The 72,089-nt window shown below is 39.3% G+C and overlaps 2 protein-coding genes and 1 pseudogene across 11 annotated transcripts in view; 2 read left to right on the top strand and 1 right to left on the bottom strand.

Moving 5' to 3' along the window:
- SP5 (Sp5 transcription factor) overlaps nt 1–5,203 on the top strand; it is a 7,916-nt gene extending 2,713 nt beyond the window's left edge. For all 4 annotated transcript variants that reach the window (XM_067741574.1, XM_067741573.1, XM_067741572.1 and 1 more), the window contains one exon: nt 1–5,203. This exon is cut by the window's left edge and continues 1,060 nt beyond it. In XM_067741574.1, coding sequence (XP_067597675.1) covers nt 1–86 — 86 coding nt within the window. In that variant the 3' untranslated portion in view covers nt 87–5,203.
- A 12,151-nt stretch (nt 5,204–17,354) lies between these two features.
- Nucleotides 17,355–66,037, top strand: ERICH2 (glutamate rich 2). Of its 7 annotated transcripts, XM_067741579.1 has the most exons (9): nt 17,355–17,574; nt 17,669–17,758; nt 46,405–46,435; nt 46,644–46,692; nt 46,921–46,957; nt 55,179–55,366; nt 58,767–58,824; nt 65,121–65,192; nt 65,839–66,037. In XM_067741579.1, the coding sequence occupies exons 5-9, from the start codon at nt 46,942–46,944 to the stop codon at nt 65,958–65,960; spliced, it is 456 nt and encodes a 151-aa protein (XP_067597680.1). In that variant the 5' UTR covers nt 17,355–17,574; nt 17,669–17,758; nt 46,405–46,435; nt 46,644–46,692; nt 46,921–46,941; the 3' UTR covers nt 65,961–66,037. The 7 variants fall into 7 exon arrangements, with proteins under 7 accessions (XP_067597680.1, XP_067597679.1, XP_067597678.1 ...); XM_067741577.1 differs by lacking the exons at nt 17,355–17,574; nt 17,669–17,758 and adding an exon at nt 35,548–35,879; XM_067741578.1 differs by lacking the exons at nt 17,355–17,574; nt 17,669–17,758; nt 46,644–46,692 and adding an exon at nt 28,860–28,883.
- Nucleotides 66,038–71,938: 5,901 nt separating this feature from the next.
- Nucleotides 71,939–72,089, bottom strand: part of LOC137226815 (large ribosomal subunit protein eL31-like) — a 2,650-nt pseudogene continuing 2,499 nt past the window's right edge.

Raw genomic sequence — 72,089 nt, 5'->3', positions numbered from 1 at the left:
TCGCCAAGCACGTCAAGACGCACCAGAATAAGAAGCTCAAAGTTGCTGAGGCCGGAGTCAAGCGGGAGGACCCGCGGGACCTGTAAGCCCACCCGGGGGCGCCTCGATGCCTCTCCTGCCTCGGGCTCCCTACCCAGCACCTCTTCGGAGAGGTTCCGGTGGCCTGTGGGCAGCCGGCCGAGGGGAGACCCAACTGAGGCACTTACTTGCCCCTTCCTGCTTGCCCGCCTCCCAAAAGCGACGCCAGGCCTCCAGCTCCCTGGCCTGCCTGCGGACAAGGACCGTGTGCCCAGGAAGAGCAGGGGAGGTAGGGTTGAGAGCTCTGTGTCACGAAAGAGCAGTTTCAGCCTCTGAACGATTCCCACCATCTGGGAGACCTACAGTTTGGGGGGACTACCCTGGGCTGACCTCTGTATATAGGAAACGCTGCTGAAATCAAAGCGGAAGAACCTTGAGAGATTTGAAATAGTGCTGTGTTTTTTGCTAGGACTGGGCCGGGCTTTGTACAGGTTATTTAATAGCTTTCTTAAAGAATAATTATAATAATTATAACATTAATTAAAATGTTACTTTTGTCCTCAGCTCCATGCAGAGCTACAGCATGAAATGTCTCTGTAAAGCAATCAGCAGTTGCAGCGTGAAAATAAATACGTTAACTCCGGGGTCACCTCGGGAAGACCCCGCTGAACCGGTCTCATTTGATCTTTTCTCCTTCCGGGAGGCTTTACAAAGCTGTCAGGTTTCACCGGGAATTTGAAGGCTCCTGTAGGCTGCCTCTGTCGGAGGCTTCTTTGGTTTGGAAGGTTCTGGGCAAGTGTGTCGGGTGCAAAGATGCAGAAAGTAGGAGGGCAGGGTCAGTTTTGTGGTAAAGAGATTAGGGCAAGATTTTCCAGTCCCACCTTGAGTTTCTCACGCGGCCGTAGGACTTGACCAGAGACTGTCGGGCTTCTCTTAAAAGTTGATACCTGCTGCACATACAATACACGATCTTTTTATCTGGCGAATTGCCTGTGGCTTTGCATTTGTTGGTACTCTCAGAGGTCACAGGCGAGCTGTGCTTCCTCCTGGCAGCCGGCTATGCTGCTGTCTGCAGGGGTACTACTATCTTGAGGATCTGTTCACAGATGAGATTTTGGAGAGTTACAGAGAAACTAGGGGCCCTTGTTCAGGTTGGGCTTTGCTTGGGAAAGAAGCGGCTCTCCTGTATTTCAGCCCCGTCATGATACACAACCTTGTCTTGCTTGTTTTCTTCTTAATCCTTTTGCTGTGGCAATCTTACCAGTCTTGTTTCACAATAGCCTCTTAGGGATTTCTGTTTAGGCCTGGAAGTTTAGTTCCATTTTGTGTCTTGGGACTTTATTTTTTCAATCACTGCAGTAGATTAAGATTTTCTCAGGGAGGAGCCAGGAATACTCATATCTAGGTTTCTCACCTGTCTCTAAAATGTGAAGTTTTAAATGTGAAGTTTACAAGTGTTTTTTCAACTCGGCTGACTCCTGGATGTTTTCTAATATGTGAGTTTTTAACCTGAAACCAAAACCTTAATCTTCTGATTTAGAACTAGCAAAGAAAAGAAATTGTTCTCAATTTTGTTACTATGTTAAACTGGCTGGCATCATTAATGCCAAATTTCAGTCGAACTGAATAATTTTTTCATGGTAGTAGAAGTGTATATAAATTGATAGGATTTCACAGTTTACACACTGCTGTTACCTTGCCTTTCGTTTGAAGTCAAACTGAAGGGTAAGTTCTTAAAAACCAGGAGGGTTGTGCTTGAGACTTACTGTATTAAGTAAAACTCAACCAGCAACATAGTTGAGATGAAAATTACTTTTATACTCCTAAGAAATAGCATTTTTACTTTGTAACTTGGGACAAGGTGGTAACTACTAAAATCATTGTGGGACTATGCCTTAGAACCTGTTACTCTCATTAGAGATTTTGGAACTATTTAATGACAAAATGGAATGTGAGTCTTTAGGGTTCTTTACCTGGAAAGGGCAGTTTGGGCTGGCTAAATTCTCAAGGCTGTGACAGTTTTGCAAGCAATAGCAATAAGAAAGTTGCTACACAGTAACATTAATATGCATTTAAATGTGTAATCTTAATCTACATCAAGATTGTTGAGAATAATTTCTATGAAGAGTTACAGAAACTCTCACATCTGAACCATGCCCTGGGATTGACTTCAGAGCCAGAAAAGGTTTTTTGGCAGATGATAGGGAAAGAGGAGTCCTTGTTAGAGAGTGAAAAGACCAAGGGCTTTCTTTGGAAAATTTGAAACGATTCTCTCACGTGAAAGAAAATGCCCTTGGTAGAGAGAAAACTGGCAATTTTGAAGGGACTCTACTAGCTATTATTGACAGCTAGGATCATTTAGCATCCAAACAGGTGAAGTGTTGAAGATAAAATTTCCTTATAACTTTAACTTTGTTGTTAAGAGAGAAAATAGGTAAGATGTATGAAATTTTGTATCTAAACAGATAAGGGGTTGAAGATAGTTTTCCTATAACTTTGTGGTGGTTAAGAGAAAGATAAAATATATGGAATTTATCTAAAAATACAATATTTATAATTTTAAAAAGCAGAATGAAGTCATTTGATGACAAATCACTTTCTTAGTTTTTAGGTAATTGAACCTGCAAATTTTAAAAGTTTGGTAAAAGTATAGACTCTAGACTAAAGACTGTTCCTTATTGTCAGTGCAAATCTGTGTTCCAATTACTTTAGAAAAAAATATTTATGCCATTATCCAAATAGAAGCCAGGAAGTCACAATAATGTGATATTATTATCCAAGTGTAGGAAAACATTTCATGTTTATACTGAAAAATAAGCTAATAAATGCTCAGAAATACAAGTTTGACAATGAAGAAATGTATTAGATTCTGTAAGCTTTTAAAATGTGAACTGCTGCTGCATGCTTTATTTGGTTCATAAAACTGCAACCTACTATGGTATTATCCATTTATAACTTTAAAAAATTATTATAAAATAAATCAGTATGCAAGAAATATATGCATAAATGATGTAAATTAAGCACATTTAATTTAATGACATTCAAATTAAAAAGTTCAGAAGCAAATTACTTTTAAATGTAAACTGAAATTTATTTTTTATTTGGAATTTTGCCATCATCATAAAAGAAAGTTTAATCCACCAACTGAATTCAAGGCTTTACTTAAGAACTCCAGAACCAAATTCAATTGAGTTAAAAACCAATTGAAGAAACTATGTTAATGATGGCCTCAAATGTCAATAGACATTTTGTTTTTTAAGCAACTGTTTTAGTAGCATGCAAATATAATGTAAAGTGTCATATTTTAGAAAATTCTAAAATAAGTGTGATATGATTACATTGTTTAACACAATTGATAAATGAACCATTTGACCAAAAACTTGGAAACATAGAGAAATTGAGTTGTCAGTAATTTAGGTAATTTGGAATTATATGTTTCTGAACTTATTAACAACACTGTATAGTTTTCTGCTTTTCTCAAGGGAAAATTGTGCAAATTTGTCCTTTGCTGACCACTAATTTGGAATAGTTTTGGTAATGAATGAAAGTAAATTATGTTAAAGAAAATACAGCTACATTATTCACCATCGTGTTAAATAAGTCTTTTCTAGTTTCAGTTAGGGTTTAAATCTTATAACTATGTTGTGTATGTTGTTTTAACTTATTTTCCCTTAAGTCAATCAGACAACATATGCCTATTTAAAAAATTAACATTGATGAGATTGCTTCTGGCAGAAACCTACATGAAACAGTATTTGTAGAAAAGGCAGTTTTTCACCCCAATTTCACTCCATTTCTATTTTAATACTATTGGGTTTTAGATATTCAGTTTGAAGCAGCATCTTCAGTGTTTCCCATCTGTTTTGGTTCTGCTGTGAGACTTTCACAGAACCTTTAGCGGTAGCTATATCTTCACACTAACGTGAACACCTACTAAGTTGTTTAGGGCTCTAAAATTGCAAACCACTTTTACTTGTGTTAGCTAACCACATTAAATAATGACAAGTTGTGGTAAATTGACATTATCTCACTGGGAAATCATCTGTTGTGGAATCAGATTCAAACCTCAAGCTTTGTTTTCTAGTAAATGTGATTATGCTTTGCTAATGTCCCAAATTGAGGGCCACTCAAAACAAGTCATACTAATGTTCTATTAAATATCATTTCCTTCCTCTGGTTTGCATGGTAGAGGGGAACTTAAAAGAGTATGAAACCAAGGGCAGCTTTGACATGAGGACATGTGCCAACATAGTTTGATAAACTAGGAACAAGTAAGGAAAACATCTAGATAGAAAGATGTATGTTGGTAATGAGACATATATTTAGATTAATACACCAAAATGACAGGTTTCAGTATTGGGCCAGTATAATTGTAACCTGATTCATGTGGCATTCAATATATATAAACAGGGACTTCCCTGGTTGCGCAGTGGTTAGGAATCCGCCTGTTAATGCAGAGGACACGGGTTCAATCCCTGGTTCAGGAGGCTCCCACATGCCGCAGAGCAACTGGGCACGTGCGCCACAGCTGCTGAGCTTGTGCTCTGGAGCCCGCGAGCCACAACTACTGAGCCCATGTGCCACAACTACTGAAACCCATGCGCTTGGAGTCTATGCTCTGCAACAAGAGAAGCCACCGCTGTGAGAAGCCCGCACACTGAAAGGAAGAGTAGCTCCCGCTCGCTGCAACTAGAGAAAGCCCGTGCATGGCAACGAAGACCCAACGCAGCCAAAAATTTTTTAAAAAAATATGTATATATATATATATATACATATATATGTGTGTATATATATATGTAAACAGTATATTTTTCTCTGGTGTTCAGACTCGACACATTTTTGGATAAAGATCTTTGTGTCAGTTCCTCCTCCCTTGATTGTTTTTAAAGAATCAGCAATGTTTCAAGTTAATTTATGGATATTGTAAAATAACTTACATAATGTTACTTCCTAAAATGAGTAAGTGATACTGTTCAGCAAAGATGTAATCAAACAGCTATGGACCTTCATAATTTTTTTTTGATAGTTTCACAGTTGTTTTACTGTTACAGTTTATTACCAATTGAAGATTTTCATGTGATGATTGATATAGTATTCATTTTCATGCTGACGTTTTGATGACTTCCCTTTCTAGACTTTATATACGTCTCCTTCCATGTCTTTAGTGATTATGTTGAAGCATAATCCTCAATGGGGTATTTGACACTTAATTCGTAATTCAACCCATGCATGTGAACTGCAGTAGTTTCTGCACAACACATAATAAACTATATTAACTAATATATTTTGGTTGTCTACCTAATACCAAAATTAAATTCAGGGGAAATAAATCAGTTCCTAGTTTGATACAGATCTTCCTTGACTAACGATGAGGTTACCTCCCAATTAACTCATCGTGAGTTGAAAATACCGAAGTTGAAAATGCGTTTAATACGCCTCACCTACCGAGCATCATAGCTTGGCCTAGCCTACCATAAACATGCTCAGAGCACTTACATTAGCCTACAGTTGGGCAAAATCTAACACAAAACCTATTTTATAATAAGGTGTTGACTATCTCATGTAATTTATTGAATATTATACTGAAAGTGAACAACAGAGTGGTTATATAGGTACAGGATGATTGTGTTTCGGTTGTTTACCTTGGTGGCGGCGTGGCTCTCTGGGAGCTGTGGCTCGCTGCCCTGTCCAGCATCACAGGAATACCCTACAGCATATCGGTAGCCCAGGAAAAGACCAAAATTTGAAGTTTGATTTCTACTGAATGTGTATCACTTTCACACCATCATAAAATCAAAAAATTGTATGTCAATCTATCATAAGTCAGGGATGCCTGTATATAAAAGTCTGCAGCTTTCACTTCTCAAAAAGTTGTTTCAGCATTATGGAGATTTGGTTTGCCCATTATAAAATGGAAGTTTGTTTTATAGGAAAACTATTTAATTTTTTTTCATTAGTTGCCAAAACCCTAACATCAAAAATACACTAAAATTTTCTGAGGTCTAAGGCAGTGTCTAGATATCACCTGATTTGTTAATACAGTGTTAAGCCATTCAGTCACATGGATGCTTTCTAATGATTTTGTGTTTAGCATAATCTAAAACACGGATGAAAAACATCTGGCCCTTAGCTTAATTTCATCCAATTCACAAGGCAAGTATCAAAGCTAAATCCTCATTTATGCTTATGGTTGGGAAAATGTGTCTTAATTTGAAGAGTGTTTGGTGACAGTTTCCTGAAACTCTATGTAAGGTACCATGAAAGCTTATTTCTCTTATTTCTGTCTTTGTAAGTTTTATTCTTGTATTCTGTATGTCTCTTTACTTGTGGATGCCATGTCTTCGACATATTCGTGTTCATCTCTAGCATGGAAACTCGTTTTGTGTCGTGTGTCTCTCTTCCTTTTCTTGATGTATCTATGCCCATTATTTTATTTTGCTCCCTATAATGCAGGACTTGACAGGATTCTAAACTCCAATTATTTAAAACCTGTTGTATGTTTAACAGACACATATTCCTTGGTCTAAATTTTACATGTGAGTGAGTTCAGTTTAGAGTTCTATTTATAGATTCAAATCATGTTTTATTTATGCATTATATGACTGCTGTTTACTGTGGATTTCTGAACATCATTTTACTTTCAGTTGTCATGGAAAAAATATTTCCATGACAATTGAGAGTAAAATTGTAAAATATGGTAGAGAATTATGGTTTGAGGTAATACCAGGTTGGATAGATTTTAATTAGTAAAAAGCATACAAAAGAAGTAGATGACCTAAATCTGTAAACATAGCCCTTTATTTATCGAGCTAAGGTTTTAATGAAGGGAATGTGAACTAAGGCCTATAAGCATTTATCTATTTTTATTCCTTGTTAAGGTTATTATATTTGATGGAGGTTTCTTTTTCTCTCAAAGCCTTTATTCTCCTCTGTTTGTTCCTTGGTGAAGTTCATGTCATCTCTCCATACCTCAGACAACTGCCAAGAAAGTCATTTTGGTAACAGATTTTGTACCGAGACTGGGTTTGGAGTAGAAAGTTGCTAAAGTTTTCTAAGGAGAAAGCACTCCCTTCATCGATCATGATTCAGGCTTGTCAATGGCAAGTCTGTGTGCCCTGAGTAGCTAGTAGCTGGAAGCTGACCCCTTGCTTCTGTAGCACAGAGGTCTAGAAGTAGTGAAAAGGGAAACAGATCAGAGGGAATAACATGACCATGGGGAATAACAGACATTTGGAAGATCCTGTTTAGACAGGATGTTCCTAAAGGGGTGGAAATAGGGCCATTGGGTAGAAGCTGAAGGAAAAGGCTTGATCACTTTCTCAAAGTTAGAATGGACCCTGGGAAAGTGCCTCCCTAATCCCAGGTTGCTTTTTTCTTCCTTAAACCAAAGCTGAGTATGAGTAGAGGCTGTAGGGGAGATGTAGCCCTTGACTGAGTTGGACTTGGAGGATCTTTATGGTCTCTTCCAAAGCTGAAATGCTTCAAATCTAAAATCTGTACATCAAAAAATCCAAATACATTTTATTAAAGCTACTAAAAATGCAACAGTTGTATGGATATTCCTGGCATTCTGGCATCTGATTTCAGAAATCCAGTTTGGGAAAATATAGTTTATTCTTAAATAGTTAAAGGTATTAAAGAGCAGCAGAGTAATTTGGGATAAATCAGTCAGCCTCTCTAGAAGTAATATCAGAAGGTAGTCACATGATCTTAATATTGGTTTTTGAAAAGAACACTTCTGGGGGTGTCAGTCTTTGTAAATGCTGTACCATGATGCACATCACCAAGTCCTGTTTTTATGTATGGAAATTTCACAGTACAATGACAGGATGGAAAAGTATAGGTAACTTTTCAGTAGTTATATAGGTGTAATCATTTAGATTTACAAACTGTGGCCTAGCTAAGTTTAAGGAAACCATTCTTTCCCCATACCCTCGAAGTCAGTCAAGTTGATATATATAATTAATACGTGAGCTGCATACTTAATTCAGTATTTGTTATTTATAATTATTAGATGCAGAAAACTCAGGCAAAACAAATTCAAAACATGTATACATAACTAAATTCAAGGCACCAAACGTTTATTTGAGTTTACAAGATGTAAGGTACATTGAGGATTGGAAGATGAACACAATGCAAAGAGCTCACAGTCATAAAGGAGTTAAGACATACACACAAATGAATGTAAGACAAGGCCTAACTAAAAACCCAGTAACGAAATTCCTATTATAACAAAAAGGAAAGAGAAATTACTTCAGGTAAAACAATGTTAAACTATTTTATGCCATAAATATTTCTGTCTTCAGAAACAACAGTCCACAGACTCCACCTGCAGCCTTCAGAATCCTTTTAGGTTTTTACATGGAGCTGAGAGTTCAAGACAGTGTGGTCCCTAGACCAGCAGCGTTAGCATCACTTGGGAACTTGTTAGAAACGCAGATTCTTGGGTCCAGTTCCAAGTTACTAAATCAGAAACTCTGGAAAGGGGCCCAGCAATCTGTGTTTTAATAAGCCCTGCAAGTGATTCTGATGCACACTAAGGTTTGAGAACCACTGGTCTAGGAAATGGTACCTTTTATAATGCATAAGATTAACCTATGGAAAATAAGCAAATTCAAGCCTAACACATTTCTCATAAGCTATTCTGGGGACATAGAGAATGGGACAGGTCACTTGGCTGAAATCCCTCACCCAGTCAAGAGACCCAATTGAGAACCTTCTAACTCCTGATGAGAAGACAGCAATAGTCTTAATTACAGAGTGATTCTTCTGTGCATCTTCTAAATTATGTAGACAACTGTCCTTTTATAGTAGTATTTAATACACATAGAAGATTTACATTTTTGAATCATCAATCATATTTTATGTTAGTGGAATTTTCCCAAGAAAGTGGAACAGTGACTTTTAACAACATCTGTTTTCTTCAAAGGAGTGCTCAGCTAACTGAGCAGTTTGGATTTTTAGTGTCATTGGATGATGAATAGCTAATTATCTTAGCGCATGTATAAACTCTACCACTAAGAGTGAAAACTACATGTACACTCAGTGCTGCAGAAATACAAGGATGGCACTTCTAAAACACAAGCATAGTTGCTTCAAGCCTTTGTTTTGCTAAAAAAAAAAAAGGGGGGGCTTTTAAAACTACTGATAGGGAAGTGCAGAGTCCTAGGGCTTCTTCGTAGAGGCCCAAACTTAGGAAGTTGTAGATATTTATCTAAACCCGGGGTCTTCAATTCCTCTAGTTTCACTGCTGTCCTCCTCAGCCCAACCCTCTCCTCCACCAAATCTTTCTTGCTCAAGGTGCATCTCAGGGCTGTTTCTCAAATCAGAGCATGATTTTGTAACATTTCTTTGAAAAACATTTTATTTCTGACCTTTGCAATTATAGAAGGATGCTGGGAATTACCAGTACCAGGGAAACTTGTAACATCAATGAGAATAGCTCCAAAATTTTTTCCAGTGAATGAACCTCTGCCTCCAAATCTAAACTATCCATCATTGACTTGGGGGTACTTTAGGAGGACACTTAGTGGATAACAACAAAAATCTAGGTTGATGATGACTATGGCATATCCCCAAGGAGTTCCCCCAGAACCCTGAAAGATCAAGGGAGCTCTCTATGACCAGATAAATCTCCCCAACCAGGATTCATAGAAATAGAATTTAACAGGTTGGAGTTGGAGAAGACCTTTAAAATCATCCAGTTTGACCTTCTCATTTAACAGAGGAGACAACTGAGGGCATGCTTAATCAAATGAAGCAACCATTATCTAATGTATCTATGATACATTAAAGAGTAAGTACACTCAGTAGAAACCCAGCAGCCTAGAAAAGGGAGTGATAGTTAAGGATCATGAACAGTGGGAGAAGACTCAGGGATCAAGACCAGGATCCCTTTCTACCCTTAGCTGTTTGGGTGGAGGTAAGGTGGTGGTCCTAGGAAGCTGCTAACTGGCTCCCTCTACACTTCCCAGTATCCTGGGCCTCTTGCCTTCTCTGAGGCAATCTCAACTTCCCAATGCCTTAACAGTCATTCCCTTGCACGCCTAAGTCTCATTGCTTCAGCTTTTAAAGACATCCCCCCACCACAATCTTCCTATGTTATCAAAATGTAAACTAATTTAGAAGATTGTTAAGTGACCATTCAAAGGCAAAAAAAAAAAAAAGCAAAGACCAGAAGGGCAGGGGGTAGAAGAAGCCAGAGCTGAGGAGAAAAAGAGAACCTCTCTGATGGAAAAGAGCTGATAATGGTATGGGTGTGTGTCATGTGATGGACAGATCTATCTGTCCATCAGATAGATCTGGGGACGTGGAAGGACCATATTTCAGAAGGAACAGGTAAAAAAGTTGTAAGAAAGTCTGGATCCAGAGCTCTTAGCAACTGTCTCAGCAAAGATTCCTCTGTATTTGTTATCTTTTGTTGCATAAAAAATACCACAAACTTAAAGGCTTAAAACAGCATATGTTTATTATCTCACAGATTCTGTGCACCAGGAGTCTAGGCAGAGCTTAGCTGTAGCCTCTGCTTAGGGACATTTATAAGGCTGCAATCAAGGTGATGGCCAGGACTGGGGTCTCATCTGAAGGCTTGACCAGTGAAGGATATTCGTCCAAACTTAAGTGGTTGTTGGCAGGACTTGGTTCTCTGTGGGCTGTTGGACTGAGGACCTCAGTTCTTTGTTGGCTGCAGTCTGGAGACCACCCACAGTTTCTTGATATATGGGTCTCTCCAACATGGCCACTTGCTTCATCAACATGCCAGCTGGGAAGGCAATAAAGTCTACTAGAAAGATGGAAGCTGGTGGCGCAGTGGTTAAGAATCCGCCTGCCAGTGCAGGGGACACGGGTTCGAGCCCTGGTCCGGGAAGATCCCACATGCCGCAGGGCAACTAAGCCTGTGTGCCACGACCACTGAGCCTGTGCTCTAGAGCCCGTGAGCCACAGCTACTGAGCCCGTGTGCCTAGAGCCCGTTCTCCACAACAAGAGAAGCCACCGCAATGAGAAGCCCGTGCACCACAACAAAAAGTAGCCCCGGCTCGCTGCATCTAGAGAAAGCCGCATACAGCAACAAAGTAGCCAAAAATAAATAAATAAAATAATTTTTTTTTAAATAAAGAAAGATGGAAGTACATCTTTTGTAATCTATTCACAGAAGTGACAGCCTATCAACATGCTACTCACTTGAAGGTTACTCAAGAGAAGATTACACAAGGATTCGAATACCAGGAGGTGGGAATCATGGGAGGCCATTTTAGAGGATGACTATCACACCTTGTGACACAGCTTGTCAAAAACAATAAAAATAATGGAGTCATGTTATATAGACCATAAAGGTTTGGACAAAGAGTTTCTCAGCATCAGCTATGATGCTTCCTCACTCGTGAGAGACTGTCCCCCAGCATCCATCTTTCCTTTCTTCCTTATTGTAATAGTAATCCCCAAATTTTAGGGAGGCATATGGCTGTCCATCTAGAGACTACATATGGCAGCCTCCCTTGTAGTTAGGCATAGCCATATGACTAAGTTCCCACCAATGGGCTGTGAGCCTGTGTGATATATGCCACTTCTGAGTGACATCTGTAAAAGAAAGTTGCATGCCCTCCCCTTCTTTTTTACCCCCCTTTCTGAGGCTGGAATGCATATATTGTGGTGGGCATCCAGTTCAATCATGTAGATAAGGCCAACACTCTGGAAGATCTTGGAAAAATAAAACAGAAGGAATAGGAGTCCCCAGACCATCACTTGAAGCAGAGTAGCCCAACTTTCCTGGGCTGCCTACCAGCTGGACTTCTATCTAAGAGAGAAATAAACCATCTTGTTTAGGCCATTGTTATCTGCTATCTGCTACAGTAACTAAACCAGTATCCTAACTGGTGGATCACACAGTGCTTCCAGAGGCAGGTATTAGCAGTGCTCCTGCTGAGTCTTCCTGTGGCAGCTGTGAATTACATCGCTTTAAAAGATGTCACAATGTGTCACCTTTCCAGCTCCTCCTAGGCTATGTCTGCTGGAGTCCTCAAAATGAGTTCTCACCCCCAAAAGGGTATCCTCTTAGGATGCTGCTATGGAAAACTCTATCACTGCTTTCCAGCTTTGCCCATGCTCAGGTACCCAGAGGACTTCAGTCATTCAGTGATTCATTTATTAGACTATTTATGGGAATTTCTCATGTGGCAGTCACATGAGCCTGGAGATACAGCAGCGAACAGGACAGACCAGTTTTTTGCTCTCAGGAGACTGACATTCTAGTAGGGCATTAAAGACACAATAAACAAATAAACCAACAAATAAGATAATTCAGGGAATCATAAAATAAAACAACAACTTGAAATTCATCTTCATTTACCCTACAAGATCGCGCAGGGAAACTGAGTCTCAGCCACATTGCTGGATAATTCACGGTCTCCAGCCTGAAGAATGGCCCCCAGTAGTCCTTGTCTCATAACTGCCTCAGACTGAAGGAGACAAATGATTTCCACCTACTACCCTTTGGTGAGAATTAGTCCCATGAACACACCTATATGCGTGGTGGATGGAAAATATAGAGATGCACATGGATATCTGTTGAACACTAACAGTGTTCCACCAACATACCCATCATAAAAATCCAAATAAATAAAAAACACATAAAGCAGAAAAATAAAAGGGGCACTTTATCCTTTCCCTTCATAAATAACCACTGTTAACATTTTCATTCAACCAACACATCTTTATTGATCTCCTGCACTGTTCCCGGCCCTGTCCTTGATGCTGAATATGCTGGCGATGGTTCCTAACCTCATGTGGCTTCTAGCTTGAGTGTGTGTATATGTGTGTGTCTCCTCCTGGGTTTGTAAACTGCCTGTACCATACCTAGCTATACGATTTCAGGCGAACCACTTAACTCCCGAAGGCTCGGTTTCCTCATTGGCAAAATGGGTATAAAAATAGTAGCTAATATATAGGGTTGTTGGAGGGGATTAAATTTGATAATATAGGTTAAATAACTTAGAATAAGCACTCAGTAAAAAAAAAGGCTGCTACTATTGCTATATGTATAATATAAATATTTGCTTTTATATAAACAGGATTATACTATTGATACTTATATACAACTACGGTCTACTCCTTGAACCCTTTCAGTGATGTTCCTTTTTCCATTTCAAAACATAGAAGGTGAAGTTCATCGTTTTAACTGCTTTATGGTGTTCTGTTGTCTGTATTTACATTTGTATGTATATTTGGTGGAGAGATTGATGGACATGGAGTCCATGAATGGGCATTGTATGCCAAGTTCTTTCTTTTTTTCTTTCTTTTCTTTCTTGCCAAGTTCTTGATGTACTTTTTTTTCTGGACAGTGGATACAAAACTTAGTTACATTCTAAAAGGGTTCATAATCCAAAAGCAGGGCTGTGATTTAAATGGGCCAGTGCTTGACTTGATCACATAATTTCACCTCTTTGTGCTCCAGTCCTTCCATCTGTGTGTTGTTTAATTACTCCTCTCTCCTTCCTAGAAATGTGAAAGCTTTCTAGAAAACAGGCAAAAACAGAAACATAGAGCCAAAACCAACAATTTCACTACGTTTAAACTTAATGATTTCATTTTACGTACCAGCTCCTCATTGGAGCAGGATTAATTGCCAACCTCTACACTTGGGTTTCGTTTAGACAACTCCAAATACCTTCCCAGCTCAGTCTTTAAAAATCTGAGTTTCTTCACAAGGCCTATTTCTTTTCCTCCATAAAGTGTGTCCTCATTTATATTTTCCTCCCTTTGTATCCATCTAAAGTACGACTCTTGAGAAGATACGTATGCTCCATTAAACCCTACAATTTAAAGCCGCTATCTATAAAGTCTAAATTTGTGATTTGAAATCACAAATAAAGTGATTTCTATCTATAAAGTCTAAATTTGTGATTTGAAAGTCTACTCTTTGAATACCAGTGACTTTAATATTAAACTGCCACAGATAAGATCTTTAAGGGGAAAAATACAACTGCCCATTTTGATTTGGGGGGATTTTAGTCCTGAGATCCACACAGAGGCACCAAGACTTGTATGATCACAGACAAATCACTTCACTTCTCTGAGATCAGTTTCCTCATCTATTAATGGGAGGGAGCTTAAGGGGTTTCCAAATGTAATTCCTTAGCACCCCTGGTGACAGATGAGATGCTTCAGGAGTCTCGTAGATGAGATGTTCTCCTTCTGTTCCATATTCTGAGCTCCTCTGATAACCACTAACCAGCTGGTTGATGATCCCTTCCACTCCTGTATGAGGCTGGACCGCATGAACTACAAGTATAACCATTCATTGATACACAAGGTTTCAATACATAGTGCTGAAAAAGGAAAATGGAAGAAAATAGTGGAGTGGGAGAAGCCAGGGGGAGGAGGGGGAAAGAGACCAGGGAAGATTGAGAAAGGAAGAAACAAGTTGGCCAGGCTAGTAATGTGACCCAGGCAGAGGGCTGACTCCTTAGACAGGCCCTATGGGGAGCTTCAGCTGAAAGGTTTACCCAAAGTCAAGACCTTTTCCCTCCAGAGAGGTGGAACTTTTGTGAGGAGTAGCTGTTTCTGTTCCAGTTCATAGGTGACTGCACTGTATAATGGATTCATCTGTACTGCAATGGAAGAGGAGTTCAGACTCTCGGTCTGCTACTAACTAATGGCATGACTTTAGGCAAGTCCTGTGATTCTGTGAGGGTCAATTTCTTTATCTGAAAATGGAAGGAGTAGGACTGGATGATATCTTGAGGTCCTTTCCTGCTTGAAAATGGTATGATTCTTATGAACGCTTGTATATATAGCCAGGTATTCTGGTTTATCCATTGCTAAGTAGAACGCCCTCGACATTTAATGCCATAAAATAACAACCATTGTATTACGCTCACATAGTTTGGGGGACAGGAATTCACCCAGGACGCAGTGGGGGTAGTTTGTCTCACAGTCTTGGGTCTCTCTTCTGAGAATGACTCCGTTGGAGGTAACTTGAATGCCTAGGAGTTAGAATCACCTGGATGCTTCACTGACATGTCTGGTCCCTGAGCTAGAATGACTTGAAGTCTGAGCTGAGTACTCCGTCCACCGGAGCACCTATTCGTGGCCTCCCCATGTGACCTGGGTTTCACAAAACATAGCAGCTGGGTTCCCAGAAGGAATGTCTTGAGATTGATCATCCCAATAGTGAGAACAGGCAGAAGCTACTTGACCTTTTCAGACCTAGCTTTAGAAGTCACTTAGTGACAATTCTACCATATTTTGTTGGTTACAAGCAAATCACCAAGGCTAGCCTAGATTCGAGGGAAGGCAAAGTAGACTCCAGATCAGCAAGTTCACGTTGCAAAAGAACCATCATTGCTGCCATCTTTGGAAAAGTATGATCTGCCCCAGTCTGCACTCTGGTAATGACGGTTCACATGCCTCCCGAATACATTGCCTCATCCCTCCCTCGAGATCCCCAAAGTCTCATCCCCAAAGTCTTCAAAGTCTGCATCAATTCAAATTCCAAGATCTTGGTATCTAGTCGGGTCCAATGCTGATGAGGTTTCTCAGTGCCTTTCTCAGGCACAGCCCCTTCACTGAAGTTCCTTGCAGTCTGAAGACTTGTGAACCAAAGAGACGAGTCTTCTAGTCTTAAGATACTTTAAAGGCCTATTATCTATCTGTCTGAAATGGTTCATGAGGCACCATCTTAAATCTTTCTGAGGTCTTAAAAAAAGTATTTAAAGTCACATCGTTGGCCTCCTCTTTACTCTGAGACCGTGTCTTCCTAATCAAACCCTTGATTCGACCTTTGCACTGAGGGCCTTTCTTACTTTGAGGATGCTTTGCGGATTGGAAAGACTGACTTGAGCTCGCTATACTTCTTCGAAATGTTACTGCAAAATTGAACATAGCCATATTTTGTCATCAGTAACTAAAAGAAACCAGTTGACCCTTTCAGCTTTCTGTCAGGAAACCTCCTTAGGCAAATCCACTAGTTCACTTAGTATAGTTTCTATTTTTCATGTTACCACAGGTGATGGTGTTGCTAAACATTTTGCTGCAACTTAGCAAAGTCATCTTTTTTCCACCTTCCAACAATAATTTCCTCTTTGTCCCTCTAGCTTTCACTGACAGTCTTCTCAAGGTCCATCCAGGTTTCGCTAACTTCTAACGCCATTTGACCTTGAGAAACTGAATATACGAACAGATGATGGCCAGATAATATATAAAAGTGGAACTCTCACCCACAGTCTGCAGCAGCCAGCCTAGGAGACTAACCTATGATCTACAGTAAGCAGCCCAGAAAGCCAACCTACTATAAGACAGACTAGGAAATCAGACAGCTATCTCTAGCAACAATCTAGGAAACAAAACAATAGCTCCTGTAAAAATTGGCCCCAAATGACCAGGACTTAATTAATAACCAACTGCTTCCCTAATTTTTGTCCCCGTTTCCAACTTAGGACCAACCAGAGAAAGCCAAATATTCATTCTAACCAATCAGATAGGATTTCCCACTTCTAGTCAGTCTGCTTATAGTATCCCCATGCCAACAGCCTCCGACCAGGGCATATTTGAAGTCTTCCCCTTTTTTCCACTGTAAAACTGTCCCACTCCTCTGCCTGCCTTTGAGTGTCTGCCAAAACGCAAGTGATGGTGGCTGACTCCCTTGCTATAGCAAGTTTTGAATAGATAGCCTTTGCTTGTTCTCATTTGGTTGGTCTTCCTTTATTTCCACATTTCCTGCTTCCCAGTCAAAAGCTAATGGGTTATGGTTTGGGGTTTTGTTATGGGAGAATCCCATGTCCGGGTAGCAAACTCTATTCTCGTTATCTATTGTTGTGTAAAAACCACCCCAAAACTTAGTGGCATAAAACGACAGTCATCTTATTATGCTCACAGATTCTGTGGGTCAGGAATTCCGACAGGGTTAATAAGAATGGCTTTTCTCTGATCCACAACATCTGGGGCCTCAGCTGTGAAAACTTAGTGGCTGAGGAAGGACCCACCAGGAGGCTGCCTCATTCACACATCCTGATGCCTGAGCTGAGGTGACTTGAAGATTGGGCTCAGGTGGGGATGGCAACCATTGGCTTAGGCTCTTCTCAGCTCTTCACAACCATTGGCTGAGCTCTGTGAGGGAGTGTCCTGAGACGCGCAGCCAGGCAGTGAGTGTTCTGAGAGAGACAGGTGGAAGCTACAAGCCTTTTCTGACCTGCCTTGGAAGTCACATGTGTTGGTTAAGTGAGTCACTCAGCCTGACCTAGATTCAAGGGGAGGGAATCAGGCTCAACTCTTTTTTTTTTTTGCGGTTCGCGGACCTCTCACTGCTGTGGCCTCTCCCGTTGCGGAGCACAGGCTCCGGACGCACAGGCTCAGCGGCCATGACTCACGGGCCCAGCCGCCCCGCGGCATGTGGGATCCTCCCGGACTGCGGCACGAACCCGTGTCTCCTGCATCGGCAGGCAGACTCTCAACTACTGCGCCACCAGGGAAGCCCCCAGGCTCAACTCTTAAAGGGAGAGTGACAAAGTCCCTCTGCACAAGGACACATGGGATAGGAGATACTGTTGCAGCCATTTTTGGTAACTCTAATTTGCCACTCCAGGCCACCCTCTTCCTGGCATCCCTCTACTCCTTCACTCCTACATTACTTATTTTTACTCTGCTTCCTTTCAGAAAGAATTTGAAGACACTCAGAAGATGGATTGGTGGGCATGGAAACAAAACAAAGGAAGTTGGTTGATGTCAGGTGATAATCTCATACAGGTATTCATTTATTCATTCCATGAGTCTTTTTAAAGCGTTAACAAATGGGTTCCACATTGGAAATATACGGAGGAGATGTGAGATGAGCAAAATGAACACACATCCTGTTCTCATGAAGTTTAAGCCCAGTGGGAGAGGCAGACATTTAAAAATAATTCCACAAGTACATAACCACAGGTGCTCTAAGTTCATAAGCATTATACAGCAATGGCCCAGGAGCTGTGTAAGTGCACAACACAGGAGCTTGGTCCTGTTAGGGAATGAGAGATTTCCCTGGGGGGAAAAAAAAAGAATATTTAAACTTATAACTCAAAAATGAGAAAAATGTCAGGTAACTAAACTAGGGTGTTGCAAAGCATGTTACATGGACCACTAGTGATACAGAGAGATATAGCATTGGCCAAAAAGTTCACTTGGGTTTTTCATAACATCTTATGGAAAAACCCAAATGAACCTTTTGGCCAACCCAGTATTATTATTGTCCTTGTTATGTATTTATTTTACAGTTTTGCAATTTATGACAGGTGATATTTGTTTTCCATTGCTGTTGGCAGGTAAAGTTTCCTTGTAAAGTGAAAGTTTTTAAGTTTAACAAAGCTATCAATTTAAGGTAAAATAATATGGTAAGCATTACATCTTGAGTTGGCAAATATCGTGTAGGTGATATGTGGAACCTGAAGCTCAGTATAAAGACTGGAGTTGGTATGTTGAGAGATGGGATGGGGAGGGGGCTCATGGGTAGTAAAGAGAGCATTCTGGTGCAAAAGCCCTGAGGTGGAAGAGTGGGGGGGTCCACGTAACAGAAAGGTGACCAATATGGCTTGAGCAGAAAGCAAGAGGGAATAGTTTACAGTGAGCCGGAGAGGCCTGCAGGCCCCTGAGAGTCAGGGACTTTAGTTCAAAACTGAAACTTCCAAAACTCAGCATGGGCAATTGCACATTTTTCCTTTAAATACTGTACCTGTGGCAGGGTTAGTACAAAATCACTGGCATTTGAATAGTACATTTATAATAGAACAAATTTAGATGATACAGATATCAAGAATATTAATTGGCAGTATCTGAGAGCTAATGTTTCCTTTGGAAATACTTTGTTCAACATGTTTAACTATCCTACAAGCAATGGGGCGTCATTGAAGAATTTGGGAAGAGGGAATGATAAAACCTAGTTTGTGAGCTTTTAAAAAATAATGTTTACAATGTAATTCATGCATTAAAAAAATTGTCCAGAGAGCTAATCATAATAATAAGCAACATTCTGCTCTCCAACCTCTTCTCCACTCCAGAGGGAACCACTTTAAATCTCTTCTGGTTTTATTCTTCTAATAGTTTCCTTCTTATCTCCAAAAAATGCTTATATCTGTGTCTCTTGATTTATCAGATTTGGTCATTATATCAGATATATCATACGTGCTTACTCAGATTTCCTCAACCTTACCTTTCTCCCAGTCTCCCAGCTCACTCCACCCAGGCCATCCCAATGGTCACCAACTAAGTCTGAGTTTCTGTTTCCACTGCAGGAGGCCATCAGGCCACATGCCCAGATCTACTTCCCCAGTGGCTACTACAGGGTCCGAGTGACACAACTTGCATGCGTGGGAGAGTAAACTCTCCGGGCAGCAAATTTTGACCAGTGGAAGAGAGAAGGCAGAGACAGATGGGAGATATGTTTTCTCTTCCTTTTTCCCTCTGATGGATTGTTCTGGGCACAATATTTCCATCCAGCCTGTCCAAAGTGGTCCTTTGTGACTGAGTGGTCACCTGCTGAGGAACCAGCTCTGGTTATTCATGGCATTTTATGAAGCAGTGGCCAGTGCAGTAACTCAGCACCTTGTACTTGCTGCCGGATCTTCTCCGCCTGTTTTCCTCCCTAACTCTCACAGAACTGGGGTTGTACCTCCTAATAAAGCATAAGCCCTTAAGCTTTGCCTCAAGCTCTGTTTTCTAGGGAAATCAGGCCAAGATAGATATTGCCAATATTATCTGTTGCCTTACAGCTGTGACTTAAGATCACCACTCGCATCTCTCTCCCATGTTCCTGTAGTCAACTCATTGTTCTTAGTTCTTTTAGTTATGCTTCTAACTTTCGATTTTGTGCTTATAACTATACTTCTTTTTCCAACCACCAGAGAGAGTATCTCTTGGCTCTGATATTTTGCAGGATGGAGATACTGGCATCCCTTCCTTCTCTGTACTTCTCCTCTTCCTTCCATCCCTAAACCGCTGCATCATACTTTAACATCCTTAAGGTTGACAGCACTTGCATTCTGTTCTGTAATCATGATTGTCTTCTGTTATCTTCCTAAGTGCTGATTCTATATTTGAAAATCAATGCATGTATATACTATGTATAGTATATACAGTGCATATACTATGATGACTGTTCATTGAACAATAAGTTTCCTGAGAGTTTGCTGTGTCTCAGGCACTGTTCTCTAGGCTCTAGGGATAACACAATGAACAAAACAGACAGAAATCCTTGCCCTCTCAGAACTTTCATGTCAGTGGAGGAGACAAACAATTAACAAGGTAAATATATAGAATGTATGGTATGACAGATAATGAAAAGTACTGCGAGGAAAGTAAAGCAAGGAAGGAGAATAGGAAGACTCAGGCTGGGGGTTGCAATTTTAGGTGTTCTGAGCAGGGAAGGCCTCACTGAGAAGGTAGCCTCCAGAAAACAAGGCAGCAAAACAAACAACCATCTAGGCAAAGGGAACAGCATTCTAGGCAAAGGGAACAGCATTCTAGGCAAAGGGGACAGAAAGTACAATAGCCCTAAGACATGAATGTGCTTACTGTGTTCGAACAAGAGCAAGGAAGCTCATGTGGCTGGAGCAGACTGACCAAGAGGGACACTTAGAGAGGAACAAAGAAAGAAGTAATGGGGAACAGAGAGTGCAGGACTGTGTAAGTCATAGCAAGGACTTTGACTTTTATTATAGGAGAGACGGGAAACCTTGAGAGAATTTTGAGCAATGGAGTGACACAATTTAATGTACATTTTAACAGGACCACTCTGGATATTGTGTCGGAAAGAGACTGAAGGGGGCAAGGGAGGAAGCAGGGAAACTAGTTAGGAGATAATTGAAATAATCTAAGCAAGAGATGACAGTGGCTTGAAGTAGGGTTGTAGCAGTGAAGGATAGGAGAAGTGGTCAGAATCTGGATATATTTGGAAGGTAGAACCAACATGATTAGTGAATAGTTGGATGTGAGAGGGAAAAAATAGAGCCAAGAATGACTATAAAGGTTTTGAACTGAGCAACTGGAAGAAAGGAGCTGTCATATACGTAGAAGGGAAGACTGGGAAGAATAGGTTTAAGGGAAAAGATCAGGGACCCAGCTTAGGCAGTTTGAGTTGCTGTTTCAGTTCTCTATTACTGCATAACAAATCACCACAAAACTTAGTGGCTTAAAAAAAAACAAGAATTAATTATCATGTCTCATGGTTTCTGTTGGTCAGGAATTCAATGGGGGTTAACCAAACAGTGCTTGTTTAAGGTCTCTCATTGTAATAATCCCAGTTTTAGCACTGAAAGTCTTGTGTCCTGGGAAGCCCCTCCCAAGGATGCGAAAAGTTCTGGGTTTCAGTGATGGGTGAAGAATTGAGGAGTAGGGGTAGTACAACACCCGTACAGTGGCCAAAAATATAAGGACTGAAAGCAGGGCTATTTTTAGCGTCAAATGGATACAGCATGAACTATCTGTCCAGTCGTTACCATCACTCACTGATTTTTCGCCTCACCACTGATGTTGGCAACCACGATTTGCAGTTCACAATAATGGGCCACCCATTGTTGCCTCACTTCCAGTGATGTGAGTTAGGTGTGCAACATAAGTGTGTGTGATCATGGCGTTAACAGTCCAAGTTTGACCTGGCCTATGAATTAACTGTTGTGCTTTGAATTAAGATTATAGAGGCCACCTTGAATAATCAGGATAGATCCCCACCCCGAAATTGGGTTTGGGTGTTGATACTGATGCACACACCAAGAGGCTATGGAAAGATTGAATATTTACATCACTGAGGTCCCTGAGAAGGGCAGGGCAGGCCTCTCAAGCAGGTCCAGAATGCCTTGAGAGAGCTGAGGTAGGAGACATACTGGCTTGGGGTTTTTATTGTGGTGAGGGGATGGGGGGGTGAGGGTTCCCAGTACTAGTAGGGACTTGTGTGGCTTGAATCTCCGCCAGCACCAAAGGAGAGAGCGATCAGGCTTTCTTAGCAGCTTGCCCAGATGTAGGGCTGTCGGGGAGATGAAAGGATAAGGTCTAAAGCTCTTGGCTGTCAAACATCAAAATGGAGCCACTCTCCTATTGCAGAGATAGTGCTAGGTTAATTTTTTTTTTTTTTTTTTTTTTGCGGTACGCGGGCCTCTCACTGTTGTGGCCTCTCCCATTGCGGAGCACAGGCTCTGGACGCGCAGGCTCAGCGGCCATGGCTCACGGGCCCAGCCGCTGCACTGCATGTGGGATCATCCCGGACCGGGGCACGAACCCGTGTCCCCTGCATCGGCAGGCGGACTGTCAACCACTGCGCCACCAGGAAAGCCCTAGGTTAATTTTGTTGTTGTTAGTTTCTGCTTTATTACAAAGTGAATCAGTTATACATATGTTCCCATATCTCTTCCCTCTTGCGTCTCCCTCCCTCCCTCCCACCCTCCCTATCCCACTCCTCCAGGCGGTCACAAAGCACCTAGCTGATCTCCCTGTGCCATGCGGCTGCTTCCCACTAGCTATCTACCTTATGTTTGGTAGTGTATATATGTCCATGCCTCTCTCTGGCTTTGTCCCAGCTTACCCTTCCCCCTCCCCATATCCTCAAGTCCATTCTCTAGTAGGTCTGTGTTTTTATTCCTAGGTTAATTTTTAATGTGAATATTGTGACAATGTTTTCTGAAAGTTCAGGATCATTAAGATGGGAACTACTGTGATATCACAGGCATGACCCAGATATCACTGAAACAGGAGCCTAAATGGATTGGGTTTTTTTGTTTGTTTTTGCTTTTTGTTTTTTTTACATTTTGCCCATTCTGTGCAGCCTGTGGGATCCTTGTTCCTGACTAGGGGTGGAACCTGGGCTGCTGTGGTGGAAGTGCCCCTGTGGAGTCTTAACACTGGACGACCAGGAAAGTCCCAGACTGGGTTGTTTTAATGATAGAAGGAAGGACACGTACAGCTGGATTAGGGAGGAAAAGAGCCGAACCAGAGCATGCTGTACAATATGCAGAAAATAATTTTGTATTGGACATGGCAGAGGAGGAGACTGTGAAGACACATATGGAGAATGAATTTCACAAGTCTGGGATTAGACAGGGAAATACCTCTAAATTAATCAAACGGTTTTGTGGTCTCCCAAAGAAACATCACTGTTCAGTTGAAAATAGTGAGCACAGAATTAATTTGGGCTAACCACACGACCAACACGCATGATTGTATCACTCCCTTTGTGGCGCTGTGGAACTGAGTAGAGTACCATATACTGATTCACAGGTTGGAACTAAAAATGTCCTGTGGGGAAATTTGAGAACAGGTACATCGGCCTCTGTATTAAGTTGCTAGGGCTGCCACAGCAATGTAGTGCAAACCAGGTGGTTTAAAACAAACAAGCAAAAAATTAATCCTTACAGTTCTGGAGACTAGAAGTCCAAAATCAAGCTGTTAGCAGGGCCATGCTGCCTCTGAGGTTCTAGGGAAGAATCTGTTTTGAGCCTCTCTCCTAGTTTCTGGCGGCTCTGGCACTCCTTGGGACTCCTTGGCTTCTAGGTTCATCACTCCAGTTTCTGCCCCCATCTCCCCGTGGCCATGTTCCCTGTGTGTGTGTGTGTGTGTGTGTGTGTGTGTGTGTGTGTGTGCGTGTGCGTGTGCAAATTTCCTTCTTACAAGAACACCAGTCATATTGGATTGAGGGCCCACCTTATTCCAGTATGACCTCCTTTTAACTTGACCCTATTTCCAAATAAGGTCACATTCACAGGTTCCAGGTGGACATGACTTCTGGGGGGACACTGTTCAATCCAGTACAGCCCCTTATGGTGCAGAACTCATTCTGTCAAATCTTACCTATGATCATGCTTTCTACAATATATAGAAATGAGTCAAATAACAGCAACAAAAAAATGTGTACCCACTCTTAGGTATTTTAATTTGAAAATGGAGTTTCAAATCATTTTCTTGATTTTTATGAAGATTTTAATAAAACTGTAGAAAACACAAAATATTGTTGATATCTTGTCCAAATAAAAGCTAGAGTTTATCTGTCTGCAGATTCAGCAGAGAGTGCAAATGTAAATCTTGGCAAGTTCTATTCAGTCTATAAACTTCTATAATATGGACTTGATAATAGCAGAGCTGCAAGTCAAAAAAAATTTACATTTGACTGTATTCAGTTTTACCACTACATAAAAGGAAAAATGGATGTCTTAAAGGGGGTAGGCAGTTCATAGAAATATTACTGGAAAAGAAAATAGAAAGATTAAGAATAACCTACTATAGGACTTCCCCGGTGATGCAGTGGTTAAGAATCTGCCTGCCAATGCAGGGGACACAGGTTCGAGCCCTGGTCTGGGAAGATACCACATGGCACAGAGCAGCTAAGCCCATGTGCCGCAACTACTGGAGCCCGCGCGCCTAGAGCCCGTGCTCCACAAGAGAAGCCCCCGCAATGAGAAGCCTGTGCACCGCAACGAAGAGTAGCCCCCACTCACCACAACTAGAGAAAAGCCAGTGCACAGCAACGAAGGCCCAACACAGCCAAAAATAAATAAATAAATAAATAAATTTAAAAAAATAAATAAACAAATAAAAATAAAAAAATAAAATAACCTACTACATCATGAAACAGAAGAAAACATGTCATTGTTATTTTTTATTAAATACAGATAATATCTGTTTAATTAGTACTTTGTATTTATATTCTCCTTTTAAAATATGTTTATAGATCTTAAGAATATACAATAACATAGCCTACAAAATTTAAATATCCAATATAGAGTATTTTTAAAAGATAAAATAAGTTGCTATATCAAAGGAGAACTATTAAAATATTGTTATATTTTTCTACATATATTTGTTTAATTATTCCTACTATTAATCACTTCTAATTGTCATTGCTAACTATCTTGTTATTGTTTATTTAAATAATAGCATTTATATTTATGTGCATATATTGATCTCTAACATTCTGTTTTTGAGAATAATTTAATTAAAATTTCAAATAAAAATTAGAAACAACTCCATTCATTTAATTAGACATCATAATTAGATTTTTCTATTTGTTTAACAAAATTGAAATGTATAGCCAGCTAGAAAAAAAAAAAATTGAATCTAGCAACCATTATTTTAATAGGAGGTAGACAATATTTAACACTTTAGAAGATGAGGATTAACTGTAATTGAAATAAATACTTCATGATATGATTTAATAAAATAGGTACTAACTACATTATTTAATAATATACACCCAATCTGGAGGAAATCACATAAAAGTTTTATCTGTAGCTTTTATCTAATGCGTCTACTAAAAATTAGTAGTCCCAGAAATCATTCCAGTTACACTGTAAAGAATCAGTGTTATTAACTTACACTGATTTGCTGTTCAAATTCTTTCTAGCTAATGGCATGGCCCTAAGGATGAATACTAAGAATAGCTAAAAAGATTTGCCAATACTAAATACATCTTAAAAGCCATTTTTAGCATTCAGTATTTTTCACCAATCCTCTTTGTTCTCCTGAACTCCCCCCAAGAATGCTCTAGGATCTTGACAATAGTCCCAGGGGTGGAGGAGACTAGGTCTTTCAACAAAACCTGTCATCACTTCCACCACTCCACTCAATGATATATTACACTGAAAACATATCAGTGTGGGCCAAAATACCCTATTTCTAATGCTGGTTTCCCTTTAACTGAAATATACTTAGAACAGAGGAAGACAGACAATCCAACATGTTTATGACAACTTGCTCCATCATGAAAAATAACTGCCCTTTGGCTTGGCCCAGGAGGCATGTACAGCATGGGGGCCACCTCTGAGGTTTAAGGTGGTTGAGAGGTATGCCTTTATTTTGTAAAGTGAGAGGAGAAGCAGAAACTTTTTAGGAAAGAGTCCAGACAGATGTTGAGCATCCAGGAGCCCATTCCCTTAACTATTCTCTTCTTGAAAGCAACCACAGTTTGAAGACCACTGGTGCAGGACAGGGAGAGCAGATGGACATGTGGCATGTGGCATGATGGTAGGGCAGCATTGACCACCCCCTTGTGGTTAACCATAATGAATTTAAAGTGAAACTAGTCATGTGTTTTCCATTAGCCACAGTCGGCTGAGCTGATACAGAGAGGAAGAAGGTAGAGAACTGGATTTAACCAGGGATGTGGATTTAACCAAGCATGTAGTTTTGAGAATTTAAAGATATGATACAGGCAGACAATGAACAACAGAAAGGAAAAAAAAACAGAAAGAAAGACAAAAATAAAAAGACTGTTCAAGAAAGAAAATGTAATCACAATGCACTACTAGATTCTGTAGCAGTACATTCTTCAATAGACTTCAGTTCCTGCCTCATCATACTCTCTAAGACCAGTCTGTCTACCCCCATTCTCTTTGTTGTGGATTTAGACGTTTTCTATTTTTATATGATCTTTATAAAGGTGTTGGCAGGAAGAGGTGATAAATATGTGTGTAGTTTGTCATCTTGAGCAAAACGTTCTCAAATCACATTTTAAAAGATCACTCCGGCTCTTGGAGAATGGATTTGGTGGAGGAGATAAGAGTAGTTATAGTGACCTTAGGAGAATGTTGCAGTAATTCAAGTAAGGGGTGCTGGTAGTTTGGTCTAAAGTGGTAGAAGTAGACATAGAGAAAAGCACATGGCGTGGAGAATTATTCAGGATGACATGACTTAACTCAGTTATGGACTAGAAATGGGAAATAAAAAAGAGGTATTTGGGGCTTCCCTGGTGGCGCAGTGGTTGAGAGTCTGCCTGCCGATGCAGGGGACACGGGTTCGTGCCCCGGCCCGGGAAGATCCCACATGCCACGGAGCGGCTGGTCCCGTAAGCCATGGCCGCTGAGCCTGTGCGTCCGGAGCCTGTGCTCCGCAACGGGAGAGGACACAACAGTGAGAGGCCCGCGTACCGCAAAAAAAAAAAAAAGAGTTATTTGTCCAGGCTTCTTGCTGATGGTTATACTCACTAAGATAGTAAACACTGAAGTAGGACAACATTTCTGGAGGAAGATCATTACTATATTTTTAGAGCTAATGAGCTTGAAGTATTATTGTTATATCCAAGTGAAGAGGTTAAGGATGAACATGCTATACACGTTCAGAGGTAAGGTCTGGAAGGACACATATATTAGCGAGTTGTTGATGGTGTTATCCATGGGTAATGAGCCAGATGAATGTATGAGCTCTGTTAGGAAATGAATACAGAGTAAGATTGTAATGCACAGTAAGAAGGGGGTTGTAGTATAGTGTAAAAAAAAGCCCACACATTCCTCTCATCCTGGTTTGCATGACTCTTTACAACATGATTTTGCATCCTATGAAGAGGTAGACTTTATTTCTCCAGATCTCTTAAAGCTGGACCAGCGTTGTGACTTGCTTGGACCAACAGAAAACAGGGAAAGTAATGTTGGGGGACTCAGACCCTAGATATCAAGATGCCTTCAGCTTCCACTCTTGCCCTTGAGCCTGCCACGTTAAGAAGCCTAGATGAGCCTTCTTAAGCATAAGTGACAATGAGAGGGAGGTTCAGCCAGCAGCCGTCGCTAACCACCGCGCATGTTCATAAGTTCATGTTCGATCAGCCAGGCCTCAATTTGCTATTAGATGACTTTTGCTGCCTGAGTGACCACAGGCAAGAGCAGCAGAACCCCTCAGCCAAGCCAGACCCAATTTGCTGACCCACAGAATCATGAACAAATAAAATATCTGCTAGGTTTACGCCACAAAATTTTGAGGTTATGCAGCAATAGATCACTCACTGATGCAGGAGCCCAGGAGAGAGTCAAGAAATTCTAATATTTAAATTTCAGGTAGAGAAACAAAACCTGGCCCAAAGAAAAAAAAGTGGTAGCTAGAGAGATAGGATGAAAATCAGGAAGGTATAGTGTCACAGCAACAAGGAATAGACCCACAGAAACCAAGAGGTGTTTTGTGAATAAGGGAGTATTAACAGTGTCAAATATGGCTGAAAGGTCAAATAAGATGAAATGAAAAATTCCTGATGGATTTAATGACAGGGATGTCATGGTGACTCTGACATTTAGGGCAGAGGGAAAATTAATAAGTTCAGGTTTAGACAGAGTTTGAGATGCCTATGGGATATTTAAGTGCGTCTGTCCAGCACATAGTTAGATTATATGAGCCTGAAGCCCAGTGGAAAGTTTTTGTTTGTTTGTTATTTAAAGTAGCCTTTGAGTTGATTCTTTTTTTTTTTTTTTTTTTGGCTGCGTTGGGTGTTCCTTGCTGCGCGCAGACTTTCTCTAGTTGCAGCGAGCAGGGGCTACTCTTCGTTGCGGTGCGTGGGCTTCTCATGTGGTGGCTTCTCTTGTTGCGGAGCACGGGTTCTAGGCGCAAGGGCTTCAGTAGCTGTGGCATGCAGGCTCAGTAGTTGTGGCTCAGAGGCTCTAGAGCTCAGGCTCAGTAGTTGTGGTGCACACGGGCTTAGTTGCTCCTCAGCATGTGGGATCTTCCTGGACCAGGGTTCGAACCCATGTCCCCTGCATTGGCAGGCGGATTCTTAACCAATGTGCCACCAGGGAAGCCCCCGGTGGAAAGTTTAAGGCTAGTCAGCACGTAGGTGATAGAGCCATTAGTGTGGCTGAATCCCCAGGGAGATGATGTGGCGTGGGATCTTGGGGCGCACCAAGGTTTTTAGAGGGTCCACACTGGCAGGAAACACTACAAAGAAGCCCATGAATTAGGAGAACTGAGAGAAAGATGTGTATGAAAGCTAAAAGATTAGAGTTTCAGAAAGTAGTGAGAAGTAACTGTGTCAAATGCAGCCTCTGTTCCAGTAAGGCAGGAACCAGAAGGTCCCCGCCCATTGAAGCTGGCACTGTTTACCAGAGCAGTTTCGGCAATGCTGGGCAGTGACTGAAAATTAGAAGATGGACGCCGATGGGTAAGGAGACTCGCACAGAGAGGAGAGGGAAATAGGGAACTTCCAAGGGCCAAGTGTCTTGGTTTTTATTTATTTTAGTTTGTTTTAAGGCTATTTGACTTAAGCTTGTTTATTAATTGAGAGGAAAGAAGTAGTTAAAAAAAAAAAGAGGGTTACACTCTAACGGGATATTTTTTCCAACATGCACTTTTCCAGCTTTCATGAACAATTCTTCTACTTGTACTTAGTTTTTACAATATCACCCTTCCTCTTATAAATAGTTGGTTAAAATTCCCAGATTTGTTTGCTTTTTCCATTAGAATTTTAGGTTAGCTGACTCCTGATTGAGTTGGGGAGAGACAGGGCATTTTTCTCACTTGGAGCTATCTTCCAAATCACAAAGGAAGTATCTAGTATTCTAAGAATTCCCAAATGACGCTAAGAAAAGAAGTGAAATTTCCTAGTAAAACAAATTTGAGAAAGGCTATACATTTGAAATCTCCCTCTGAGAGACTGACAAAGTATATTAGACTGACAAAGTCTTCCTCTGAGACTCCCTACATTAAGGAAAACAAAAATAAAAACAAACCAAAAAAACAAAAATCCCCACCCTGGTAAACAAACTGTTTTCCTGGAGAATACTTTTTTCTCTGGTTGTTATTAACACATCGAAAGAATTTCCCCTTAACACCAGTTAGGAAACCCTGCCACAGCAAATTGGTTCTATCTAAATTCTGTGGATTCCTGTAAGGTTTTTACAGTAGAGCGGGACTTCATCTTACCTCTAGATTTAGGGACTCATGTTACCTCAGGGACTTGGAGCCCTCTGTAGACTACCCACAGTGAAGAAGAGTGGTGTCACCACCAACTGCCTTGGGGACCTTTCTGTAACAGCAGGGTAGGGTGTGGAATTAACAAAAGATTGGACTGAGGATAAAGATGGTCAAGGACAGGTCAGCAAGAGACAATGTCGTTAATTAAGGCTAATGAAGTTTCCCACTCTGTGAAAGGATTGGTCATTTATTACAAACCTTCCCAGAAGGATGTGAGTTGAAGACAGGATCAAAGTGCCTCCTTATATGTCTGGAGGAAACAATCAACTAAACTACAATCACCTTAAATTAAGACACACAATTGGAGGTGATAACATATTTCGAAGTTCTGATGGAATAAAGAAGAATCAGGAGGGACTTCCCTGCTGGTCCAGTTGTTAGTACTCCGTGTTTCTCCGTGTTTCCACTGCAGCGGGCACGGGTTCCATCCCTGGTCTGGGAACTAAGATTCCGCATGCCTCGCTGCGTGGCTAAACTGAAAAAAAAAAAAAAAGACGAAGAAGAATCAGGACATAATGCCCATGAAAATGGGGTGCTCCACCTTATGGGTTGAAAGAGGGAAATCTGTGGAGCACAAATTTGTCAGTGTGGCCACGTGCTGTCTTCAGCATGACTCAGAGAAGAGCAGAGAACAGTGGGGTTCAGGTTGGTTCCACTGTGAACTCTGATGGGGTCTAGCCTGAACTGGTGGCCAACCTTCCCCTTCCCATCTTATTGAAGTGATTAAGTACAACTAACCTTTAAAAAAGAAAAAGATTGCTATTTCACATATATCCTAATATTTAAATTCATCCACACATCAAGAATTGGAAGACAATTATCATTTACACAAGACTTAAAATAACAACGTTTTGGCTCCAGGCTCCCTCTACTGTCTCTGCAATAATTAACAAACATTTTATGGTACTCTCCTGACTAGATTCCAACATTTATGAAAGTCAAAGCAAACATAATCTTGTACAATAATAAAGGATATCCTTAGTATCCTTAGTATGGTAATCAGGAAGTTAACTATTTGGAGAAAGCGGAAAAATTATAAACTAGTTAATGAAATATTTATATAGACAGAACCATATGAAGTTGGTTGACCATTTTTCATTCACAAATGGCAATTTCATAGGGTTCAACCTTATATATGAACATTTAGTCGTCAAAGAATAGTAGGATGTGTGTGTGTGTGTGTGTGTGTGTGTGTGTGTGTGTGTGTGTGTGTGTGTGTTTGGGGGGGATTATTACCTTTAATAACCTCTACTATGAAATTCCCTAAATGCATTGGTTAACTTACATGATGTTTCTTGGCCAAAATTAACTACAGAATATGTTAAATCTAGTGTCTTATAAGAATGTATATGTTATAACTTGGGTTTAGAAAAAAGAAGTCTGCCTTTAGGTTAAAAAGTGTAAAGATACAAAATGTTTCACACAGGAAGGTAAATGAAAGAAATGTAGAAAAACCTTATGTTTACAAGAGGAAAGCTGGAAATAGTTAACATTTTAACTGTGAGAGGAGGAAGCAGGGCAATTTACATATACTTCAAACGATCTCACACTATTGAGAAAACCTGCAAATCCTGCAAAGAATTAGAGGGAAAAGCCAAAGTCAATACACTTCAAATACCCTTGATGTTTCACAGACACTAACGAGAAAGCATCTTCTGGGTAAGTTCACACTTTGCACAAAATAAATATTAATTCTGTTGTTGGTAATTTTCCAAAAAGTTAATATTTTACAGTTCAGAATTTTATTCCTTAAGTTTGCCTTTGAAGCTGGAAAATTGCTTTTTGAAGTTATGTTTTCATAATCCTAGGAATTCAGTCCAAGAATGAAAGATGCCATTAAAGATTTATTTACAAAGATGTCATCAAAACCTTTTTTTTTTTTTTTTTTTTTTGCGGTACATGGGCCTCTGACTGTTGTGGCCTCTCCCGTTGCGGAGCACAGGCTCTGGCCCAGCTGCTCCGCGGCATGTGGGATCTTCCCGGACCGGGGCACGAACCCGTGTCCCCTGCAACGGCAGGCGGACTCTCAACCACTGTGCCACCAGGGAAGCCCCAAAACCTTATTTTTATAGTTACTGTTCACCACTTAAATCTTATGCCTAGCGTAGTGTCTAATATAAAATAAGCACTCTATAAATATTCTTGAAAGAAGGAAATACCGGAGAGGAGTCAGAAATTTCCGAATTGGAGACTGGTTGAATAAATTATGGATAAATTGTGGTTTATACATACTATGTAATGTATAGCCACTAAAAATGTTTTTGAAAACTTATTAAAGACATTGGGGACGTATTAAGACATTGGAGAGAATGTTAAGCAAAGAGGGATGCTAACAACGTGTACGCTATCTAATACAAGTTTTATAAAGTAAATATACACATGCACACAAAAAGACTAGAAGGAAAAATAAAATTATTGACTAAGGTGGTTTTTATTGTTTTCTTTGTTTCTCTTCATCTTGCAAGCTGTCTGTCATGAGCATGTACTACTTTTATAATCAGAAAAACACTAAATGTTAAACATTTTTTATGATGCTCTGCTAACAATTAGGTCTGTGATAAAAAAAAGTTAACCATTGGGCTTCCCTAGTGGCGCAGTGGTTGAGAGTCTGCCTGCCGATGCAGGAGACACAGGTTCGTGCCCCAGTCTGGGAAGATCCCACATGCCGTGGAACAGCTAGGCCCGTGAGCCATGACCACTGAGCCTGCGCGTCCGGAGCCTGTGCCCCGCAAAGGGAGAGGCCACAACAGTGAGAGGCCCGTGTACCGCAAAAACAAAAAAACAAAACAAAACAAAAAAATTAACCATTAAAAATTGTGAGTTTAAGATAGTTGTCGTGGGGTGATTCAACATTTTTATAAGTGTGTTTGGCTTTTCCCCTTCACTTTGTTAGAATAAACTCTCACTAGATACATACTTTTGTAATTTATTCAGCGGCCTGAATGCACCAGCCAGAGCTAAGTTGTGCTCTACGTTTGAGTATAACACCAAAAATAACTTCTGTACAAAAGTTACAGAGGTAGGTAAATTCTTTCTTTTTTTAAGCTTGCCATCCTTTTATTCACTATAAAATACACCACTTATGTCCACATTGCTTAGTCCTCTGCCTACAGGTGTAAAGCTCCAAAGCATCCAAAAGTCTAGGGCCCCAGAAGTGGCCAAAGTCACTCAGTGTTTGAGGAACAGTGACATAGAAGCCCACAACTGATAGAAATTATACACCAGTGGTGACATTAACCACAGAATATTGAGGGGCAGGGACATCTCCCCTTCTCTCATAATTTTTTTTTAATCTTCCAGTTTTATTGAGATATAACTGACATACAGTACTGTATAAGTTTAAGGTGTCCAGCATAATGATTTGACTTACATACATCATGAAATGATTACCACAATAAGTTAGTGAACATCATCTCATGTATATACAAAATTTTTAAAAAACAAAAGAATAATGTTTTTTCATCAGAGAGAAATAAAATAACCAACATGAGTTTAAATAGGCCCTGGGCCAGGCACTTTACCTAATGATGTTTAATCCTGACAGCTACCCTGGATGCAGAGACTTTTATTCACATACATAATATTATAGTAAAAGTAATCATAATAGCTAAGCATTATTGATCAATTGTCATGTGCCAGGCTCTGTGTCAGGGGCTTATTTTCTCTCAGTTCATGTTCTGAACAAGTAGTCTTATCATCCCCACTTTGCACTTGAAGACCCTGGCCCAAAATGGAAACCATATCTCTTTAACCACTTCTCCATGTGGAGAAAATATTTTTATTCTCCAAGGTCATTAAACCATTTTTGTCCCTTCTTTCAGGAACAATAAATAAATAATGAGGGCTTCCCTGGTGGCGCAGTGGTTAAGAATTCGCCTTCCAATGCAGGGGACACGGGTTCGAGCCCTGGTCCAGGAAGATCCCACATGCCGCGGAGCAACTAAGCCCGTGCACCACAACTACTGAGCCTGTGCTCTAGAGCCCATGCTCCGCAACAAGAGAAGCCACCGCAATGAGAAGCCCGCATACCACAACGAAGAGTAGACCCTGCTCACCACAACTAGAGAAAGCCCACGCACAGCAACGAAGACCCAATGCAGCCAAAAATAAATAAATAAATAAATAATGAAATCACTACATTCTACAAATGGGCTTGAGCTCTTCTGTTGCAGGAAAGAGGGGTGAAGAGGAAGTTTAATCAGTTAGATTTGGGGTTTCTTACATTTCCTTGGAGCAGGACAATGGGAATTGTCAGACATTACCCATTTATCAACAGTAAGCAAATTCATCAAAACGAATGTTTTAAAAGGTATTGATCAAGAAATATAATGAATTTTCCTTGGCCTTTATTGAACAAAAAGTCTTCAGTCAAACTTAAGATATAAGGGTGTTCCTATAACAGAGGAGGTAGTAGTTTGCTATGTCCTTATCAAGCTAGGGATGTATTTGTCAAGGATTTCACTGAGCGCTCTAAAAAAACATCTATGCTGAAACTTCCATTCTGGCTTTTTCCCTTTGCCTCTTTCCTACCATCCAGGGCTCCAAGGAGATTTAGAGTGAATGGGAACAGATGATTAAGAGAATTTTTTTTTAATTTATTTATTTTTGGCTGCGTTGGGTCTTCGCTGCTGCGCTCAGGCTTTCTCTAGTTGCCGCAAGAGGGGGCTACTCTTTGTTGCGGTGCACGGGCCTCTCATTGCGGTGGCTTCTCTTGTTGCGGAGCTCCGGCTGTAGGTGCGCGGGCTCAGCAGTTTTGGCGCAGGGGCCCAGTTGCTCCGTTGCCGGACCAGGGATCAAACCCGTGTCCCCTGCCCTGGCAGGCAGATTCTTTAACCACTGTGCCACCAGGGAAATCCCAGGAGAATTTTAAAATAACAGAATCTCCGTATACCCGTGGTTCCTGAAATGGTCCACCTGGTTCCATTTTATTAAAATATAATTATAAAATTCACCATTTTTTAAGCATCTCTATATGTCAGAACTTTATATACTTTATGTCATTTGAGTCTGACAACCATCTACCAAAGTTCATATTCCCAGAGGGCACCTAAGAGGTTAAAGAGCGATAATACCTCATATAGCTATTTAGTGAAATTCGCATCCAGATTTGATTCCAGAAAGTGGGCTTCCTTCAAAGCACGGTGCCTAGCAACAAATCGACCCTGGTGACTCCCTGCATCCAAAGTGGAGAAAACCAATTCCTTTCTAGAAGCCAAGCTTGAGGGACAATTAGAATTTTCTAATAGAAATGCTCTCCACCCTCTTCTGTGACCAAACCACTTATTTAAGCAGTAAAACCTTCCATTGGCCAATGTCAATTTCATATCCCCCGCTAGTGGGAGGGGAGGGTCCCTGGTTCTAATCATTTGAATCTGATCTGTGGGGAAACACGTCCAGAGCCCTCCAGGAAACCCATAATCTTTTCAGAGCGACCTAAGGTTGGGGGAACAAGTCCTGCAGGGTTCATCCACATCCACGGACAACCCTCTCTCCCAACTCAAGACATCTTTTACTCCATAAGTTAGGTTTAAAACACCAACGAATCCGCCCTGCCTTTTCCCGTCTCCCCGCCATGAATAAGATCAGGTATGGACAACGAAATTCCAATCCCCCTCCATTCTGCCCTTTTCAGAGTAACTGGTGCACATGCGGACTCTCAAGTGAGTGTGTCCGACGGTGCATGCAGTCAATTCTCTGCACGGTAGGAATCCAACCGCCGACCTCTACTGGCCACGGGTCACTGGGGGCGTACCTTCCTAGACTCCCGGATCATGCTCCGCCCCCGCCCTGCCCCGCCCCTCAGCCCTGCCCCGCCCCCTCAACCCTACCCCAGGCTCGCCCCGCCCCTTCCCCCTCGCCCCTACGCAGCTTCCTAGTCTCCCGGCGCGCGCAGTCTCGTCTCCATGGCGACGCGGCGTCTATGGCTCCTAGCTCCCAACACCAAGCCGACCAGGAGCTGGGCTAGCTTTCTGTGTCAACCCTTCAAAGCTGGTCGGCGTGAGAGGGCCACAGGCGAGTAACAGGCGCTTATTCGACCACGGTCGCCCTCATCATCCCGGAGAGCAGCCTGACCCAGTCCTCACCTCGGACTCCCCCAAGCCCGGCGCCTGAGCTCGCAAACTTCTCTGCCTACTCCAGGTTCAGGCTCTGGCGCCCCAACGCAGCCGAGGCAGCGCGCGAGGAGGTAGGTTCCGCGCGGCCGGAGCTGCAGCTCGTAACTGGCTTCCTCCTCTGGCTACAGTCGGGCACTGAGAAAGGGATATTTGTGTCTGGGTGGGTGTGATAACTGGGCAGTTTTGACAGACGTGTCTACACCACCATTCTCTGAGCTGCCGAGTCGCACGCGCCAACTCCTCCACCCCCCCCCAAAAAAAACAATGAAAATAGCCACGTTCTTCCATCCAAGGGCTTCCGGCTACTTCCCTCTGTCCGCAGGCACCACCACCCCCTTTTCTTTTCTTACTTTGTTTTTTTGAAACTTCTTAATGGCCAATAGGAGCGAGCACTCAGCTGGCTGTAGTTAACACGTCATTACTCCCTAGTCGACTTGCCATAAAAAATTTCTGTGGAATTTGAACAAATCATTTAACCTCCCCGGGCCTTGTTTTTATCTTCTGTAAAATGAGGGGCTTGGACAGCGGATCACTTCTAAGGTCTAGTCTCAGCCTTCTGTGAGATAACGAAATTGACTTGAGATTTCTAAAATCAAGATCCTGGGGTCTTTTGACTACTCAAACTACTCTACACAGTGCCCCTATAGCATTTTAGTTAACACATAGCATCACTATAAATTTATCGTCTGACTTCCCAGAGGGCATAGGTGAATTGGAGGAATCTGTTATGACCCCCAAGAGACCCTGGAAGTTGCTTTTTAAAAATAAATCTGAAAAAGACACTGAAAATGTCTTTTGATTTGTTTTATTCTCCTAAAAACCAAGTACAATGATCACCAAGTCCACCTTGTTAAATTTTTTTTTTCTAGTTGAAGTTTTGTTTTTTTAAATCTCAGGAAAACAATAGCACACTGCTCTTTAAGTGTTAAGAGTTTACCCAAGCTGAATCCAACACCTTTTGTAGGATTCCACTGCACCACTCCAGAATTCCAGAGCTTCCTACCTCACCACCACACGCATTCAGCACCACCATTTGAGCTCAGTCTTCAATGTTTTCTCCCCCTTCATTGCCCAAGCCAGGCCCAATTATGCACTTAGAACGGACTTCCTTAGTCAGAGTTCAGCTTCCGCACTGTCCTTGCTAGGCTGTAGGTAATAATAACAATAGTAATAGGAAGAGTTGGAGTGATTATCATTGTAGTAGGAGATAGGTGCTACTGTTATTTATTATTAGCCATTTATATTAACCCTCACAGTAACTCTGTAAGGCAGGTAGTATTGAAACCACTAGGTGGCGTTTGGGGGGGCTCCAAGGAGCTCTGGTGCTTTGTCTCCATGAAGAAAGAATTTAGCGAGAGGCAAAGTGATAGATAAGAAGTGATTTATTAGAACAGGACGCCCGTGAGGCTTACAGGAGGGCAGGCGAGAGGGTGCTGTGCCCAGAACTAAGTGAGCTACAGTTTTGTAATCAAAGGAAAAGTGGGGAAGGGGGAGCCCCTCTTCTTCCTCATTCTTGAGTAGACATTATGCTTCCATCATCAGTTCCTCCTCCATGTTGGGTGGGGGGGTTTTCTTATCCCTGCATGGTCAAACTGAGACTCTCATGGTGCAATGGAAATGAGCAAAAAGGTGGTAACATATACTAAAATATGGTAAATCATCTCAAGTTTCAGTATAATGTCACCTTTTCCTTATATGTTTGTTTTTTATGCACGCAGAAGAGTGTGTCCTAAGAATCATTAACTTACTGAGGTCACTGGGCAGGATGTGGGTCTCATTCCACTATTGTTTTATTGTCTTGGGGCTTGTCTCAGGCTTCTGTCGCGTGGTTTTGTTGTTAAGCAAACCTGCCTTCTTGAGTGATCATTAACTTACAGGGGTCTCGCATACTTTTTTCTTTACTTGCAGTCCCCTGGGGGATTAACTATTTAATCACTCTGTCCCTATCAGTATTTTTATTCTCATTTTACACTTTAGGAAAGTGAATCATAGAGGGATTAAGGAACTTGCTCAAGATCACACAGTTTGCTGGGATTTGAACATAGGCAGTCAGACTCCAGAGTCTGAGCTCCTTGCACTATATTCTGCTGTAAAGGAAATATATAAAATTTACAGATAGTATTTTTAATTATGAATGTAACTGATAGATGATCACTGAAACCATTTTATACACATTTGAGACTATACAATGAAATATTGCCCTCTGCCTGTCCTATTATGTTTCCCCACTAAGCTCCTCCAGGATGGAGGGTGGTGCTTAATCATCTCTGTCTCTCCTCACCACAGTTTCAGGGCCTGAGCATGTAGCTGCCTACTTATTAAATCATTCTTTGCCTATTAGAATAAAAAGTAGCTTATAAAAACAAATAGCACAAAAGGATAAAATAATTGCACATGTGGGATGAAACAATATATCTTTCAGTGTTATAAGAGAAACCTAAAATGAGAATTTTGTGAAATCTGAATTTTAAATATTGGTAACTCATTTTATAAATCAGTTTTCTGAAGCTTTATAGAATCCAAATAAAACCTATTTGGCCCTATTGGGTGCTGGTTAGTGAACACTTACCTGAAGAGTGGGGATATGAGATGTTTTACATTCTTTTTTGGTACCAAGTCTTTATAATCTGGTGTGCATATCTCAAATTGAACTAATCATGTTTCAAGTGCTCAATTGCCACACATGGCGTGTGGCTACCATGTTGGACAGCAAAACTCTAGTTTAATGTGTACTTTTCCCTTTGCTTTCTTGTTGCCTTCCTTCCTGTTCCATTCATTTAACAGATATTTATTGAGCACCAGTTTGTGTGACATGGAGTGGATTAGGTACTAGAGTTTTTTGTTTTTTTTTTAATGGCTTGAATTTATCTGTTCTTTGTAGCCAAAAAAAACTAGCTGAACTAACTAACCCCTCTTCCCTGGGGTTTTGGTTTTTGAGAGAGGCAATTTTTCCTTAAAAGCTAGAACCCTATCACATAAAACTTAAGAATTGCTGGGAGCCATGTTTTGCATTACTTATGGAAAATCTGTCTGCAATGAGAGAGAAGAATGAGACCCAGGTGGGGAGAAGCGGAGGTGAACAAGGGAAAGCCCCCACCTAAGCCCTGTCCCCACCTAAGCCCCACCCTCTCCTTGAACACAGCTGTAGCCACTGTGTCCTGACTTCCACGCAGCTTGGGTATTCAACTCATGGATTCTATGAGCCAGGGCATCCCGTTTTGTGCCTGAGCTACCTTGAGCATGGTTTCTGTAACTTGCAACCAAGAGTCCAGGCTCACACAGCTAAGAAGCTAAGAAGCAAGACCTTTCTTTTAGAAAGGAGTCCATGATGACCCCCCACCCTGCTGTGACCTGAACCCCAAAGTACATTTTTATTTACATAATATACAGAATTTTTCAAACATGTAATCACATAATTATGCCTTTTCAAATCATTTTGTCATGTACATTTTTATACTTATCTAATATCTAAATACACTCATCTTCTGATTAATACTACCTATCTTTCTATGTAAGTCTTTCAGTACTTTTTTTCTTAAAATAAATCTATATCTGCTTTTCCATAGCTCTTTTCTTAGAATTATCCTCCCCAATTCTATGGGCCTTTTTAAAAAATTATATGAGCATTCTAAAGCCAATTAAATTACTTTATATCATTCCAATGGTTTTATTCAATCAGTGAATATCTGAGTACCTTTAAAGTGGTGTAGCACCCACACTCATGGGTAACAGCCAGTTTCTGCTCTCCAGAAACTTCTGGCCTGGTGGTGCATTCATTCCACCTCTCTGTGCAAGGAAATGCACATATTGTATATGTGCATTTCCTTAACGGATTCTTTTCCTCTACCAGGATTCTATGCTTGGCCTTTTCTTCTTCTACATAGGTCATGCCATCCATCCCCACTTTCTCACAGTTATCCCATACATCGTCTTTTCTCTTGAGTTCTAACTCTCTTTTCAATAGAACACTTGATTTCAGTTGACCTCCAGGCACCTTCAACTCAGAATTTCTGAAAACAAACTCATTATCCCCCAGAGTGTGCTCCTCTTCTGGTCCTTATCCTGGTCATCCAAGCTGGAAACATCAAACTCTTTTGTTCTCCCTTCTATGTCCACTGAGTCTCAGTTTCACCTCTCTTTTTGTTCCAAGTGTACCTTCCTGGCTTTGTGCATCATCATTTTTCCCTAGACTAGAGTTTGACAGACTTTTTCTGTAAAGGGCCAAATAATAAGTATTTTAGGCTTTGCAGGTCATACAGTCTTTGTCGAAACTTTTCAAGTCTGCCACTGTAGCTTGAAAGTTCCCATGACAATGTACAAACAAATGAGCATGCCTGTGTTCCCATAAGTTTCATTTATAAGGGTAGGCAGAGAGTCATATTTGGCCCATAGGTGATAGTTTGCCAACCCCTGCTCTGGGCTGTTGTAATAGCCTCTTAACTGGTCTCTCCAACTCCCATTCTCTCTCGGGTTTACCCTCCACAGAATTTCTTTTCTAAGATAGATCTAATCATATGATTGTTATTCAGAGCCTGGTTTGCTCTCCATTGCCTACTGGTTAAAATATTTAGCACATGACAATAACTTTTAAAATTTGATCCCACATACAAGAAGCAGGTAAAGGAAAAGAATCTATCAAGGAGATGCACATAAGCAATATGTAGACAGATAACTACAGAGTGGTGGAATGACTTACCACCAGGAGAGGCTACATCCTCTGCCATTCTCTAACACATGGCAGGAGTACTCTTCCCATCTACTGACTTGATCTTGACTTGGTTAAATAAATGCCACCTTCACTGTGAAGCCTGACTCATTGTTGCCGCATTGCAGGTAGAACTGATCACTTCTCACTCTGTGCTCCCATGGTCTATGTTAATTCTAGTGTTGTAGCTCTTATTACGTGACAGCAGGTATGTTAGCTTCTTTTGGTTTCAAGGAGTAGGAGCTGTATTCGTCAAGGTGTCTTGGTTTCAGATGACAAAACTCCAGCTTGTTTTGGCAAAAAGAGAAATCAGTTGGCCCATGGTAAAGACAGAGGTTGATCTGGAAACAGGAACTCAAATACCATCAGGAATGTGTCTGTGTCTGTCTGTCTCTGCCCCCCACACACACTCCACCCCTCCTCCGTCCCTGTCCTTCTCTCTACCTCATCTCTTCATCTCTCATATCTGATTCTCTTGTATATTCTGCTTCACTCAGGCCACTTTCTTCCTGAAACCTAGAACCGTAGCAGTTGAAAGCTCTACTCTCATATTCTCTTACCTTTGTGACAGTTCCACTTGGAAAAGCCTCAGAAAAAGGTGTGGTGAACTTAGCTTGGATCACAGGCTCAATCCTTGGTTCAGTCATTGTGTTAGCTTATGAATTACCATGATGGGTCTGTGCTAGGACAGCACTGCTCTTGTGTTCAAGGGGGATGGATCTGTCAACCACATAAGGGGGGATGAGCTATAGGCAGACAATACCTTATTCTAGGGATATTTGTAGAAATTACAATACGTGGCGGGATATAGCAAACCCAGAGAATAGGCCTCAGAACTGGATTCTGGAACTTGAAGGTTGTTCAGGGATAGTTCTGTTGACTGGACTCTCTCCCTCTATCTTTCCAATTCTGCCTCCAATGCCTTCTGACTCTCCTTGGGTATCTTCAGTCCATGAGCTCAAAAAAGAAGGGATTTGAGGGACTTCCCTGGTGGCGCAGTGGTTGAGAGTCTGGCTGCCGATGCAGGGGACAGGGGTTCGTGCCCCGGTCCTGGAAGATCCCACATGCCGTGGAGCGGCTAGGCCCGTGAGCCATGGCCACTGAGCCTGCGCGTCCAGAGCCTGTGCTCTGCAATGGGAGAGGCCACAACAGTGAGAGGCCCGCGTACCGGAAAAAAAAAAAAAAAAAAAAAAAAGAAGGGATTTGACTGATCCTGTTTGGGCAGTATGGAAAATTACATTGGAGCCCCTAGAGGGAAGCATTTAGTATATTACTTTGAAGCTTGGTCTGTTCCATATATATAGGAAGTTAGTACTTTGTTTCCCCTGTAAAATTCTGAGCTTCTCTTGTATCCCCAGAGCTTATCACAGACATATCTGATACATACTAGGTGCTCATCAAACGTTTGTTTTAAATAGACATTGAATACTACATGAAAGTTAGGAGTTACCTAACTGTGTTGTTCCTATTACCACCCGGATTGTTGAAAGACATCAGGAGAGTCTGCCCATGTTCCAAAAGGCAGAGGGTGTATTTGGTAGAGAGTCGAAGTGCTGATTAAATGAATATTGTGATGTTAACATTAACCATAATCAGTAGTTATGAATCTACAAGGTGTGCACTTACATACTGTTCTTTCTGGAAACCATGACTCCAATTTGAACAGGTACCACTGGGTGGAGAAGAGAATTGAAGTAGCACAAGGCCAACATAACAGCTCACATGCCTGTAAGAGGTGGATAAACAAAGAGGTGGATACAAACGATATTGCAAATTTTACATCGTATTTTTTAAATAGATAATACATTTATTTTATTTGAAGTTCAAGAGGTACAATGGATGTAAAGTAAAAAAACTCCCTCCCACCCCAGTCCTGCAGCTATCTCTATTTCCTCCCCAGTCAACCAATATTATCAGTTTCTTTTATGAAAACATTTCCTTTCAGAGAGATTTTTTTGCTATTAATACTCATTTGAAAAATACATAGTTGTGCAATGGCCATACCTATTTCTGACCAATTATCAGTCTCTGCTTTAACTGTACCTGTGTTCTCAATTACTCTCCTTTTTCCCTGGAGTCAGTGATCTTTCTAAGCAAGTATCATTACTTTAGGGCTTATGTGATTAATTAATTAATTAAAGGTCCTTAGAGCTAGTTTGCTTGTCTCAATTGCAGTAAAGCCTCCTTTTTGTTTCCCTAAGCAATCTTAATCAGCCCCATAGGGCAACGTCCCAGTTTTTCGTTTGGATAAAACATCAAGTTGTTTCTACCATGTCCCTCCTATGTGCCGGGCACTGTGCTAAACTCTTTACCCAGATCATCCTATTTAATCCTTATAATGATCCAATGAAGTTGGTACCATTGTGATCCCTGATTTACAGACAGAGGGACTGAGGCCTACAGAAATTAACTTACCCAAGCTTACATGGGAAGTGGCAGAACTGGGATGTGAACCCAGTGTCTTTACTCAAGAGCACAGCTCTTTTCTTTTTTTTTTAAATTGAAATATAGTTGATTTACAATGTTGTTTTAGTTTCTGGTGTACAGCAAAGTGATTCAAATATATATATGTGTATATATATGTATATGCACATACATACATATATGTATTCTTTTTCATATTCTTTTCCATTATGGCTTATTACAAGTTATTGAATGTAGTTCCCTATGCTCTAGAGTAGGATCTTATTGTTTTTCTATTTTATATATAGTAGTTTGTATCTGCTAATCCCAAACTCCTAATTTATTCCTTTTCCTACTTTCCCCTTTGATAACCATAAATTTGTTTTCTGTATCTGTGAGTCTGTTTCTGTTTTGTAAATGAGTTCATTTATATCATGTTTTTAGATTCCACATATAAGTGATATCATATGATGTTTGTCTTTCTCTGACTGACTTAGTATGATTATCTCTAGGTCCATCCATGTTGCTTCAAATGGCATTATTTCATTCTTTTTTATGGCTGAGTAATAGTATCCCATCATATATATATGATGGAATATTATATATTTATGTTATATATATATTATATGTAAATATACATATATATATTATATATATATACCACATCTTTTTTATCCATTCATCTGTTTATGGACATTTAGGCTGTTTCCATGTCTTGGTTGTTGTAAATAGTGCTTCTATGAACATTGAGGTGCATGTAGCTTTTTTGAATTAGAGTTTTCTCAGGGTATATGCCCAGGAGTGGGATTAACTGGATCATATGGTAGTTCTATTTATAGTTTTTTTAAGGAACCTCCATACTGTTCTCCATAGTGCCTGCACCAACTTACCTTCCCACCAACAGTGTAGGAGAGTTCCCTTTTCTCCACACCCTCTCCAGCATTTATTATTTGTAGACTTTTTCCATGATAGCCATTCTGACCAGTGTGAGGTGATACCTCATTGTGGTTTTGATTTGCATTTCTCTAATAATTAGCGATGCTGAGCATCTTTTCATGTGCCCGTTGGCCATCTGTATGTCTTCTTTGGAGAAATGTCTATTTAGGTCTTCTGCCTATTTTTGGATTGGGTTGTTTATTTGTTTTTGTTTTGGGGCCATGCCTCACAGATTGGGGGATCTTAGTTCCCCAACCAGGGATTGAACCAGGCCCTCGGCAGTGAGAGTGCAGAGTCCTAACCACTGGACTACCAGGGAATTCCCAGGTTGTTTGGTTTTTTTGAATATTGAGTTGTACAAACTGTCGTATATTTTGGAAATTAATCCCTTGTTGGTTGCATTGTTTGCAAATATTTTCTCCCATTCTGTAGGTTGTCTTTTTGTTTTGTTTATGATTTCCTTCGCTGTGCAAAAGCTTTTAAGTTTGATTAGGTCCCATTTGTTTATTTTTGCTTTTATTTCTTTTGCCTTGGGAGACTGACCTTAGAAAACACTGCTATGACTTATGTCCGAGAATATTTTGCCTATGTTCTCTTTCAGGAGTTTTTGGTGTCATGTCTTAAATTTAGGTCTTTAAACCAGTTTGAGTTTCTTTTTGTATATGGTGTGAGGAAGTGTTCTAGTGTCATTGATTCACATGCAGCTCTCCAGCTTTCCCAACACCACTTGCTGAAGAGACTGTCTTTTCTCCATAATATATTCTTGCCTTCTTTGTCGTAGATTAATTTACCTTAGGTGTGTGGGTTTATTTCTGAAGAGCCCCAGCTCTTGAGTATTACTCCGTACTGCCTCCCAAAGAATTCAATTTTATGAAAGGAGATTATGAAAGGAGGTAGGTAATGATAAAGCTAGGTAATGATAAAGCTAGACCTAGCAGAGACTGGGTTTCCATCAAGGGCTGGGATCTGCTCATCCTAGGTTTTTCTTTACTAGGTAAAAATGGGAGGAGAATTTTATGCACTGATGTTTCATCCAGGTAAAGGGTAGAATGTAGCAATCCATAAAGACCCTAGAGCTAGAACGGAAAGGAAATCTCTAAATATAAAGGGGAGACCCAGACATACGGGTACCCACAGAATGTGGGCATCTGTGGTATGTAAGTACCTCTCAGGAGAGGCCATCTTAGATTTCTTCTGTTAAGATCTTATTTGGTTCATTATTGCATTGTTTGGGCTTCTGAGCTCCACTGCTGTAGAGAATCAGGAGTAAAATCTTTTATTTATCCTAGAGTTTGGTCTTCTACAACTGTTTTTCCCAAAAAGATGCCTTGTTTTTCTGATGGACTTTAGCTCTCTGTGAGCTTCTCAGAGGGATAATCAAATTAATACATATATAATGTCTGGCTTGATCAGGGTTCCCCAGAAAACAAAGCCTAAGGCAAAAGTTTGTGCACTACTGCTTTATTCCAGAGTGCAAATCAGTGTGAGGGAGACACATTTAAAAAGAGAAAAACTTAATGCAAATAAATGAAGCTTCTCTTTTATTGTCTACAGTTTTGGTCCTGAATTTTATATTCCAGAAATCCCTAGGTATTACTACTTATAATTTTTAAAGCCTGGCTTGTGATATGGGGACAAGTGTTAGGGGAGGAGAGGCAAGTGAATTATTGCTTATGAAAAATTTAAGTGTGGCATCTCTCATATATTAAAAAAAAACCCTTAAAAATTGATTTTTCTCTTTACAATTAGAATGAAATTTATCCAGGTATATAAAGGGCTAAGTTATAGGAAAATAAGTCTATATAGACTAACTTTAAAAAGGGACACATTCAAAGAGAAAACATTGTAAGTATTAATAAACTCATAAGGGAACTTATAAGGTAAGAATTATATTTTTAAATGCATCTTTGGAGAAAAATGTTAATTTCTAAATGCATTTGTTGAAATAATATTTTATTAAAAATACTATCTTGAAATATCATGGAAAAACTTCTAGTTCTGGCTAATATATACTCCGTAAACGTGTTTTTAATAACACGGATAAACTGGAATGTGGCAGGTAGTTTGGTTTATGTGTTGTTTTACTTTGTTAAAGTGGGAGGGAAAAGCAGTGTTGTAAACATACGCCACACTGAACTTATGGTTTCTGGGGGTCAGCTCAGTAGGAAAGGGGCACCTCAACCTGCTGTATTGTATTTGGATCCAGATCTAGGGTCCAAGTTACATAAACCCAAAAAGGTAACAGAGAATTAGAGGCTAATTTAATACATCACTTTTCTAACATGCAAAATTTTTTCCAGTAGCTCTTTTTACGTAAACTCCAAGGTGAACGGGGAAAAGGGGAAGCATTAATTTCTCTAGGCTTTTTTAAAATCTCATTTCATAAACCAGAAGAATGATGTTTTTCACTTAGGATGAAAGTAATGATACTAAAAACAAAATCAAAATACATGCTTACTACCCTGCTGACAGACCGAGTTCTGCATTCTATTTTATTTATATTCTAAATTTATACAAGTGTTTAAAGAAGTAAATATTTTGGTTTCTTGAAGGAATCATCTAGACAAGACAGAAGCTGTAAAGGTAATAGTATATAAAATAGTTTTTAGAACGCTTTAGTCCTATTTTACCATCAGTTTATATAGTTTTGGAACAATTGGCTTTAGTATAAAATTACATTTTAGTCTAGATAATAGAAATGTTCATATAAAGGTTATGAATAAATTATTTCAAATACCTCAAACTAAAATAATACTGATAATGCTAGTTTTTATTTCTGCTTCTCTTTTAGGCACCAAAATAAGGACAGAATGGCCAATTGCTAGTGTTTGATCCAAAGGGTAAATGATTTATTACTTAAAAAGAATATGTTTGACCACCCTTTTGTCCTAAATATTAAGAAGATAGTCTACAGGAATAGTTGAGTGTGGTTGAAAGACTTAGCAATTAAATCCTTTATTATACTGTCTGTCACTCAAACAATGCCTAAATATTTGCCAGTCAGGAATTTCTATTAAGCACATCACTACTGATAAAATACTGGGTTGATTTTTTTTCTTTTCTTTCAGAAAAAGTGATGATTGAACCAAATGGAGCAATGTCAGAGTAAGAAGACGTCTCTGGTTGTGCATCTGATCTATCACATGCCTTTTAAGCAATTAGAACTAGATAATGCAATCATTTGTCACCCAATTAAATTTGAAAGTCCAGAAATGCATGGATTAGCACTTAGCTTTTGCTTCAGTCAAAGCAATTGTTACTTAGATAAGAGGACATTTAAAATGAAAACTGAATTTTGATAAAAATGTAGGGGTATAGATAATATTCAAACCTACTTTTTAAATGCTTAAACAGCAAGTATTCTGTATTTTACTTATATAACTTTCATCGCTCATTCCTGTTTCACTTTGATACTTGCTCTCTTCTTTGAGAATATCATTTTAAAGGAATACTTACCTTAAAATCAAACAGATTCTTTGTTTACTATGAGAAGAACCATTACTACTAAATTAGGAAAATAATCACCCTATCTAGTTGAAGAGATTGATATTAAAAAAAGAATCATAGTCCAGTTTCAATTTGGTAGCTAAATATTAAGTACCTGCTTTGTTCAAGGCACTGATTCTGATAATTCATCAGAGCCCTTCCTGATACGATCATCTCCTCTCCCCTTAAAAAAAATTCAATTATTTATTCCATGAAAAATTACACTTTGAAAGTTGATTGTAAAACACATTCATGGGGATCAATTATTGATAAATTGGCAGGTGCCATTCTAGTGGGATTCTATTCAAATTGATACTATTTTGAATTATTCTGAATATTATTGGCTGGGAAAAATTATACCTTATGCAACATATATTTCAATTTTCATACTGTCAAAGCTAAAAATTAAAATTAGGGTCCACCTTGACTTTTGTTGTAAATTATATATTAAAGATGTATTTTTATACTAAAGAGAAGGTAATGTATTACAGATCAATGACAGACTCTGTGCTTATTTCAGATTAAATGTTATAGACAACCAGAAAAAACTAAATGCCCCATTAAGTATATTAATCTGGATGTAATTATATATTATATATCCTATTACATGGTTGAATATCTTTAAATTAAAAATCTAAGAAAATTTTAGTAGTCTTTGAGGGAAATAGGATATAACTTTCAGTAATACTAATGGGAGTTAGTAGTCATTAGTGAAAATACATTCTATCATGTCTATGAACCCCAATGTTCATAGGCTGTGATAAGCAGTGTGGAACTGGAGCAAGGGGTAACCCACATCCTGAGGTAGTTAAAACCCAGGGGTAAATCAAATGCAGTCTGGGCCGAAATAGAAAAGCAGAGTGATGGCCTGTTCTCTTGATCTCATTAATAATTGCATCTGTTTATCAAACTGCTTTTTGCAAGGGCAGTATGATCATGTTCCCTTCACTTGCAGAGAAGAGTTTAGGTTTGGGTTTGGTTTGGTTGTTGTTTGGAGTGAGGGACAGAGGGATAGGTAGGTAGCCAGTAAGCTTCACAGGTGCATGGCTTTGTTACCTCAGGTACTCCACCCAGAGGTGAAGGTAAACAGAGCCAGTCCTGGAAAAAAAAAAGATCAAGTAGGAAAACAGAAAATCATGGGGGACCTTTACTTGAGGAACAGTGTGACTGACCTACAGAGTTGATGGATTTTCTCAGTATAGCTTTACATTCCACTCTCCACCCTGCTTCTGGCTCCATAGTCTGACAGGCAAGGGGAATTTCCCAAAAGGTTCTATCCAGGTTGGATTAGGGAAAACTAGAAATTTTCTTTTCCCACCAGTTCTTTGCTTTAATCTGCTGATTGATTCTTCATTCTAATCAGAGCCACAAGGAGTGTGTGAACTTTATAAACCAGGAGTTTCAAACTTCTCTGTACACAAAGCCCAAATAATTCATTTCCGTTTTTCCTCATGGATCCTCTCTGTCAAAGATTTTTGTCTACCCAAAAAATGGCACTTAATTAACAAACTGTTTTCAGCAGTAAAAGTAAAGTATGTCTTTAATGCTGGACAAAGTGTTATAGATCTTGGACCTTTGATCTGTTGGTTTTTCGTCAGGCTTTCAAGTACACATAAAGATGTGAGGGGAAAATGGGTAAAGCAAACCCACAGCACTCAACTCTTGGAGTTTGAAAAAATTGCATCTATCGGTTATTCCATAATCGTATATTTTATCTTTTCTAAAATGTATGACACATTATTTTTTACTCCCATTTTTACACTTTAAGTAAATGCCTCTTTAGATGCAGACCAACATTGGCAAGCAAACTTTATACCTCACCAACACAAGTCTCTCTAAATGTAGCGAAGACAGTCTCAGAAAAGTAAGTTTTAATTAATTTTGTTTTTAGGCTCATGGTTTTTTTGGGTTTTTGTTTTTGTTTTTGTTTTGACCGCACCTCGCGGCATGAGGGGTCAGGGATCAAACCCTTGTCCCCTGCAGTGGAAGTGCGGAGTCTTAACCACTGGACTGCCAGGGAAGTCCCTCATGTTTGATAAATGTAAATCATTTTAAAACAAAGTTTAAAATATAAACTTTAAAAAATTATTAATTCCAATAGAAATCTGGGGACATTTCATAAATATGCCTAGTGTGCTTAACATACTAATTAATTCTAAAACCTAGGTTATCCACCCTCTGGTGTAAATATGTTCCAGTGGGATATCTAACTTGACTAACTCTCTAACCTTAGTAGATACTAAAGTAAATACTTCCCATCTTCCAAAGTAAAAATTTGAATTTTTCCTCAATTGTAATTGTATTTAAAGAAAATATATTTTAGAGTATGCTGGTTATCTATTTTTGTTAAATGGTTAGAAGCATTGGTATCATAAGTAATGTCACTTTCTCAAATGAAGTCAACAGATGATAGTTGAAGAGCAGGTTGGAGTTTGGTCCTCTGCTTCTTTGAGACTGTATACAAGATAGACTTTATATCAGAAAGTGAGCAGAAAAGGAATTCACATTTTACTGTTAAAATGATGATTTGGTCACTTCTCATATGTATTTTTATGGCATGTTCACTGCTTCTCAAATAGTAATATCCTATTTATCTTCAGGTCATTGAGTATGTTGGCTTCCTCCATGTTAGGACATTAAGATTATTAAAGGCATTTCAAATTATTCAAATATCCAGAACTAGACTAGCTAAATTCCCTTCTTTAGTGATATAACTTAGTGAATATATAAGTACCATATTTCATAGATTCTGAAGCATACATATTTTAACATCTCTACTTGACAATACTTTTTCTTTCTTAATGTCTTATGTCTTATAATGTGTAATATAATATGTCAGTATGTCTTATAATAAATAGGTGACAAATGTCTTATAATAAATAGGTGATATCTTTGGATGGACCTAGAGATTATCATAATAAGTGAAGTAAGTCAGACATAGAAAGACAAATATTATATGACATCACTTATATGTGGAATCTAAAAAATAATACAAATAAACTTATTTACAAAACAGAGACAGACTCACAAACCTAGAAGACAAATTTATGGTCACCAAAGGGGAAAAGTGGGGAGGGATAAATTAGGAATATGGAATTAACAGATACACACTACTATATATAAAATAGATAAACAACAAGGTCCTACTGTATAGCACAGGGAACTATATTCAATATCTTATAATAACCTATAAAGGAAAAGAATCTGAAAAAGATACATATATATATGTGTGTGTATATATATGTATCTGAATCACTTTGCTGTACACCTGAAACTAACACAACATTGTAAATCAACTATAGTTCAATATTAAAAAAAAAAGAGGAAGAAAAAAATGGTATCTTAGATTCAATGAAATACTGTAATTCGTGGCTGGGAAAAGGCAGTGAAGTCCTCCTTTTATCTAGATTAGATATTAGAGCGTATGAATTCTAGTAATTACTTGTGGTGACCTTTGGCATAATAGGACTCTAACCATGCTAGAAACTGGATACTTAAGTGACTTCTCAACTTTTCATGTGTAGGGTTTCTTCTTGGATGCTCTCTTTCACAATTAGAAAATCAAGGAGGGCAGAGGTAGAAATGTAAATCATCTTTGCTTTGTATTTTTCATCAACAGAGTGGGGTTTTGCTTTAGCAGCATATACTGGGGAAGTGAAGATTCCATTCCCTCCCATAGTATTAAGAATATAACAAGCTGTTCAGCATACTTGCTAAAGCACTGTACAAATCACTAACTTTACTACTAATGTTCTAGATTCACATTTCGATAGGGATAAAACAGAGCTACTATAACTTAGGGGAAAAAATAATAACACTTTACATCTTTTTATATCTTTCCATGAAAACTAAAAGTTGAATTTTTTAAACTCAGTAAAGGAGACATATTAAAAGAATCACATTAAAGGAGATACAAAAAACGAAATTGGGGTTATTTTTCCACCAGCATGGGTGCCTGTCTTTGTAAACAGAGTGCACCACACAAGACTCGTCTGTCTCAGTGTGTTATCTGTTGACAAGAGGTATCAGGCTTGAAGGCTAAAAGAGAAAATTAACCCATTTTTATCTCAGCCATTTAATGAAAAAGCAGGCTACTTTGTATTATGACCAGGGGTTAATATTAGTGTTGGACTCCATAAGCATAGCATTTATTTTTTTTAATTTAAATTTATTTATTTATGGCTACGTTGGGTCTTCGTTGCTGCATGTGGGCTTTCTCTAATTGTGACAAGGGGGTCTACTCTTCGTTGTGGTGCGCAGGCTTCTCATTGCAGTGGCTTCTCGTTGCGGAGCACGGGCTCTAGACACGCGGGCTTCAGTAGTTGTGGCACACGGGCTCAGTAGTTGTGGTGCATGGGCTTAGTTACTCCACAGCATGTAGGATCTTTTCAGATGAGGGATCGAACCCTTGTTCCCTGCATTGGCAGGCGGATTCTTAACCACTGTGCCACCAGGGAAGTCCCAAGCATAGCATTTAGCAACGGTAAGAACTGACTTACAAACTTGAAAAAAAAAAACCTGAAGGCTAGTATTCCTTAAATAGTTTTATTCCATCATATCACAATGATATGCCAGGAACATTCAGGTAATGGATTGCTTATATACTCTATGTTAACTCTGAAAAGATTCTAAGAATCATTACACAATGACAAATGCCCAATAGAAATAGAATTTTAATCATTAGTAAAACTTATTTTTAATGCTTTTCCACAAAGAAGATATTGCATTTTAGCTATTTATTGTTGGTGTATTATATTGTGTGTTTATATTAAATGTGTGTATGAACCCATATAGAACCTTAAACAGAATTGTGACCTAGAAAAGTGTTTTTTCACTATCTACTTTAACATTTAGTAAGGAAGTCTCTTCAAAAAATATTGAAAGTAAAGTTTCTTTAAAGAATTTAGAGTGAGTATCTCCAAAGACTATTGAAAATAAAGATATAGAAACAAATCTACAGTCTAAGATATGGTCATCTTCCTTCTTAAAAGAAAGCACAGGTAATAATATTTGTTTTATTTGAGTAACTGTAGCTTCTAATTCAGCCCTCCTTCTCTAGGACCTTTAGGATGTTGACAACTCGTAGGTCTGGAGCGGGTTGTGGGAATCAGTAATTTTTCAGACTCAGGTACCGGATGATTCTGATACGCAGTCAGGTGGGATCCATGGGTATACATTACATAAAATGATAATGATAGGGTATTCAATTTTAGAATGAATTGAAATACCTGTGAAAGCATGAACAAGTTCCGCCTATTCAACAATGGTTTACTGAGTGCCAGGCACTTGTTTAGAAGCTGTGGATATAATAGTTAGCAAATGGCCAAGATCCTTGCCCTTATGGAGTTCACATAGATAGCCAACTATTAAACACTAATAATAAACACAAATAAGACAGCCATATATAAATAAATGGCACCTGGAGGAGGGAGAACTATCTTAGATCTAGGGATCAGGAAACCTCTCTCATGATACTCAGTGTTTGTGAATTGAATGAGTTCCTGTGACATCACATAAAGTTCTTAATTCCCTATTATGACCATCCCTGATGACACCAGTGTGATGAGTCGGTGAACAGGCTGGGTACACACTGGAAGATTAGAGTGGTTATGAGCCGACGGAGACTGTAAAGGAAACAGGTAGATAGACTGAATAGCCCAGGCATCCCACTCTTGGAAGGACTTGTTATCCCTTTTGAGGATAGATAGTACCTTTTGCTTAGAGTGAGGAGTTTTCCCAGCTTTTTCTTTTTTTGGCCTGCTTTTTCTTAACATTGTCTTCTCTCAACCTTTCCTAGATTTCCTCATTTTCTTCTTTCTAACACCAGTGTTTCTACATTATTTAGAGTAGCTCATGGCCACACTCCCATCAAAGAAGACACCTCAAGACTTCCCAGACACTCAAAGTCTTACAAGAAGGGGATGATGTAGCACAAGTTAAGGTTGAAACTGAAATTCATCTGTAGAGCCAAAAAACTGGGCAAACTCAGTAGTGTTTCCCAAAGAGATAATTTTAGGAAACAGAGGGTAAATTTTTTTTAAATTACTTTAATAGTAGTATATTTTAATGTGTATTAGAAAAAAATAATATAAGACCTGGTTAAGAATATGGACTCCAGAGCCAAAATGACTCCCAGATCTACCTTAATTAGTGGTGTGAAGTTGGGCAAGTTATTTAACCTGTCTGTCTCTCAGTTTCATCTATGAATGGGATAAAAATAGGACACACCTCATTGAGATGGTGAGAGAATTAAATGAGTTAATATATGTAGTATTCAGAAGAGTAATGGCGTATAATATTTGCTGTGATTATTATATCTTACTTTTATTAGTACCTCCATCAGTTTTGTGGATGATAATATTTATGATCTGGCAAAATTTCTAAGTTAAAAAAGTAAATTTAAAAAAAATGAAGTAAATAGTATAGGTGATACTCTCATATGGCAAAATGGATGAAGATAGTATATTACTGAAATTTGGAAAATGTTTCAATAGCTTGTGCCATGGAGGTTTTACCTCTTAAATATTTCTCTAATATATCTCCTCCTCTCAATCCCTATTTTAACAATGCCCTGTCATCCATCTCTTTCACCTGGACTTTTTAAAGACACCTCTAACCACCTCTCTCCCTGCTCTTTTTTTTTTTTTTTCTGTCTGCCTTCAAATACACGTTCCACCCTGGTATCCAGGTATTCCTGCAGAAATTCAGAATTGATCATACTTGTTTCCCTACTTAAATCTTTCATGACTACTTTGTTTCCCTACTTTTAAATCCTTCATTCTTAGGATAAAGTTCTAACTCCAAGGCCCACAAGACTCCATTATCCAGCTTGTACCCCTCTGGCTACATCTGTCACCATTTCAGCCTCAATTTTGACCCATACGCAACAACAAAGTGCTTGTAGCTCCACACACATTCTTTTTTCACTGGTTCATGCTGTCCCCTCTCCTTGGAAAAACTGATCCACTCAGACCAGGATGGGGCTCTCCTTTGGTCTCCCATGTACCTAGTACACATCTTTATCACTTACTGCCATACTGTTTTATAATTATCCATTATGTTTCTGACTCCCCAGTTAGAGTGTGAGCACGCTGAAGTCAATGACTGTTCATTTTTGTGTTCCTAGGGCTCAACGTAGTGCTGGGCACTGAATGGGTAGTCAGAGTAGTGCTTATTTTTTATTTTTCAGTCATCTATGTTTGGTCATAGGTACTGTGACTTGACATTAAGAAAAATCATTAATAATGTTATGTAACTTCTGGTTATATCTGGAACACTTCACATGTATCTCTTCCTAATCTGTGTGTGTGTGTGTGTGTGTGTGTGTGTGTGTGTGTGTGTGTACAGAGAGAGAGAGAACTTTATTCTCAAGTATCCAAGCAGTGACTACTTGCCTAAGAAGAATTACTTTTCAACCTCTATAGTCTTACTTTTACTTTCCAAGCTCTATTTTGCATTTACATTCCTATAAGAAAAATTTAAGAAAAGTATTTCTGTGGATAGAATAGCATTAATTTCTTTTTTTCTGGAAGTTATTATATTCTTTATAAACAAAACCGTTTTCCATTTATTACAATTTCAAGCACCAAACAACACTAACATCAGCTCAGGATTATCGGTTTGGGTTTTTTCCTGTTTCACTTAGCAGTTTTATTACCTTTTTTGGAAATGGAAATCAGGTAAATTTATTGCAGTGCTGTTTAGTCATGAAAAAAAATCCAGAACAGGAGGACATGTAGTAAACATGTACACTTGCTACATTATAATTTAGGAGTGACCATTTTAAATTTTTGAATACATTTCAATATTTATTGATTAAATTATATGTATTCTTTTCTAGGTGAAATGAGCAAAAATGTAGTCATTACAGAGCAGGAGAAAAATAATGAATATTCCCCTGAGGATACTGATGACAAGTTGTCTGAATCAACAGATGATGATGGTGAGGATGATACCAATGATGAAGATAATGAGGAAGACAGTAACCCTAATAAGGATACTCATGCCCCATTAGAGTTAATGACAGAAGTAAGTTTTACTCGTATGTTATAACTCAAGAAACTTAAAAATATTAAAATAGCTGAATAGTATATAGTCTTGCAGACTAAAAAAAATGGTCAAAATATCCTTGCCCACACACAGATGCTTACCTCGTTACTCATCTTTCTTACTACTTTCACCAGGGTAGAGGTGAGTGAAGATTCTAGAAGTGACTCAAAGTATTCTGGTAAAGGCAGAAGCAGGAATAAGAGAAGTTTGGGCATAAGACTCTTCAAGGACTACTTTAAGGAAAACTTTTTACTTACTGGGTACCATGCTAGTTACTTGGGATATTTAGAGATAAATAAGAAAGACATGACCTTACCCTTGAGAACTAACAGGCACATATTATGTATATAATGCAATTTATAATAAAAGGAAATATGTGCTAGTAGAGGTGTTTGGAAAGTTCTCTGGGAACTGGGAGGATTGAGTGACTAATTGAGAAAAGAAGCAGGAGAAATGGGTAAAGGAAGGATTTTTAGAGGAAGAGACATGAATGGAATCTTAGAAACTTGAAGAGGGATGTGTAGGAATTCATCTGGTAAACATATCAAGGAGGTGTTCCTGGCATAGGAAACAGCATTGGCAAAGGCATTGAAGCCTGAAACGTCACATGCGAAAATTGTACATAAACGTTTACGGATAATTCTATGGAGAACAAAACAGTTGTACCTCACTTGTTGTGGTGTCACAGTCTACCTTTAATTAATATTACACAACTTCATGTATATCATAAGAACTTCATAACAGTACATTTTCATTTCCCCCTTCTCATCCTTTGTATTTTTGTTGTCATGTGTTTTACTTGTACATGTGTTATAAGCCCCACAATACATTGTTCTTTTTGTTTTAGATGGTTAGCTATCTTTTAAAGAGATTTTCTTAATGGAAAATATCTTCTTTTGGAAGGCATTTCTGGAGTTCTACATAGCTCTGTGTAGATCCAAATTTCTACCTGATATTATTTTCCTTTTACCTGAAAAGCTTCCCTTACTATTTCTTATAATGCAGTTCTGCTGGAAATGAATTCTCTCAGCTTTTGTTTGTCTGAAAAGTCTTAATTTCACCTTTATTTTTAAAGGATTTGATAGCTGGAGATTCTATGGTGGGGGGCCATGTTTCTTTCAGTACTTTGAAAGGTTGCTCCATTCTCTCACATTTTGCATAGCTTTAGACAGGATGTCTGCTGTTATTCTTATTTTTATTTACATGTATATGTCTTTTTTACCATCTTTCAAATTTTTTTCATATGTATTAGTTTTGGCAATTTGATTATGATATGCCTTGATGTGACCTATTTCTTCTGTTCATTGAGATTCTTGGACCTATGAGTTTATAGTTTTCACCAGGTTTGGAAAATGTTCAGTTATTAAGTCTTCAAATGTTTTTTCTGATCTCTGCCCTCCCTCTCTTCATCTGGGCTACAATTATACATATGTCAGATCACCCAGTATCATCACTGATGTTCCCTTTTTTTCATGTTTTTTTCTATATATTTAAAAAATTATTTATTTTTGGCTACACTGGGTCTTAGTTGTGGCAGATGGGCTCTCTAATTGTGGTGTGCAGGCTTAGTTGTCCCACAGCAACTATGTGGGATCATAGTTCCCTAACCAGGGATCGAACCCATGTCCCCTACATTGGAAGGCAGATTCTTTACCACTGGACCACCAGGGAAGTCCCTCTATGTATTTTATTTTAGAAATTTCTAATGCTCTTTGTTCAAGTTCATGATCTTTTCTTTGCAGTTATAATCTGCTGTTAAGTCCATTTCCCTCCTTCTCTCCCTCTCCCTCCCTAGCCCCATATATATGCATATATATTATTCATTTTAGGTATCCTGTTTATCATCTCTAGAAGCTTTCTTTAAATATTTTTGTAACTATCATTTCTCACCTCATCATGTTCAGATTTTCTCTACTTTTGAGCATATGGCATATATTTATAATGGCTATTTTAACATGTTTCTCTGCTATGCTATCACCTCTGTCAACTCTAGGTCAGTTTCTATTGATTAAGTTTTCTCCTGCTTATAGGTCATATTTTCCTGCATCTTTGCATGCCTGGTAATTTTTTACCAAATCCTAGATGTTGTAAATTTTATGCTCTTGGATACAAACTTTTGTTGTTGGTCTTTGATCTGGGACAGTTGAGTTACTTGGAAATAGGTTTCTCCTTTTGAGTTTTGGTTTTTAACTTTGTTGGGAAGATCCAGGGCAACCTTTACAGTGTAGGGACACTACTAAGGCCCCTTAAGTCCCCTTATGAGGACTCTTCCCAGTGCTCTCTGTATTAAGAGGACCTTCCACTCTGGCTGGAGAGAACATGAGTTCTTCTCAGCCCTGTGTGAGGTCCAGTGAGTATTCCATCTGCTCATTCTAGTGATTCTTTCTCCAGCCTCAGTTTCTTCATACTCATATGCAGATCAGTACCAGCCAAAGACTCTTTAATATTACTTCATGTCCCTATCTCTTGCAGCGTAAACCTAGTATACCTGCAAATGGTTCAGAATATGTGACACACAAGCAAGAATAATTATCTGAGTGTAGGCTTCTTTTTTTAATGGAAGGTGTCTAAATAACTAATAATAGAAGATCAGTAAATTGTGGAGCCTAAGTAAGTAAAAAAAATAAACAAGAATATTTAATTCCATGGGGAGAAAATGACCATGAAATGTGGTGTATTTTTTAAAAGTTACTGAATAATCCTAGTTTTTGTAAATATATATGTGTTCATTTATGGAAAAAATACTAAAATGATGTTCATGGAGATGTTAAAAATAAACATCTGTAAATGGTAAAAATGCTATTTAATGCTATTAAATTGGGGACAGAATGTGTTTATTTAGCATTTAAATTTCCTACCTACAAAAATATACATACAAATATGCATACAAATATTACTTTGTAGTAAAAAAACTACAATAAAAATAGTAAAAGCAAAACTAGATGGTATAAGGGCAATCAATACTGGAAAATATTGAATATACATAATTGTAAATCTGTATTTTTTACTAAGTATTGTCGTGTAATTATGGATTAAGTTCACAAATAAAAGCTGTATCTGAACCAAAGGGATATTAAGGTGATTAAAGTCTTCAGAGTCTATGCCAGTTGAATCAACCTACATATTCTCAAATTGTTCAGTAGTGTGTACACTGTGTGGCTGCAGCAAAGCAGAGGTATCATACTTATTCTGTGTGGCCTTAAATAGTCCTTAAATAGTCCTCATTAACTGACTGATTACAGACTCAGCCCTGGAAAAACAAGTAAAAGTTAAAAGCAAAATAGTTAATCATTAATGGAATATTTTCTAGGGAGTTTATAATTGACATTTAAATTCTCTGTGAAACTACGTAGCTGAAGAATTTCTGAATGTTTTCCAGTTCCTGAGATCAGAAATGGGCCAAGACTACCATCTGGCAAAAAAATTATGTCAGAAGAGTAAGTACAAAATACTTTTCCTTTTTCCAATCTTCTCTGTTTCCAAATACATTCCATAATATATAAGATGGTCTGATTATCATACATCTAATGAATTCTCTGATAGTGTCTCAGTGAATCCTTGATAGTAAAAATTGGTATAAGGACTAATTTAGACTTCTAGAGTAACTTTGAGTGGGATAAAATGACAGAGACTAATTACACCATTAAAAAATAAGTCAAAACCCTTAGCCTCATGATAACAGGTTGGTAGCATTGTGCCTTTAGATTCAAAGAAGTGTTGTGTAGTGCAGAAAGCCTTACTTAACAGGCAATTATTCCACAAATATTTGAGTACCTACGTGTGCCAGGCACTGTTCTAGGCACTGGACAGATAATGATCCCACATTTATATCTAGTTTCAGACAGATAAATTTATCTGTAACTAGTGTGTCACAGATGATAGGTGCTATGGAGAAAAATAAAGCAGGGAAGAAGGAGTAGAAAATGCTGGGAGGGAGGCAAAGCAGTTTTAAGTAGGATGGTCTAGGAAGGCCTCACTGGAAGACTAGAGCAAACACCTGAAGAAGTTGAGGAAGTGAGTCCTGTCATCTGGAGGAAGTGTGTTCCAGGCAGGACTAATAGCAAATGTGTTGAGAATAAGCCAGGGAAAGTATGATAGGAGATGAGGTCGGAGAGCTTACAGCTTACAGGGGTTGTGCAGATTGCATAACCTTTCGCAGCTTAAGGACCTTGGCTTTTTCTCTGAGTGAGGTGGGAAACCACTGGACACTTTTGAGTAGAGGAATGATATGAACTACCTTATTTTTCTGTCTTTGGGTTTTAGTGGTTTGACTTGACGTTCAAAATGGTGGTGGTTTTCTTTGTATTTATTTGAGGATTTCTTGGCCATTAACCTTCAAAGATTGCCTCTGCCATATTCTCTCTCTTCTCTTCCTGGGTCTCCAATTACACATAAATTAGACTTTTTTTTCATGGTGTCCCACATGTATCTTATACTCAGCTCTGTTTTTTCCATTTCTTTCTATTTCTATGCTTCAGTTTGGATATCTTCTATTGACCTGTTTTTGAGTTAATTTATCCTATCCTTTTTCTCTTACTTCATTAGTCTTAGTTATTTTAAAGGAGAAAATGGCAACTCTACAATTAAACTTTATTAATAATGGACTTGAAATATTAACTATTGTAGACCTGTCTTATGGTTAAAATCTTTTAGTGAAAATGTAGTGTAGGGACATGGGGTCTACTCTCCCTTGCCTCACAGAGTCCCCACTGTGGATACAGAACTTCTTAAATCATTGGCTAATTTTTAAAATGGGTTTTTTGAATGCTTTAACACTACCTATTTTATATCCAAAATAATTTGCCTTGTTTAATCCTTTTAAGCATTTTTGACCTTTAGAGCCATCGAATAAAATATTTCAATCAAAACTGTTTCTGGTGGCCCACAAACAGAATTTCCAATCAGAAAGAATCCTTAGAGAGAGAATCATGTCCAATCCTCTGTTTTTATAAATAGTGAAACTGAAGCAGAGAGAGGTTAAGCAGCTTGTGTAGCCCTGCTCAGGGAGCAAGTGACACAGCCAGAACTGGAACCCCAGCCTCCTTTTCCCTCAACTACTTTTCTTCTCTGTGTGGCTGGTATAGAAGGGAGTGATTTTGTAGCTCTAGCTCCCAGTTCTCTTGAGTTTTTCTTGTGGAGCCTAATTGTAGGAAAATTTACATATTATATTATATTTATATATTCATCAATCATTTTAGAAAAGCCTCTGGCTAAAGCTTACAAAATATAGACACTGATATCACCACATCTGTCAGTAAGTTTTGGCTGTTAGCCCAAACTGTAAACAGCAGGTGCTCAGTATAATGCTTATGGACCTGACATACCAGTGCACGTGCATTAAGGGCCAGGTCAATGGGGATGAAAAAGTTCAAACTGATATATCTTAATGGGATTATATTCCTTTAAAAACTCACTCCCTTCCTTCCAACCAATAAATATTGAGCACTAACTCTGTACCAGACATTATGCTGGGAGCTGGAGAGAAAGCAGAACTCAGAGCACACATGCTCTAAACCCTTTTGGGGTTGATATCAGACGTGGTTTGCACTCTTACTGACTCATCCAGTAATGCTGTTTACTCTCTTCTGTCCATGGCAAATAGTGGTGCCTCTAAAACTAAGGACTAAACTCTAGGAAAAGAAGCTATGGAGTGCCCTAAGGCAGGCACCATGATCCAGGGAGCCAGATGGGAAAGAGCTGCTCCCAAGAGGAAGAAGAGGCTGATGGGAAATGTGAGCAAGAAGGCCCAGAGAATGAGCATAGAGAGCAGGGGTGTGCAAAGTAAGATTGGCTACCCCTGAGGCAGATTGCCAGGCAAGGATGTGAAAATTAGGGAGGCCCCGGTTTTGCAAAGCCAGGCAAGTTCAAGGAAGAACAGAGAGTTGTAGACAGACTGTTCCAGGGAGAAGGAAGTGCTAGTTCTTTGATGCAAATAGGAACGCTTGGCTGAGGGCTTACCCAAAGTCCCTCTCTGTGTTCAGAGCAACAGACAAAACAAATTTTTTTCATCTAGCATGGACCCTAAAATATTATATGTAAATTCTTACAGCATAGATATTCTTTTTCTAAAAATTTTTTTGAAGGATAGTTGATTTACAATGTTGTGTTAATTTCTACTATACAGCAAAGTGATTCAGTTATACATATATATATATACATTCTTTTTCATATTCTTTTCCATTATAGTTTATCACAGGATATTTAATATAGTTCCCTATGCTATACAGTAGGCTCTTGTTGTTTATCCACTCTATATATAATAGTTTGCATCTACTAACCTCAAACTCCCAACCCGTCCCTCCCTCATCCCCCCAGCTTGGCAGCCACAAGTCTGTTCTCTCCAGCATAGATACTCTTTTGTCTCTTTCTTTTTCCCCCCATCTTCTAGCTCTTCCATGAAACACTCCACCTTTCTCTATGTATATATTTATAAAGTTATGCATGTAAACATAGATTGTGTATTTACATTTTTATGTATTTATATATGTATATATTGAACACCTACTATGGGAACATTAAACATACATTGTTTAATTCTTACAGCAATTCAATGAGACAGATATGATTAACCTCATTTTACAGATGAGCAAAGTGAGGCTAGCAAGGAGAACTAATTCACCCAAAGTCACACAGCTACCCAGTGGTAAAGCTAGGATTAGATCCCAGGTCTGGCTTGAGAGCCTATGATTTTTTGCTATATTTCCATTTCCTCATTTGACTAATAAGCTTATATTTCTGGTTAAGTAGGCAGAGACTTGGAAAAGAGATGCTTTTATGAATCAATCAGATTGAAATGGCTCCTATAAGTTGACTAATATATTTTTTATTTGTATCTAAGGCAACTAGTTTATATGAAATAGTGCATCTTTGTCCCTGCAGAAATGTTTTACAAATCCACTCTCTTGAATAACCAATCACCGTATCATCATTTGTATCTTCACTTGGCTGCAGGGCTTCCCATCCTGCATCCCAGGTGCAAATGGGTTCTTTTCTTTTTATCCTGCCTTCTAAAAAAGTTGTTGGTGAAGCCTTGGAAAAGTGGTTTTTAAATGAGACTGCAAGTCAAGAGTCCCAAGTCTCATGATTGACTGTGAGATTTTCTGTCAGTCTTCCCATTTCTTGGTCTCTTTACCTGCAGTCCAATTATCTCAGGGTGCCAACACTTCTGCTCACAGGCAGCCCGAGATTCTACAAAAATAACTTTTAAGCCTTGAAGACCTACTCTGTCAATTATAATAATTGTAAATGTTTAAAAATAATGGCCTGAAAACCAAAATGGTTCTCATCATCATGGGTCTAACACAAATACAGATGTATCTTCAGAAAAGAAAGTTCCTATAAAGTTTTCTATTTATTTATTTATTTATTTATTTATTGCGGTACGCGAGCCTCTCACTGTTGTGGCCTCTCCTGTTGCGGGGCACAGGCTCTGGACGCGCAGGCTCAGCAGCCATGGCTCACGGGCCCAGCCGCTCCGTGGCATGTGGGATCCTCCCTGACCAGGGCACGAACCCGTGTCCCCTGCATCGGCAGGCGGACTCTCAACCACTGTGCCACCAGGGAAGCCCTCTATTTTTGAGTAAAATAAATCACCCTTTCTTATTAGCCTAGAGTATAATTTTTATCAAGGCATAAAAGGACTGCTTCCTATTCAGTTGTCTATATTCATTTATTCCTTTTTTTTTTTTTTTTAATGTTTTGAAGGCTCCACCTCTGTGTCAGGTACTCTCTTAGGGCTGCAACAGTGAACAAGACCAACAGTCTGTGTACCCTAGCATAGCCTCCTGTCTGAGGGCCTTAGAGCTCCGTGGGCAGCAGAATCCCCAGCTCCCTGCCCCAGCCCTTCAGCCAGAAGGAGGCATCACTGCACACTTAGGAGGGAACCAAGCCTTTCTCCAGGCCCAGAACCACTCCAGGAAAGCTAATAACCAACATTTATTCAGCACCTACCATGCACCAAGGACTAAACTAAGTATTTATCTTTATCCATATTATCTGTTTGATTCATCAGAACAGCCTGATGTGGTCAATAGTATTATTACAGATAAGGGAACTGAGGTACAGAGGCATTAAATGCTTTCACCAAGATGACCCAGCTAGACAGTGGCAGAGCCAGGGTTCACATCTGACAGTCTTTCTTCAGGGTCCATACCGGCCTCTGCTTATGGGCCCCGGTTGGGAAACAACTCCCAGAACATCAACTGCATGTGCTAAGGGCTTCTCTTGCCTTTTTACAAACCCTACTAGCCTGTCAAAGCGTTTTTTATTTATCACCTAGGATGGATATTGCAGGGCTAAGCTTCAAAGCAGATACCTTTCCGTCACTCTGACAATTGCCAGCATTTTTTGTTAAACGCTGAGAATAGCTGATGCCATGCTCCACTCCCATGGAATAATCCTAACTCCAACATGAAACTTTCTAAGCTGTGTTCCAAGGAATATTAGTTCAAGATTTCTTAGTAAGTGTTCCACCAAAAAAGGATTCCATGGGGATAATAAATTGGGGAAACCACATTCTCCTCTCTGTAAGATCCATAGTAGTTATGAGCATATTAATGGCTATGTAAAATCCTGCAGTTACTCCTTACTATAAGCTTTACCTGATTAACTTCATTAGCCTAGTTTCCCAAATGCATATTAACATCTTAAGAAACTAGTATCTCAAGGAGCAAGTTGGAGAAACTCTGCTCTAGAGAGAGGCTTAGCCTCAGAGAAAGATTTAGACTGCTAAATTATTTTAGTCTAAGTTAAAATGTACAAACAGTCACTTTTATCAGAAGCCTTAGAAGATGTATAAATACCCCTAGAAGCCTTAAAAGCATGTTCTGAGCAGGTGCACATTCATGCTAACCCAGATTGATGGTACATTGTTATATATTAGGAATTAGGAAATAAAGACCGTGGTTTAGTGTGTCAGGATGAAAGCCATATGGGATGAGGCCCTCTGAGCCATTGGGGCCTAAGTGAACCATCCACAATTCTCTGTCTCACTGTTAGCCAGGCAAATAGCACGCTTGATGTTTCAGTGCCCCCTGGGGGCCATCAAGATATTACGCAGGAGTCACAACATTTAAATGGATGATGCAGAATTATGAATACACCTCAAGGCAGGTAGGAAGAAGGCAGAGAGAGAGATCTGTAGAGCAAGATCTGAAAAAATAAATAAACTAGCCTAGAAAACTCTGAAACAAAAGGTGTAGATCTTTCTGGGCTCTAGGACATTGGTAACATACTAACAGGCCTAAAAAGAAATCTATTGATACGGTCCAAAGGAAAGATGACACATTCACATGAAGGATCAGCAAAAAGGAATAAATAGCACTTAAAAACAATGGGTCTGATGAAGAGGTGAGGGTGCTGTTAAGTAGGCGATGACTAGGGTGTCATTAATAAAGTCTCCATGTTTTGCGGGATTTGCACCTTGTTTGGGGAATGCTTATTGTCAAGAAACACTTTGGCTACAGGCCCATGAGGGAAGCCTCATAGTGATAGAGATTTCCTTCTTTGGACAGGAGGTAGAAACTAGAATGAGGATTATTTCCCTTACAAAGCACCTAAGATAAGTAGAACATTTTCTCTATTTGCGCTTAGATATACCCATGGTATAATTGTTGGTGGTTTTGCTTTGTGCATTTTCACTTACTCTCATTGACAGTTTCAGTCTCATTCTGAAGACGCTGTTTGCTGAAACACTTCAAACACTAATAATATGCATTCTGTTGTCCATTTTCAGTCCTAATCTATGAACCAGAAAATCCTGAGGCCAAGGAGTTTTCCTCACTTATTGAAGAAATGCTGCTGATGGGTAAATTTAAAAATTGAAATTACTTCTTTCTCATAGAACTATGAGCAGTCACTATTTAAAAATCCATTGCCCCAGGAGATTGGCAAAGTACATCCTCATGAAGTGGTTAAGAAAAGGCTAAATGGTTGTCTTGGATGGTTTCATGAAACCGGCTTGTCCTCTGTGGATGGTCAAGATGACTCCCTTTCCTCTGTGGGGTGGAACTGCCCAAGCAAAGCAGGCTCCCTGGTCACAAGGTATTGGGCACTGACAGAGTCCTCAGAGGGAACAGAACCTGCTAATTGTGCCAGGCACTAAAGGGATTATCCCACAGTTCCAAGCAAAGCCAGTACCCTCTAAACCACCCTGAATCTCACTTTACTCTTATTCTATTTAAGTAAGAATTAAGTTGACGGTAGTAAAAAACATTTTTATAGACCAATGTTTTAAATTTATTTTAAATCCACAAACATCTTTATGCCAGTAAGAATATGTTCTTCTTTGTACTACTGCTTTGACCCTACATGCAGTTAGCAAACTTCAGCTCAGTTCTCACATTCCAAAAATATGTATTTCTTAGTGGCGGGGAAAACAAGGAGAATTGTGATTTTTTGAGGGTAGAAATACTAAGAAACATTTAAAGCAAGTCTTTCCCTTTCTGTGGCAGAGAAAGCTCAAAATCTGGAGGAAGATGATGAAGAGAGTGAAGAGGACAGTAGTGGTGAGAGTGAAGGGGAGAGCAGTGAGGATCCAAGTGAAGAAAGCTCTGATGAATGTGAAGATGGGTGATGACAGTTGCTGCTATAGTTTAATCTTCGTGTATGTTCATTACTGTATACTATGGAAATACAAAGAAGAGAGCTGCATTTCAGTCTAACTGTTCTTTATTTGGTACAGAGTTCTTTTAATTTATCCATATTAGTTTGAGCTCCTTCTTAATATTTAGATTTTAGCTCAAGGTGAGCTACTCAGAGAGGGAAGTAATCATTGAAAACACATAGCACTAACTATGTGCCAGGTGCTGTTCTATATACATTAATTTGTTGAATCCAACAGACCTATGAGGTTAGCACTATTATCATTCCCATTCAACAGATGAGAAAACTGAGGCCCAGAGAGGGTGAGTCATTTGCCCAGCATCATATACCTGTTGATCGGTAGAGCCTAGATTTGCATATGGACATTATGGCTCCAGAATCCATACTCCAAGCCCCTCCCATGTCCACTACTTTAGGCATTTTATATCATTTGTTTCATGTTCTTTATAGCACATATCAGTACCTGAAGTTCTTATTTAATTATTCTTTTTTTTAAGGTTTTATTTTATTTTATTTTACTTTGGAGTATAGTTGATTTACAATGTTGTGTTAGTTTCAGGTGTAAAGCAAAGTGATTCAGTTATACATATACCTATTCTTTTTCAAATTCTTTTCCCATTTATATTATTACAGGATGTTGAGTAGAGTTCCCTGTGCTGTACAGTAGATCCTTGTTGGTTATCTATTTTAAATATAGCAGTGTGTATATATATATGTCAATCCCAAACTTCCAATTTATCCCCCCCCTAATTTATTCTTTTATCTTCTCCCTTCTTGTCAGAAAATGTAACCTCCATAAGCAGGACTTTGTCTTTTCACTGTTATATCCCTAGCAACTGGACAAGTGCCTGGAAAATAACGGGATGTGTATACCAAGTGAATGAATGAGGTGAAAGTTAATGACAATGTTTATATTCTTTCATAAAATATTTATAAGACTTTATGATACTATTTATGTATCAATCTACATTATTTTGCTGATTCTGTATTCCTTGATGAATTTCCACCACCTTCAAATTAGGTTGTAAGGTAACTGATGTAAAAATGAGAAAAATATTCCTAAATAATTTGTTTTGAGTGTGCCAATCTGATTTGGGGTTAGGCAGTTTGAATTTTTATTCTTATATCAGCAGAGTATCATGTCATATCCAAAAGGCTTAAAGCATAATTCATTCTTTGGGCATTTTGTAGCATGCTAACATTCAGAGGGAGGAATTAGGCCACACCATTTTATAGGAGTATCTGAAAGAAGTGAAGACAGGTATGTATAATCATCTAGTTACATAAATAGTCAGATAGCACTGAAGGGCTGGCTGATGGAGACCGCAAGAACCGCTTGTTCTTTTCATTTGTGGGGTGTTTGTTATTCCTTCCTACCATAGGAAAACCATCGTATGTCAATCTGATGTCACTTACCTGATTTTGGAGCCCTCCCCATAAGAAGGTCATTAAATACCCTAAAACTGATATTGCAGGCTAAATTAGTTACACTAGTGAAACTTTAGTTTTCTTTTAAAGGAACAGGCAAGTTCTGAGGGAAAAACTCTGAATAAAAGACCATGATATTACAGACCATATTATAGCTACATCGAAGTATTCGTGAGGTTGGATCATGCGGGATAATCCATATTTATGGGTATGTACCCTTTATCCATATTCTTCATCCTACTTGCACTCCTTTTGGTTTTGTTTTTTTAAGTTTTTTTAATTTGATGTGGACCATTTTTAAAGTCTTTATTGAATTTGTTACAATATTGCTTCTGTTTTATGTTTTGTTTTTTTGGCCGTGAGACATGTGGGATCTTAGCTCCTTGACCAGGGATCAAACCCGCACCCCCTGCATTGGAAGGCGAGGTCTTAACCACTGGACTGCCAGGGAAGTACCCTACTTGAACTCCTTAATCAGTGTAATTTAGGGTGTTGGCGTAACCTGACATAGGCATGTGTGTCTGTATGTGGTAGCTAAATATAAAATCTAATAGCTAAACATAATCTGCAAAGTATTTTTTATTGTTTTATGTAAGTATTTTATATTATTTAACTCACTGGCTTCTCAGTCCTATGAGCAAGCTATTATATTGTCCCCATCAGTTACACAAATTGAATTTGGGATGCTGGGCATATCTAAGGGTAAATATTGACTGGGGTAGTGGAATTCAGATGAGGAAATTAAGACTACGAGATGCTAGGTCATGTTTCAGTATGAGAGATCTAGTGAATCTTGAACCCGTGTTCTGTGCTGCTTCACATGGAGCTAAACTGTAGAAACTGTTTATGAATCAGCAAACCAGTATCTATATAGACAGTTCAGTTCCAGACCTTTGCCTTCTTCAGAACGTTACAGTGGTGGGAAGGAATCCAAATATTCAACTATTTGCAAATGTACAAAATGTCCACTCAATGGGCTTAAGATGGGAACCCACCAAAATAGTTTCATTTATTCAATCAATATTTACTGAAGGCCTACCAAGTATACCTGCTCTTAAAGAACACTGGCACAGTTGAAATGCAGGGTGATAGGAAGTCCAGGGTGCTGAGGGAGCATGCAGTAGGGGTACCTAACCTGGGCCAGGTGTCCAGGGAAAGCATTCAGAGGGAAGTGGAGTCTAAGCTGAGAAGGTAGAATGAGGGGGAATTAGCTACAAGAAGAGGATGTGGGGAAGAGCATTCTATCAGTAGATACATTCTGAGTCCAGAAAGTAAATAGGTATGGTTGGATCGCAAAATGAAAATGAACCAGTTAGAGCCGAGACAGATGAAGCTGTGTTCATAAAGACGCTGGGAAATGGTGGATCTTACAAGCTGTGTTAAAGTTTGAACTTTATCCTTAAAGTAGTGGGAGGCCACTGAGAGATTTTAAGGAAAATAATGATTGTATTTTAGAAAGAGCATTCTAGTAGCCAGGTAGAAAAATACGTTCTCAAACTACAGGTCATGATCCATTGGTCAGATATGAAATCACTGTAGTGAGTCACCAATAGCTGGGTTTTTTTTTAATTTAAATACATAGAATAGAAAATAGCACACATTGCAAAAGAGTATATGGGAATTATGGTTTTGTGAAACTTTTCATTCAGAGTGTGTGTGTCCTAGATCTTGATGTGAAATGTATTTCTTCCTATGGATCTCCATTTTTAAATATATGAAAGTATAGAGAACAGACTGGAGTGGAATACAAAACTCCACTGTTACATAATTCTAGCAGTTCAGTACTGTAGCCTGAAAGAGGTAGTAGCAGAGATGCAGTGGAACAAAGATGTTATTTTAGAGGTAGAAAGAACAGACAGAAATTAGTGATGAATTAAATGTGGGGAGAGGTAGAGGTCAAGGATGACTCCCAACTGGGTAACTTGGTGCATGATAGTGGTGATATCACCTGAAAAAGGAGCACAGAAAGAAAAGCAGATTTGCTGGAGAATATGGTGGTTCACTTACACAGGTTGAATATAGGAAGTATATTGTTTTCTATGCTGTAACAAATTAAAGCAACTTAGTGGCTTAAAACAGTACAAATTGATTATCTTACGGTTCTGGAGGTCAGAAATCCAAAATGGATCTCACTTGGCAAAAACCAAGGTATCAGCAAGACTCCATTCTTTCTGGAGGCGCTAGGAGGGAATGTTTCCTTGCCTTTTTTTTCCAGCTTCTAGAGCCCTCCTGCATTCCTTGGCTCAGGGCCCCATTCTTCCGTGTTCAAAACCAGCACTGTCTGACTGATGCCTTTTCACATTGCCATCTCTCTAGCCCTCTCTCCCCTGTTGTGATTTTTGTGAAATTAGCATTTGTTAAGTAGACCACAAGGGAAAGTGAAATAGAGAAATTTATTACTCATGGGTCCTAGAGGAGGTACATGGCACACGTCAAAGGGGCCACGGGGTGGGGGGTGTCAAGGTGCAGGAGAGAGTGGGCAGCAGGACCCTGGGTACATGTCTTACTTAGGGTCTACAATTGAGTGCTTTTGGGGTTCCTAGGCTAAGTCCAGATTGGTGGATTCAAACTAAAAAGAGCAGAGTTTTGGTAACCTCTGTGGAGGTCTTATCTAAGTGGGGTGCACAGGGGAAGGAGCTGGGAAGCAGGAGAGACTATTTATCACCAGGGGCACCGGGAAAGTCATCTGGGATTTATACTTACTTGTGAATCTGCAGGCTATTGTCTAGTACATGGGCTGTTATCTGGACATGCACTTGAGGGAGAGGCTAGTGTCAGTTCAAGGCCCCTGTAGGCCACTTAGCCACTCAAAATGAATGCCAAGGCAGCAATATTATGAAATAGTTTAGCTAAATTCTCAACACCCTTCCTCCCTCTTCTACCTTAAAGGCTTGTAATTACTTTGGGTCCATCTGGAGAGTCCAGGGTAATCTTCCCTATCTTAATGTCAGCTGATTAGCAACCTTAATTACATCTGTAGCCCTAATTGTCCCTTGCCACATAACCTAACATATTTATGGGTGCTGGGGATTAAGACATAGACATCTTTGGGAGGTGGGGGGATTATTCTGCTGGCCATAGGTAATATTGTGTGTTAGTTGTTTTGGAATTTATGGTATGGAGCTTGGAAGAGACACTTTGGCTGATGATATACACCTTATTTAGGAGTCTTAGGAGCTTAGACTCAGCGAGATAACGCATAACAGAGATATCTCTTTAATTCAAGATAGTAATCAAAGGTAAGGCATTGGTAGCCCACAGAGAAAGTGTAGTCTGAATAGAAGAGGACTGAAAGTAGAATTATCTTAAATGATAAACAACATTTAAGTGGTAGTCCAGGAAAGAAAAATGCACAAAAGAGAAACTGAGAAGAATAGCCAAGAGGAAAATCAGGAAAGTGAATATAGTAGATACCATTGGTCGCCTGCTTAGCATCGTCCCTCCCTGCTTCTTTGCTAAGAGACTCCTGATTCTGTTCAGATATTCACTCCACACACACATAGGCATGGGACTCAGAAAAGATACCCTCAGCCAATCAGTGTATGGCATTTCTCTGGTGACTATTACGGTTCCAAAAGTGGACATGTGACCTCCATTGGCCCAGTCAGATCAAGGACTTTATTTCATGATTGGGAGGAGAGGTTCCTCCATTCCTCTGGTTGGGAACCAGGAAGCATATGCTGCGCTACTTACTGTTGGCAGCCATTTTGTGATCATGAGAGGAACTAATCTTAGGATGTTGTGGACAGTAAAGCAAAAAGAACCTAGATTCCTGGTGATGTTCAATCATGGTATCCATTGCTCTGGAGCCAGCCCTCTATTTGAGCTTACTGTTAAGTGAGATAAACTTTCTTATTGTTTAAACCAGTTTGGATTGAGGTTTCTTTTACCTGCTGCCAAAAGCATCCTAACTGACCTCTGAGTACAGAAATCCAGAAAAGAGTTTCAAGATCTGGGAAGATCTACTTGGCCAGAAGTTATAGAGAGGACAAGTAAGGTAAGAACTAAAAAGTGTGATTGGACGGCAACAAAGAGGTGGTTGGTGACATTAGGGAGAGCAGTGTCAGTTGGCTGGGGGAGGAAGGAGAGCCGTATTTCAGTGAGTTTGAGTGAATTGGAGTGAGGAAAACAAAAATAAGGAGTTTGACATTGAAGGTAAGAAAAAAGATTAAGTGTTGTGGAGGACATAAGGCAAAAGGAGTATTATTTTTTAAATATTTAAGATGAGCATGTTTGGTAGGAAGGATGATAGTCATATGTACTGATAGCCTATTATGTGTTAGGCACTGTACCATATGTTAATTCCGTATGGTAATGTTATATGTTAATTCCATATGTTAATATTTTTAGTCTTCATAACACCTGCATGGGGGTAGATGTTATTACCCCCATTTATGTGTGAAGAAATTGAGACCTAGGAAAGATTGAGAGTAACTTTCTAAAGATCATAAACCTGGGAATTGGCAGATTCAAATCCAGGTCATTTGTTTTTGATGGTTTTATAACTTTGTCAATCACAGGTCAGTTCTCATCCACACCGACTGAATGTAGATTTTTGGAAGTGGTGACAGATACATAGGTGACCAATGTATAGAGCTTGTTTGGTGAATCTTCATCCTCATTACATTTTCTGGACAGTCACACATGGATACAGTATGGGACATTCCTTATT

This window comes from Pseudorca crassidens, chromosome 6 (assembly GCF_039906515.1).
Source record: "Pseudorca crassidens isolate mPseCra1 chromosome 6, mPseCra1.hap1, whole genome shotgun sequence".
In the NCBI taxonomy this organism is placed as follows: Eukaryota; Metazoa; Chordata; class Mammalia; order Artiodactyla; family Delphinidae; genus Pseudorca; species Pseudorca crassidens.
The sequence above is the reverse complement of the archived record's forward strand: the minus strand, read 5'-3'. Positions and strand labels throughout refer to the sequence as shown.

Excerpts from the sequence above, each read along its gene's own strand:
- ERICH2 (XM_067741579.1), top strand. Across the intron at positions 55,367-58,766 it reads CATTAGAGTTAATGACAGAA|TTCCTGAGATCAGAAATGGG; the intron begins GTAAGTTTTACT and ends AATGTTTTCCAG. Across the intron at positions 65,193-65,838 it reads TGAAGAAATGCTGCTGATGG|AGAAAGCTCAAAATCTGGAG; the intron begins GTAAATTTAAAA and ends TTTCTGTGGCAG.